The sequence below is a fragment of the Equus caballus genome, chromosome 18, assembly GCF_041296265.1.
Source record: "Equus caballus isolate H_3958 breed thoroughbred chromosome 18, TB-T2T, whole genome shotgun sequence".
NCBI classification, from domain to species: Eukaryota; Metazoa; Chordata; class Mammalia; order Perissodactyla; family Equidae; genus Equus; species Equus caballus.
The window spans coordinates 17,259,039-17,331,127 of record NC_091701.1 but is presented as its reverse complement, the minus strand read 5'-3'; the positions used below and the strand labels follow the sequence as shown (position 1 = coordinate 17,331,127).

General features: G+C 38.3%; 1 protein-coding gene across 7 annotated transcripts; it reads right to left on the bottom strand.

Moving 5' to 3' along the window:
* Positions 1–20,243: 20,243 nt before the first annotated feature.
* Positions 20,244–59,436, bottom strand: SLC35F5 (solute carrier family 35 member F5). Of its 7 annotated transcripts, none has more exons than XM_014732255.3 (16): positions 59,119–59,436; positions 58,190–58,280; positions 57,902–58,043; positions 55,372–55,515; positions 52,054–52,116; positions 49,987–50,068; positions 48,996–49,186; positions 44,571–44,652; positions 43,663–43,750; positions 40,621–40,685; positions 37,887–37,991; positions 34,238–34,397; positions 29,818–29,908; positions 24,290–24,444; positions 23,227–23,320; positions 20,244–21,084 (listed from the first exon to the last, which is right to left on the bottom strand). In XM_014732255.3, exons 1-15 carry the CDS (start codon positions 59,156–59,158, stop codon positions 23,245–23,247), a joined length of 1,575 nt encoding a protein of 524 aa, XP_014587741.2. In that variant the 5' UTR covers positions 59,159–59,436; the 3' UTR covers positions 20,244–21,084; positions 23,227–23,244. The 7 variants fall into 7 exon arrangements, 6 of the variants coding, with proteins under 6 accessions (XP_014587741.2, XP_070097905.1, XP_070097904.1 ...); XM_070241804.1 differs by having other exon boundaries at positions 58,417–59,430; XR_011428472.1 differs by lacking the exon at positions 34,238–34,397 and having other exon boundaries at positions 59,119–59,430.
* Between the last annotated feature and the right edge of the window lie 12,653 nt (positions 59,437–72,089).

The window sequence follows — 72,089 nt, the reverse complement described above, 5'->3', positions numbered from 1 at the left end:
CGGCATTTCCATTTTTAACCCTTTTCAGCTTTTTTGACCCATACCCACCTGTCCTCTGTCAATATGCATTGTTATGTTAAGTAGTGAAGAACTTCCCAACCTTTGGCCCCTAGAGCCACCCCAAAGGGCTAGAACAGTGGTTCTTATCAGGGGGTACATCGGAATCATCTAAACTCACGTGCATCTAGGCACGTGCAAGCTAGGTTGTTATTAACTGTACATTGTTGAGAAGCTATGGATTACCAGCTAGGTTCTGCCTCAGAGCTGAGGCACTCATTCTCCCAGCCGCTGGGAGTGTTGCCTGTTGAGGACTCAAGACAGTCCCTCCCCAGAAACTGTTCTCAGCAGAATGAAGCTACCTGCTCAGGGCATGCGCCTTCCTGGGGCAGCCCACATCCAATGACTGGTCCAATGACAGGGCTACAAAGGCTGGCCCTGCCTCAATGGGGGACAACTCTGAAGGCCCACCCCAGCTCCAGGGTGTCCTATGGTTTGGCTGAAGCCTCTAGTGAAACTTCATCACAGTTCAAATTTTCCCTCTATCCAATCTTGCTTCCCTTATTCCCTCCAGGTGTTGTGTCTGAGAATACTCCCCATAAACCTCTTGTACACAAATCTCCATTTCCAAATTTGTCCCCCAGGGCAACTAACCTAAGACATTCACTTACGGGAAAGAATTCAAAATACATGTCACATCATTGTAAGCCAATGTTGTCCAGGGTAGGTTTCTTAGAGAAAGTGAGATTTTAAGGCCACACAGAATTATGATTTTGGAGAAGCCAACTTAAAGCTTGCCAGATGAGGAAGCACCAGGAAGCCTAAGGTTAGAAGTATCAACGGGCAAAGTGAGTTGAGGAGCCATTGCTAAGGTTGATCTAAGCAGAGCAGAATGGCTTTGTTGGGAAATAGAGACATAAGGTTTCATGGACCAATTAGGGCTGGTTGGAAAAAAAGCTTTGACTTGAAATTGGTTTTAATGAAACAAGGACCCTGTAGTGATTTCTCAACAAGTAACTGACAAAGGCAAAGCTGCTTTGGGATGAATCTAGCAGCGAGGTACAAGACTGGCTGCGGGTGAGATCGACAGCTTGAAGACCAGCATGGCACCCGGGGCCACAATCCTGGGCAAAGACATGAGGTGCCCAGACTGCAAATCGCTCACAGGTGGATATAAGATGAGAGCCAGCTTCTCTATCTGAGGGGCCATCACGAGAAAGAGGAATCAGCCTCGCACAGTGGGGCAACACCAAGCTATTAAGGAAGCAAATATCAGCAAAATGCAAGGAAATGCGTTAAACCAGGGAGCTATTCAACAATGAACTGGACTTGTCCTTGGCAGAGGTGAGGTCATATCCCGAGAGATTTTTAAAAAGAGGCTGGTGGTTTCTTATTAAAGATAAGAGGAAGCCAGCAATGAGGAGAAGGTTAAACTAGAGTTCCTTTAATCTGCCTTTTAAGCTTTCTGCAAAAATGAAAAGGAAAGCTTAACTCTGCCAAGAAAGAACTGGCGATATTTTAGTGACTTTTGGAGATACAGGGTGAAGAAACATTTTCAATTGCCTCCATGTTTTCAAACCCAGAGGATGGAATGCCCTTGGTAAAATTGACCCCATTGTGCAAGTTTAATGATTGGCCCTTTTTTAAAGAATAAAGTAGAAGGCCTGACTTGACTTCCAGTTGAAGCGGAAACGATGCATGTGGTGTCTTCTGCTAACCACAAGACAGGAACAACACAGTAGGGTTGTATGCCTCCCTTCCACACAAACCTCATTCTCAGTTTTCAAAATGGAACTTCCAACTGCCAGCTGGCTCGCAGTGGCTCTCTTCCTTCATAGCTCCCACACTATTAGAGGAGAAAAGAGATTCCTGGCAGCAGCAAGCCAAGACTTCAAAGACTCCTACCAGTCTCTTTGCCCTCACTGCCACATGAGGGTAATGGGGGCAGTCCGGTGCTTCCGCCATGAGAAGGTCAGCATCTTCGGGCTGAGCTAGACAGCCTTTCAGCTTCCAGTTACACCTGGACTCACGCATCCTAGGTCTTTTAAAGAATCCATTAATTTGTTGAGAGCTTTTCTGGTGACTCAGTTTTGTTCTGGAGTTTGTCTTTTTGAAGATGTATCTTTATCCAGAGTTAGAAAAAGACTGCATGGCATTTTATTTATAATATACTTATTTTTATTATATTTCTAAGATCACTTTCCTTCTTTTTGCTGGAGATCTTTTGCTTTCTCAAGGTTGATTTATTTATTTGATTATACTGGTATTTTCTTCTCTCCATCCCACCCCTCTTCCCCAACCACTCCTCTGACGACTGTGATTCTTCATGGCTTTCCCCTTAAAGGAGGATAAAAACAGAAGGAATTTGGCTCACCTCCTTCTTCACGTTGTGTGCCTCCACCTTTGAATGTATGGCGTTTGCTCCCAGAATGCCAATCCTGTTTGCAGCATCCGTCAGAATTGCGTGTGAGCACAGGTCTCTGGTCTAGTACACGTTGAAAGACACATAGGGAACACTGTGTGTTTTTAGATTTCCTGCCTCAAGTTCACGTGTCTGAGAGCAGTTTTGCTCCTGTTGCAGGGCTAACCACAGGAGTAGGAAAGGGGAAATCTATTTTCAATGGAGAATTTCACATTGACGAGGAGAGCACTCTTTCAGCCAAAAAAGGCTATGACCGCAACTGTTTTCCAAAGGGTTGAGAAAAAAATTGCCAAGACCCAACTTTAGAAATGTTTAAAGACAAGAGCAAGCTCTCCAAAATTGCCATTAGAGTGAATCTGGGTGGAACATCAGTGGTGAGGTTTTCCTCTTTGTCTGATTTCTCCAGGCTAAACGATAGATATGAATGTGCTAGGGAGGGTTATTCTTTTCAAGGACACCTACAACCTGCTGCCCAGGGATAGGAATCTAAGTAATTCAGTCTCAAGATTCCTACTAGTAAAACTGTGAAACAGCGTATGCATACAAGTTTGTATTCTTTCAGTGAAAGAGGTTCTAGAACAGCCTTTCCCTTTAGAATCCTTGACGTGTGAACCTTCCCACATGATGCTTGTTCATTACTGTGTGAACGAGGTCAGGACTATTAGTTTAGCATCTTGAGGACCAGTTTGCTGCTCTGTTCCATGGCCACAGACCATAACTCCAACCTCCACCAGCAATGGTGTGACTGTATTTAGTATGTTAGTCATCATGAGAAAACCTGGTAAGAAAATACTTTGTTTCAGCTAGGAAAAAATATGTGCAATGCCCATGACAATGTGGCTTTCCAACCCCACCTCCCTTTTTTTCAGAAGGTGCTTTTAAAATGTTAACATAAGGGGCTGGCCCCGTGGCCAAGTGGTTAAGTTCGCGCGCTCCGCTGCAGGCAGCCCAGTGTTTCTTTGGTTCAAATCCTGGGCGCGGACATGGCACCGCTCATGAAACCACGTTGAGGCAGCGTCCCACATGCCACAACCAGAAGGACCCACAACGAAGAATATACAACTAGGTACTGGGGGGCTTTGGGGAGAAAAAGGAAAAAAATAAAATCTTTAAAAAAATGTTAACATGTATTATCCAATTGTTTGATAGTATGCTTCCATCTTTTAATAAAAGTAATCATAAATCAAGTGTAGCCAGCCCTAGTGGTCTAGCAGTTAATAACGATTCAGCACTCTCACTGCCGAGGCCCAGGTTCGTTTCCCCCTCAGGGAACCACACTACCCATCTGTCGGTTGTCATACTGTGGTGACTGCGTGTTCCTGTGATGCTGAAAGCTATGTCACCGGTATTTGAAATACCAGTAGAGTCACCTATGGAGGGCAGGTTTCAGCAGAGCTTCCAGACTAAGACAGACTAGGAAGAAAGAGCTGGTCACCCTCTTCTGAAAAAATGGCCATGAAAACCCTACGAATAGCAGTGGAGCATTGTCTGATATAGCTCCAGAAGGTGACAGGAGGTGCAAAGAGACTGGACAGGGGTTCTGCTCTGCTGTACACAGGGTCGCTAGGAGTTGGAATCAACTCAATGGCACCAACAACAAATATAAAATGTAGACAGGAATAACTCTCTCCCTCACTTGTTTTATGCATCCCAGTGTCCACCCACCCCGAGGAATCCACTATTCTTTGTGTGTGTGTGTGTGTGTGTGAGGTAGATTGTGCCTGAGCTAACATCCGTCGCCAGTCTTCCTCTACCTTGCATGTGGGATGCCACCACAGCATGACTCGATGAATGGATCTGAACCCGTAAACCCTGGGCTGCCGAAGCGGAGCACACAAACTTAAACACTATGCCACCAGACCAGCCCCAGAATCTACTATTCTTGATTTCTTATGAATCCTTGCAAAGCTTCTTCAGATGTATATAAGAAGTACGCATATAGATACCTATTGTCCCAATTTTTTTGAACACACAAAAAATATTCTGTTTTAAATTTTGTTTTTCTTCATTGAACAATATTTTTTGGAGAGCCTTCCAAATCAGCACATAGAGAACTTCATTCTTTTTCATGGCCTTGTAGTATTCCATTTATTCCACAATTTAACAGTCTCTATTGGTAATCATTTGGGTTATTCACAACGCTTTGCTACATCCTTAGCATGTTTCTGAGGGAAATTCCGAGAAGTGGAATTAGGAGGGATATGCATTTATATTAGATATTGCCAAAGTGCTTTTCATAGAGGTTGCCTTATTTCTTTAACATGTAACATAGAACTTCAAAAAAAGATGCACCCTTGGGGCCAGCCTGGTGGTGCAGCGGTTAAGTTCGCACATTCCGCTTCAGTGGCCTGGGGTTTGCCGGTTTGGATCCCGGGTGCGGACATGGCACTGCTTGGCATGCCATGCTGTGGCAGGCATCCCACATATAAAGTAGAGGAAGATGGGCATGGATGTTAGCTCAGGGCCAGTCTTCCTCAGCAAAAAGAGGAGGATTGGCAGCAGTTAGCTCAGGGCTAATCTTCCTTAAAAAAAAAAAAAAAGATGTACCCTTACCACACACCGTTTAAAAAATTAACTCAAAATGGAACAAAGACCTAAATGTAAAAGTCAAACTATAAAACTCTCAGAAGAACACATAGGGTAAATCTTCATGATCTTAGATTTGGCAGTGGATTCCTAGATATGATACCAAAAACACAAGGAACAAAAGAAAAAATAGATGAATTGAACTTCATCAAAATGTAAAACTTATGTGCATCAGAGCAAAATATCATAAAAGTGAAATGACAGCCCACAGTATAGGATGAAATATTTGCTAACCATACATCTGATAAGGCTCCGTTATCTAGAATATATAAAGAATTGTTACAATTCAATAACAAAAAGACAACTCAATTAAAAAGTGTGAAAAGAACCTGCATAGACATTTCTCTAAAGAAGATATGCTAATGGCCAACAAGCACAGGGAAAGATGCTCAACATCATTAGTCATCAGGGAAAGGCAAATCAAAGCTACAATGAAGCACAACAATGTGAATGTACTTAATGCCCCTGAACTGTACACTTAAATGGTTACAATGGTAAATTTTATGCTATGTAAATTTTACCACAATAAAAAAAAATGTAAAGCATAGACCCTAAGAACAAAAATAAAACCCACAATGAGATACCACTTCAACCTACTAGGATGGCTATAATGAAAATAAAGGAATAAAACAAGTGTTGATGAGGATGTGGAGAAATTGGAACACTCATACATTACTGGTCAAAATGTAAAATGGTGGCCACGGCCCCATGGCCGAGTGGTTAAGTTCACGCACTCCGCTTCGGCGGCCCAGGGTTTCACCAGTTTGGATCCTGGGCGCGGACATGGCACCGCTTATCAGGCCACGCTAAGGTGGCATCCCACATAGCACAGCCAGAGGCACTCACAACTAGAATCTACAACTACATACTGGGGGGCTTTGGGGAGAAGAAGAAAAAAAAAGGTTGGCAACAGTTAGCTCAGGTGCCAATCTTTAAAAAATGGTAAAATGGTGCAGCCATACAGAAAACACTAGAGCAGTTCCTCAAAACATCAAACACAGAGCTACCATTTGGTGCAACCATTCTACTTCCAGGTATATACCCAAAAGAAATGAAAACATGTGTCCACACAAAAACTTGTACACAAATATCCATAGCAGCACTATACATAGCAGCCAAAAAGCAGAAACAACCCAAATGTCCATCAGCTGATTAACAGATAAACAAAATGTGGCACATCTATATGATGGAAATCATTTGGCCATAGAAAGGGAGGGAATACAGATACACTCTATAACATGGACAAACCTTGAAAACATTGTGCTAAGTGAAAGAAGCCAGTCACAAACTACCACATATTATATGATTCCCTTTATATGAAATGTCCCAAACAGGCAAACATAGAGACAGAAAATAGAACAGTGGTTGCTTAGGGCTGGGGAGGATGGGGGGGATTCGGTGGTGGGGTAACAGTAAAGGGGTGGATGACAATTGGGAGTGATGAAAAAGTTCTAAAATTGACTGTGGTGATGATTGACAACTCTATGAGTCAACTAAAAACTGGTGAACTGTACACTTTAAATGGGTGATGTGGTATATGAATTCTATCTCAAGCTGTTACAAAACACATGTCATCTAATGGCAAGGAGTGGACGCTGATAGTGGCGGGGATATCAGCAGTCCGGTTTTCTGATTATGCCCACTTGGAGGCCTATTGAATCCTGACAGTCATCACAGCCCAGCACAGCCAGGACACTCCCTGAAAATGCTCTGTTGGAAGCCCTGGAAATGCAGGAGCATCACGTGCCATCTGGTAATTTGAGACCAGGAAAAACGTACCAACCACCACATTCACCTGATTCGTCACCATTTAACTCTTGGCTTTTGCCATATTGAAATGAACTATAAAATGAAAGAAATGAGGCAAACAGTTCTACACAGCAGACTACCCAAAGGAGATTTAAAACAGCAGTTTGGGAGACATGCCAACAAGTTACATGATTAGTGGGTCAAGAGAGCAGGTGGCAGGGGGGATGCGCCGAAGGTCATTTATCATTCATCTATGGGAAAGTGTAATCTACCTATTCTATTGTTAACTAAATTTTTGATTGACCTCATAAAAAGAGCTCCTACAAATCAATATGAGACTAGTAACCCATTGGGGAAAGGACATGAAAATACAGTTCATAGGGAAAAAAATGAAAAAATAAGATGTAAATGTGGAAAAAGTGCCCATCCTCTCACAAGAGAAAAATACAAGTAAAAAATAGCCCAAATTCCATATTTCCCCTGTCAGAGTAGAAAATGTTAAAAAGCTTACTTATACAGTGGGTTTTCAGAGGTGTTTAGAAATAAGAGGCTCGTGCATTATTAGAGTAAAAGTAAATTGGCACAGTCTCTCTGGAAGGCAATTGGACAGCATCTAACAAAATGTGCAATGCCCATACCCCGTGACCCAGCGATTTCCCTTCTAGGAGTCACGCTACGGATGCACTTTTCTCTTTCCTCTGTCTTTTCCCCTCTCTCTTCTAATCTCCACTCTACGCCTCAAGTGAAGTCAATAAATGGGTAATAATTTCCTTAAACTCTACAGAATTAATTTCTTTTTGACTATAGGAATTGGCAGTTCAAAAAAAAAACAACTAGATGCCTTAATAATTAAAGAGAAACCTTAAAAGTTCCTTCTATGAAGGTTCATAGCTATAAAAGTAATAAATGAAGCTCCCAAAATACTGCACTGGAGGTCGGGTTAATAACCCTATTCAAGAGAGCTGGCCTTACCAGGTCTAGGAAGCGGAGCCCCGTTATGAACATGTGTGCTACCATAGCGCCCCCTGCTGGCCCAACGCGAAAACAAATTTATGTGATAGGATTTAGTCTACTCTTGTTTCAATGGCTGCTCTAAAAGCATCGCATTTCCTGAGACTTCCTGATTATTACCTTTGCTTTCCTCAGGGTGGCAACTCTTTCTTGCAGCAGATATGCTTGCCTCCTACTTCTCAGTGAAGACCAAGATCCCTTGATATTCTTAATCTCACCTCCAAAGGAGATTTGCTCCTTCACCACTCTTCCCTGGCTGTTTGTGCCCTATCCTTGCTCCCTTCTTCAGTAATTCTAGTTCTACCTGTTCTCCTCTTTCAGCGTATCTGCCTCTGTATTGGCCATTTACTATGTGCCCACACTGCACCCTGGCCTCGCACCTGCAGACAACCTGCCACTCCCTCATCATGGCCCCATCTCACCCGTACTTGCTCACTCCCCATTCTTTCCTTAATCCAGGGCTTCTGAAAATGAGGTCTGTGGATCCTCTACATACTACTCACCTGGCATTTGCTAAAAATGCAGATTCAGACCTTCTAGAATCCTGGAACCTACATTTACAACAAATACCCTCAAGAATTTTTATGTACTCACACACACACACACACACACACACACACACACACACACACACAAAACATCCTGATTGTTTTTTACCAGATATGCCCTTATCCAGAAACTGAGGATTAAGTACAAAAGACTCATGCCAGCTTTTAAAAAGCTTTTAGTCAATTGTTCAAAATATCTGCTGTCCCTTCCTGTATGAGGATTCTATGTCCCTACTCATTGATGGTAGGTTTGGACACATCACTTGCTTTGGCAAATGAAATGTGAGCAGAAGTAATATATGCCACTATGAGACCTATTGCACAGTTCTGCCATATTCTCTTTCCCTCAGCCAGAACTGATGATGTCCTGGATAGGGCTGCTTCTTCAGCCTGGGCCCGGAATAAAGACGCTATGGAGCAGAGCTACAGGCAACCCACAATGGAAAAGTAATGTGAGAAATACGCTTGTTCTCTTACTTTGATTTGGAGAGTCTTTGTTACTGCCATCTAACTTTGCCTACGCTGACTGATACAAAGTACTTCACCATTTGCTTTTCTAACTCTATTTCCCATTACTCCCTAACACTTAATGACTTACTTTTTCTCAAACACACAAATTTTTCCAACTCTATGCAGTTGTTTGCTTTCTATCTTCTGCCTACCAACCACACCTCTCAAAATTTGACCTCAGCCTTCCAAGTCCATCTCAAATGCCACTTTCTGTGTAAAGCCTTTCCCACCCTTGATGGGCCAGGAACATCCCTTCCTTCCGACCTTCAATAATGGCAACTACTGTAACCTGTTTATTTTTGTTATTTTTAAAAATACCTTTCTTATCATCTCCCCGCAAAAGATCATAAACTCCTCTAAAGACCACCTTATTCATCAGTGTATTCACTAAAGCTTTGCAAATAGTAGGTATCCACACAAGTACTTGTTCAATTAGCACTCTCAGCTAAACAACTGCTGTTTAATATATTTTTGATGTTTTTAAAGGTAGATTTTAAAGAATGCTTAACATATTCACTGAGGAAGCAAAATTAAGATGCAAATACAGTTATTTCTAATAGCAAAGGTTCCTGCTGAATGAAATATAGCTCAAAATTTAACAAACCTCTGTGTGTACGCATGTGTGTGTGCGCATCTTATAGCCATCTGCAAAAATAACCAAGTCTTGACTTGTATCCCTTTCTCTCTCTTGCTAAACCCAACAGGTCTTAAAGCAAAACCTCACCAAAGAAAAAAACAATGTATCACAAAGTTAATATTTCCATTGTTACATTCCATATGCTAAGGGCGTAATTTTTACAATTATGGCCCAAATTAGCTAATGTATTTTCTTACATTCAGGAAAACATACTTCCCTGCTTATGATTAAAATTCAACAAAATGTAATTCCAACTTCAAGACAAATACACTTACCAAACCCCAGTAACGGAGTGCTGCCCCTACAAATCCTCGTAGCAAATAGAGTCCTTATTCTTGGTGACAAGCAGCTGCCTCCTTTCCCGCCCCTCTCCAGCTTCTATTAACCTAACGCCCTCTGAAACATTTTGGCAGTAATTGCAAAGCTTCTTTAGGTTTTTCTGAATCCAATTTTAACAGGATAGGAGATACTATTTTTGAACTGCTTATCAATCTCATACTGTGTGATGTTTTACCATAAGCTGAAGGTAAAAATATATTTTACTCATTAGGGACACAAAGTTGCTTGCCAGAGCACCTCAAATTGGCCTTCTGTGCTAGAAAACAAGCCGTCCATTCAGCCTCTTCATTATCTCAGGAGGGGAAACATTTCTTCTACCAAAAACTCAAAACGACACAAAAGTACGTAAATATTCCTGACCTTTTGTCAGCCATTTGCCATCTTTGGTATCAGCATTTTCTAAATATCTTCTGGAACAGAAGCATCTCTGCATGTATGGATAGATGTGCAGCAAAACAGCAAGGGCTAATGGGGGGATCAGCAATAAATAAGTTTAAAGAAAACTGCAAATTGGACCTCATTCCCTTTAGGGAATCATTGTTTACATTGGATATTAAAGATTTCACATGATCCTGCAGCAAAACGGGAACATGTTTCTCAATTTATTCGACCATGGAACCAACTTTCGTTTTTGTTTTGTTTTTTATTTTGTTTTGCTTAATTTTGGGAACACACATTAAGTTAATCTTGTGAGACACTAGTATTCAGCAGGACCTGAATTGAGAAATAGTTTCACGCAGTTTTATAGTTTCATGCATGGTTATGGTTTTAAATAATCCATCTAAAATAAATGTCAAAAGAAAAATTATCTGAATTGGAAATTCAGATTCACACAGGTGCATCCAAGACTGAGTGGTTTCTCAACACTATCCGAGAAAGTAGGGGTAATAGTTCTGAATTAAAAGCACCCAAAAGAAACCGTCTCATAGTTATGCCCTTATTTTGATTACTGAATGTTTCATTGCACCTAATTGAACTTCCGGGACTTTTTCATATCAGGTTTAGTGCAGCCCAGACTGATACTATTGGTCAAGGTCAGTCTTTTTCTCTCCATTACATTTATGGAACTTTCATAATTGCTGTTTTTTTAAAGCGCCTGATCACATTCTCCACACTACTCACTGAGTGCATTCCTCGTAAGGCTCTTTGCCTATGCTCATGTAATTTATCATTCCCTATATAGACCTAACTATTAGCATTCTTTTCAGGAATATACCCGAAATATTTTCTGGCCCAGGAAATGAAAACTGATCCCTCATTAAAGTCATTTTAAAATGCACCCACCAAAGTCATATTAATTTTTTTAGGACTCCTCATCTTGATTAGGTCTCAGGTGATCCTGGAATAATGCAAGACACATAGAGATGGTGCAGTGGTTGGTCATTTAACAAAAGCATGGTTACCTGCTATTTTCTGTTTGAAAGTACAGGGACTTACTTGTTAAGGCTTCTTCTTTAATCTTTATGAAAGCAGAACCTGTTGTATATCTCAGATTCCATTAGCAGGTGATTTGGGTCAATGTGGCTAGATGTGATACTAGGTGTTTCTCCTCAATGCCATTTTAAAATTAAACATTTGTGATGTTCAGCAAGATTCAAATAGAGGTGCTCAGATAAGAGAGAGGTGTGCGCAGCCCACAGGAGGAGCTATTTGCCCCATGAGAACCTCACATACAGGGCATCACCAAGACGGGGCGAGGGGAGGCTCCCGACTTCCCCTGCTCCCATGGAGGTGCCAAATATAGAGCTACACACAGATCACTTCCCTCTGAGAGAAATCCTGAAAGTAGCTGAGCGACTCCTACACTCAACACACCCTACACATCAGGCAACTGAGAAAATACCTACATCAAAATGGGTAGGAAGGGCTGAAACACTCTTGCCATAAACCCCACCCTGGCAGAGCACTTCACCGTCAGGAGGGAAACTCAACTTCCCGCTTCTCCCTGAAGAGCAAAGGTTTGGACCTCACATCTAGTGCCCTAACTTTTAGGGCTGCTACACGAGGGACAGGCCCACAAATCACCTACCTCTGATAGCCAATAGGGCTCAGCATTCAGAGTCCCACAGGACCACATAAAACAAAGCACCAGCTTTTAAACAGACATGCAGCACTGCCCGCAGCCACATCTCCAGTCTCAGCAGAGACGGAGCAAGCAAATTGCCCATGTCTCAGTTTCTCCCTGAAAGGGATTGGCCGCATCCTATCCCAGCTGCTGCCCGAGGGTCCGGCATCTGCTCAGTCTGCATCCGAGTGCTAACAAGCCCAAAAGTCAGCAGGCACTTGCCCCTCATTCTCCCTCTGGCTCACTCAAACAATAAAACCAAGTCTCCGGCTTCTCCATGGAAGGAGCTTGTCCACACATCTGGCACCCAAACTATTATGGCTGCCACCCAAGGGACTCGCTCTCAAATCAACTAGCTCTGGGAGCTGATGGGGCTCAGCATTCACCAGCCCCTCGGGACCACACAAAACAAACAAATGGTTCTATATGGGTGCACAAGCACTCCCAGTGACTTTTCCCTCTGGCTCAGCACAGAATGAGTAAGCAAAAACACCCAGCTCCCAGTTTCTCCCTGATAGGGGCTAGACAACATATCTAACATCTTGACTTTCCCAGCTGCTGCTGGAAGGTCAGGTTTCCAATCAGCCTGCATCAGGGAGCTCACGGGGCAGATGATTAGTAGTTCTCTGGAGCCTGAATGGGCACGTGGGCATTTCCCATGCCTTTGGGACAATGCCGGGTCAGGGCATACCCTAATCTACTGGGAGCTACTAAGAAAAAAGATGATGGCTTGGACAATCACAAAGGTTTGGGAGGCAACAAGGAGCTCAGGCTAGGCTGATAGCTGAGATTCATCCCCTACATAAGATGAGTCTGCCAAGACCAGGAGAGGTGGCTGTTTTCTCTAATCCACAGAGATGAACAGAGACAAGGAAAGTAAAGAAATAGGGGAATATGTTCCAAACAAAAGATCTAGATAAATATCCAGAAACTGACCTTAATGAAATAATGATAAGTGATTTACCTCACAGAAATCTCAAAATCATTGTCATAAAGTTGTTTACCAAGGTTGGGAGAGAAATGCAAGAATAAAATGAGAATTTCAACACAAAGAAAATATTAAAAAGTACTAAACAGAAATCATAGAGCTGAAAAATATAACAATTGCACTGAAGAACTAAAGAGGGGTTCAACATCAGACTACATCAACTGGAAGAAAGAATCAGTGAATTTGAAGACAGGGCAGTGGAAGTCATTCAGAAGAGCAAAAAGAAAAAAGAAAGAAAAATAGTGTAGACAGCCTAATAATTATGTCTTTTAAGAAGTTATTGTTCTTACTTCTTCTTTCCCAACACTTCCATGAATACACTATCCTGAATGCTTTAGTGATTTTCCTCTTTATCACTAAAAAGTATTTTTCCTGTTCTCTTATGTTTGGTTTTAGAGAAGCAATACTGCTGCTCACACTTCCCTTTAGCCCAGTTTGACAGGAGGAGGAAAAGAAAAAGGAGGGCAGTGGGAAGTAAGTAGAGGAGGAGGGATGGGAATGAGAACTAGGACTCCAGGACAGGCATGTCCCCCTAATTCCTCTTCCTGGAGTGGACTTGAAATGGACAAAACCAATCTTGGTTTCAGACTATTTCCTGTACTGTGGTATCGTCATGTGCTGTGATTCTGTTGTTTAAAGACACGTCTTTTACATACAATCTGGCCTCCAAATGCAAGCCAGCTACTTAGTGCTTGTGCCAATTCCGAGCCTGCTGGACCTTTCCTCTCTGCCTCGGAGGAATTGACAACCAAGGGCTACATTTCCCAAGTTCCTGTGGCCGCTGGCTTCCAGTCCGGTCCTGCCAGTAGGAGTCAATCGCAGAAAGAAGAAAAGCCACAGTATTTCTTTGCCTTCTTCACCTCCAGCTGTAACAACTGTTAAGGCTCCTCCTCTTCTCTGTGTGGTTTGGTCTCAAGTGCATGACCCCGGCCTTCAGCTTTGCCCCACTTCCTCCCTTTGCACCGCCAGCCCAGGTTTAGCATTGGCCTCCTGCTGTTGCTAATTTCAGAGCTACCTCAGCCTTTTGCTTGTCCTCTCAGCTCTTCTAATACCTGAGCAATAAATTCTGCTTTAAATTTTCTCTGTTTAAAATACTCAAGTAGTTTTTGTTTTCTTGGTGGAACTCTGACTGCTCTAATACTCAGTAAATATATTGTTAGATGTTCCAACTCTGGAGAAAAAACTCACTGGAAAGGCCTCATTATGAGATGGAATGCAGTCTCCTATGTGGAACCTTACCAAAAGTGGATTATTTGAAAATTTCACCTTTTATGTTGGCTTTAGACCTTAACATGCGTAAGCTGCAACTCACTGTGCTTAATGTTCGGTCTCTCAAAGCTGAACCGTGTTGTTCAGCGGAAGATCTACTTCATCAAATGCCTGAGCTACATCTTAGAAATCTAGGCATGAAAGAATCAATGAGTGGAAATGTTTTAATAAAAGGAAACTTTAGAAATCAAATACTTGTTTGCACAAGGATAGATCTGCATTTTTTATGTATTTTTACTGAAATAGAAAATACATAAGTAGAATATACAAATGATTTTACACAAATAATGTATTAATATAAATCAGACATATTTTACATTAGGATACTCATTGTCCATAAAATAATTTTTCCCAAATTATATAGTATAAAAATAAGCAATGTTTCAAATTGCCTCCAAAACTGGCATAGTTTTGGCCCTAAATTATAACAGAATTAGTAACATTAAGTACTAATTAGAATTTTACAATTATTTTTAAATTTTAAATACACAGGTTGTGAAAATACTCATTTTATTAAATAGATGGAGGGATAAAATTATCAAGTTTAATAACAAATTCGAGGTAAAAATCTGCATTAAATTATCCACACCAAGGAAAATGTATCTAAAAGACTGTTTCCTTAATTTATCATAAACATTTCATCTTTCTAAAGTACTCTTTCATTACCTCTGGCCTCCTGGGTCTGGTAATTGAGCTGACTTTCATATAAAATAATTTCTATACTAACTACTACTTCCCTGGGAGTATTTGCACATAGCTACTGATTACTCAATACAGACCTATCAGATAAAATTAAAATGTTGCATCTTGGTCAGAATGACGCAGAATTGCCTTATGTAAAAATACAAATAACAGTGTGCCAACACTTGATGACTTCAGCTTCAATTCACTAGCCAGAGGATTAAGATTATACTATAAAATTTTAGTATAGGAAATATCTTGGATGCAAAACAAACCTTCACAAGGACTTAGCAGGATGACTATAGATGAAAACTCAATATAACTAGCTGGCCCTACACAGGAATTGCTGCCTAACCCCTAAGAGGAATTTGAGTATTAGGATCCACTTTAGATCACACTAGTTGCACTTCACCCGACATTGTATCCCGGCATTTAGTTGATTTTTTTTTTTTGCCATTATCAGATATTTCATGCATTTTCAATGTCTTGCCTTCATTCTTTCTAGTTTCCCTCTGTTCAGGTTTTTAAAAATAGCTATTTCAAATGCAGTTACAGGATCCAGCGTGTGAGGAAAGCCCTCCCGGGCACGCCCCCGGCTCCTCCTGCTGGCACCCAGCAGTCAGCAGTGTAATGAGAGCACCCTGGATGGATGCAGATAGTTTGATCAAGTTCCATACATGTCTCCAAACACAGCCAATTAGTTACATACGCTTTTTACTGACTGTACTCTTCCCCATATTTACCATAGAGCAGATCTAGATGGTGAGGAGAAGACAAAAGGCCCCTACTTACGGTTATTTTCTTTCATAAGATGGAATTAAAGGATGAGAAAATCTGATAGTATTTTAGCCTCATACTTTCAGCCTGGTCAACTTTTAAGATTATAAATTTACAACAGTGAATACCCTAGTGACTACTTTTAAATAAAACACTGAATAATTAGCTGCTATGTTAAATCATGCTCACACTTTTAGCTTGGATTTGTTTTGGAGCTCGTTTAATGCTGTCTGAAAATCAAGGAAGTAATGAAAACGACTTATGTTGAACACGCATTTTAGGAGGCGATGCAGTGGAAACAGTTTTGAGGTCAGTCACAGAAAACAGTAGCCCATTTATCTGATACCCTCAGCCCCCATAAACCAGGCATGGATTCAAACTGTGCTGGAATGTAACTTCTTCAACACTGCTTTATAAACCTGACTGAAGACGTATTAAAGAGTTTAGATGCTAAGCCCTAACCACAGCAAAACCAAAACCAAAACCATGGTCTAGGTAGTATCACTGTTATTACTACTCCCCCTATAAAGCACCCAGCACACACACGGGGCCGGGCATTGTCTCTTGAACTGGAGAACTTTGAGAGTCACAGAATCAGAGAGGAACGCAGAAGACACTGGATTTAGCTCGTCACTTTCCATTTGAGAAGAGTGAGGGGAGGACTGACAGAGGGAATCAGCATTTACCAAGCACTCAGGCACGCGGGGCTGGGCATGTCCAACTTCACTATTTCATTCCTCAGTCCCAGGGAGGTAGCATTAACTCCATTTCACAGCCGAGGAAATGTAGGCCTACCTGCATTAAATAATTCCCCCCACAGAAACCCGCTAATGGGGGGAATCGAACTTCAAAGTTAGTGCTCTTTCCTCAGGGTAAAGATTCACAAAGTGTGGTCTCGGACCAGCAGCAGCGCCACTGCCTGGAAACTTGCTAGAAACGCAAATTGCCAGGCATTCCTGCAGACCCACTCAATCAGAACCACTCAATCAGAGCTGGGCTGGCCCCACAAGCCCTCCAGCAGGTGCTGACGCTCACTCAAGTTTGAGAACCACCACTGCTTAGCATGCTGTCTCTCTGAAACTTTACTTGAAGCATATTGAAATATATATAACTTTACACTCAGCTACTACACAAGCCAAAGGAACTTAGTATATTATACTTTATACCAGAATAATTAAGACAAGGATAGCCTTCAACAAAATTTCACTTTGGATGTTACTGACTGACCGTGGATTTTTTCATAAGAAAAAACATGTGAAAGCTATTCCAAATAAGCGAATACAGGTACTAAGATTCTAAAGAATCTGTTTTCACCACATGTCAAAAATAAGACTCTTGGGACAGAAATCTCCTGCCTGCCTTGCAAGGACCCACTGAAATTCTCTATGACTTGCCACAGTTAAAACTAGGTAGGTAAACAACCAAGTAGAGAAATACTGAATGCTCAGCATACAAGGATCTAAGTTAAAGTTAATAAAAGAAGCTCTTAAGAAAGAAATCACATCTAAAATTAAATTAAAAACATTTTCATGAAGAGCCTTGTTAAAAGTTCTGATTTTGAAGGTTTTTTCCCCAACATTAAAATATCATGAAGGAAATGTCTTCATCTGAGTACTTCTCCATCCCAAATGCCCAACTCAAAAATAAAATCACATTAACATTACCAAAAATTCAAAATGTTCTCATTGCAGATTTTGCCATTTCACATTAGCATTTCAGCACTTCAGCCTAATCAGAGAGTACTAATCACTTTTCCTATGTAATTTTCCTTAAATAGATGTCAGTGACTTTGTTATTTGACATTCTAATAGTTAATGCATACTGCATATAGGAAATTCTATAGAAAAGACTTGTTTTTTAAAATGCAATGACATTAAAATGGTGCTTAGTTGTTAAGATATATAAACCACAATTTTTTTTAGCGAACCAAAAAATCAGAATGAAAATAAGATAATCTAGTAAGAGTTAACGTTAAAATAAAGATCTCAATTATCATGCAATGCTCCTGCCTGATGGCAAAACAAAAAAGCATCACGTTAATATAACAGTAAATTCCCAAAAGTCATTATTTGCTTCTAATTTATAATGTACTCCCCTCTGTCCCCAGCTTATTAAAGGCTCTTACGATTTAAAGGGAAGTTTCCTGCGTACATACAGTGCGCAAACTATGAAACACGGTATTATTAATTTTTGTATGGACGGATGAGGCTGATACTACAACAAAAGGAAATGTGGTGGTCTCAACATTGCAAATCTATGTAATTGTACCTCAACTTATCTACATGGAATTTTTGGTAAATGACAGACATACTAAAATATAACCCTAACTTCAAATCAATATACAATATGTTAGCTAAGTTAAATCTGAAGATGTCACAGATAATATTCATCTTTCTCTTATTTCTTATTTCTGTGAATTCTTCCTAAAATATTTAGTAACAAAGAATACTTCAAAAGGAAAGTAGGGACAAACATAGCAGGATTATAACAATTACAATTGCTTAAAATAAAAATAACATTTCCTTTATTTGCTAATATGATTCTGGAAAAAATACACTCTAATTAATTCGTATTTTATCCTTCTTTAAAGATATTCTGCTTCTTCAACCAGCTCACTGAGGCTTAGAGCTACAGACCTTACCATAGTGCCTTACGAAAAACCTCAGCTTCCAGAGAAGCCCCGCCTTGCACCCCCAAACTGGCTCTGCATGACTGAGTGTAAAATGGGCATTAGCATTCTTCCTGAAACAAGGCCGTATACCTTTGAGAACACTCACATTTAACCTTGCGAGCTCAGTTCAAAACAATAAACTTTGTTCGTCAGCTGCCAGGGGGAAGATCAGTTCAATCTAAGGAATTAATTAAGTCAGGCTGACAGAAGCCAATAAATCAATTTTTTTAAAAATCAGAATTTATTTAAAGGAATAAGCATAGGTGCATTAAATATACCTAATGACTTTTCTAAGCCCCCAAAAGCATTCACCTATGCACTTTTAAGGCTGCCTCATTTTTCAGTATTGTTTTAGTAGAGATTCTGATGTTCATCTAACAGAAAGTCTTTTCAACAAAATAGCAGACTTCTTTCAATCAAGGTCATAATTTGAAACATTATACAATAATGGGATTTAAATTATGTATGGGAAGAAAAGATGACGACTGAAACAAGGTATTAGAAATTCCTATTTGTGACTTTAGATTCAGAAACATATAATCATGAGCCAACACCGTTCTAACAGGGACCAAGGTCATTAGCAGTTACTTGAACATAATCTCTTCCCAACATTTCCAAAGGCCTGCAATGTGCCTGCCCTGATCCCAGGGCCTTGATACTGAGAGTTCTGGGTAATAACAAAAGGAAGCAATCCACCGCAACTTTATTTCTAGAGAAGATGAACTCTTAACTACAAAGGCACAGAAAGGAAGTCTTCAACTGCTCACTCGCCATGGCTACAGTATTCAAACATGAAAACCATTCGGATAAAGACCTGAGAGAAAAGACAAGAGGCGGGGGCGAGCAAAGCTGCAGTGATTCACGCTTCAGGTAACCAATTTAACGGCACTTCCTCTGAAGAGGCTGTTCTTTGAAAAACAAAAATATAGCAGCCTAGTGGAAGAAGACCTCCTCAAGATCTCCCCAGCACGTTAACTAAGGCTTACTGCTTCCAGAACCCTCAGTGATGACACAGGATCCTGTGTGACCTGCGAACACAGAGCACATGAACAACCAAAACATTCTAAGTTCAACCTCTTTCCCTACCATATTTACGGAATAATTCAAAATGTGAATTTCTTCTCCACTGTTTTAACTATTTCATCCTGCAAATTGCTGAGAAGTATTGGTGAACTGTGAAAGGGCAAAAACAAAAAGTAGAGGTGTCTCAATAAGAAACTTCAATCAAAATTAGTCTTTGAGTAACTGAAACGTTACTTGGCTAAGTTCTTTTGAAGAGAATAATCCTTAGAAGTTCACTTTCTTTACACGCCTTTACCCTGTGTCAAGCTAACAAAATCAGTATTATTTTTAGCTTAACAAGAATTACTGGTGGCACCAAATAGGAGAGCAGCTGCCTGTTTTTTCTAATTTAATATCATAAACAAATAATCTTTTAAATTAATATAATATAAAAGGTCTCAGGACAGGCAGAAAGATGGCTAAACTTCATTTTAGACTCATGATAACACCAAAGCAATTTAAAAAAGGTAAATAAGACAAACTGAAGCTAACACTGCAAAGAGAATTTTAAAAAAATCAGATTTGCTAAGAAATTTTGAAGAGAAATGAACTATTCTCAAAAGACTTGAAAAAGAAGTGGGTTCTAGATTAATCAAAAGCCTGGATGAACCCTGCGACCTGTCCATCCACCAATGTCTACAGTGAGTAGAGTCCAGGAGCAACTGCACAATAAGTATATATAACACCTAAGTTTAAGATTTGCAATTAGGGGTATTTTACATTTAATTTAAGCTTGGCAGAGAAAAGAATTCAAACGCAATTTTTAAAGTACAATTTCTTCTTGCCTTCCTTCTTTGGCATTTTAACCATTAAAAATTTACTTGTGAAAACTAGAATTATTTAGAGAAGTGGTACCCAGTTCTAGAGTAATTTGGCACATTTACATGTGGAAAAAAATCAGAAACCAACTGATAGATCTGTAATACACAAATACATATATATAAACATTTTATTTTAATAATACTCTTTATCACTTCAAATTTAAATCATCCCATTATGAAAATGTCTTAACTGAAGAGAGAACATTTCTTCAAAACTCTAAATTAAGCAGAATTTTATCAACTAAATTTACAGCAATACAGGCTTTAGAAATACTTAATTCTTCATTTTACAATAATACTTTCTCTTTAAAAATCTGTCACGGTTTGTCACAGATTTAAAATACAAGGCACCTAATGCTATGAAAGGATAATACAGTATATGTAGTGTAAGTGAACCAGATATTTTCTCAAATATTCTTTTTAAAGTCCCACCAAATTTGTAAGAACATACTTGTTGCATAAATTAAACATTTTTTGTGTTAATTTGCAATGTTTTACAAAACTTAAAATCATAATCCGTACCTATTATAGGTAGCTTATTTTAGCTTTTTAACTATAAGAAATACTGATCTATATACTTAAATGATTTCTGGGAAACATTTTCATAATATAGTTCAGCATTTAACAAATAATATGTGAAAATAAAGTCTCCAGAACACTAAGATTTTATTCCTTGATTAGTTCAAATTATTTTATCAGCTGAATTCCTTGAGATGTGTAAGGCAGGTTGGTCCTTCAGGTGGACTGGAGCTTCCTATAACTGTGGAGATATGCACACAGCTACACAGCAAAGTACTTCATCATGAAAATGAAGAAAACAGTATCAGGAAAATATATTTTAGAGTTCCAAAGAACTGAAACTGTTATTTTTCAGACTAGGCACTGAAACACTTTTTTCTACAAAAACTTGCCAGAGATTGTCTCTTCGCTGTAGAATGTTCCATTATCAAGCTAAAAATAAAACAAACAGAAAAGTCATCATTCGATTACAATTGTGATAGCTTTAATTTTCTACGGTTTGTATTATAAGAAGAAAATTATCTTAACACTGAAACATATATCAAACACAGTAACAAATACTTCCTAACTGGATACTCAAACCTGAGGTGAGTCCTAAGAACTCAGGAAAGTAAGTTCTAGAGCAATGTCAACAGCTGACATCCACTACTACCCACAGATGATGCAAGAACAGTGCTATTCACGGTGTACTCCACCATTACCCCTGCTGAGACGAGGACTCCTACCCAGCCTGGCCCCCTGTACTTTACTGCAGTCCACCTTCTTTAGTCTTCACTAGCTCCCCTTTATCCAGCTCTCACTTCTGAAAATACTGAAACCTTGCCTGCGTGGGGGTAGGGTGTGAGTACGGAAATAATGTACAGCATACCAGAGAGGGAAAATGCATAAACTATAGCATTAAAAACTTTAAAGAATAACTAGGGGTATTTTTTTTTAATTTAAAGATGGAAAATAAACACATATTTAGTTCCACTCTGTCCCCAACTCCTTAGTAAAAAGACAATAAAGGGATTGTTTTTTTACAGGACTAAACCACATGGACAAAGAAAAGAGGGGAGACAAGCAAATGGCAGCTAACTCTTAGCTAGCAATGGGGAAGAACAACTAGATACCTCGGTAAGCAGGGTGAAGAAGAAACTAAAAGCAGCAAGACTGGTACACAGTTCATAGAAAAAGCAGTCAGACACTCAGATGCCTTCCCTTTACTTTTCACAGCTAGCCAAGTGCCTCTTCTTCATCTCAGAAGATCTGAGGTTAATTCTCTACAAGGGGTGGTAACAGAGGGTCTCTAGACTGGGGAAATGCCAGGAACAACCAATCCTACATGGCTCAGGCAAAAGCAATGTTTACAGTCATAACGATTACAGCTCTATCCAAAATTATGCCATAACTACCCTGGGATGCTGAGGAGGTAGGAATGATATAGGGCTGGAAGGCAGACAAGTGGGGGGGGGGAGCAGAGATGGAGGGACTTCAAGGAAATCTGTCCTCGTCTACCATAGTGGGAAATCAACTGAAGATGCCTAAAACTGAGACATCAAGCATGGCACGTAGACAGGAAGGAAACCATCAGAAGAATCGACTGTGAGTTTGAAGTGATTCCCTGAGGACAGGGAGAGAATGACAGCAGCAGGGGGGTGCACGGCAGAGGACAGCTGGCTGCTTTCTACAAGAAGTCAGAGGTGAATTTACCACGAAGATAATGAAACGTAGGCTTCAAGGCCAACGTGAGTGAAAAGAGGTGACAGGGCTCCAGGTGAAGAGGGGAAGCCCAGCCATCACCAGGGAACATTTCAATAGAAACTGCGGAAAGTCATCTCTGAAGAAAGGGACCTCCATCTCCAGAATTCCAGTAATTTATTGTGATCTCTCATTCTAAATAAATACATAATCGTTTCTGTGCCCGCTGAAGGTATATGTTGGGTGTTACTTCAAGCATTCATTCAGTGAAACAAAATATGATATATTCTTTCTGTCATGTAAGAAATATAAAAGATAATATTTCCTAAAATTAAAAAAAAAAAGGGGAAATGTTCTTGAAACACTGTTAGGTGAAAAAGCAGTCTGAGAATGAGTACATACATTGTGCCAGTTATGGAAAACACACACACATAGAGAAAAGACTGGACATACAGCAAAGTATTACATTTTTTTCTCTTACTTTTATACTCAGAGAAAAAATGTTTTTTCTAAAGTATATCATTAAATAAAATAATGACCCTCAGCACAAATAAAAGTAACAGTTAAAACTTGGGATCATTTCATTTGAGTCAGGCACTACTGGACATAAACTTACCAAGTATTTAATAACTCTAACAACCTTACAAGGGAGGTTCTATTGTAACCTCATTTCACAAATAAGAAAACTGAGGCACAGAGAGGTTAAGAACCTTGCATAAGGTCACACAGCTAGTGCATAGAGAAGCTGGAATTGGATCCCATGCAGTTTGACTACCTTAGCCTCTAGGCTGTACTGCCTCTCAAACAACTAATTATGGAAAATCATCAACTCTGTATTTAAGTAACACAAGAATAAGAACCTTATTCAACACTAATGCCAGCTAACATACAAACCTGGACCACAGACAACAGCTAACTAGCTCCATCCTCCTGAGAAACACCGTGCATAGGAATGAGACTCTCACACTGTTCGCTGTCTTCTGGAACCCTTAAAAAAAAAGGCTAAAGTTAAGGAAAGCTTTAGAGTTGAAGGGAATTCTTAAAAATTATGTACTCTACTGGCTGAAGCTGTGAGGTCGGAACTAAGACAAGAACAAGATTTCCCAACAACTTGTCCCAAGTTTTTTTTATAGAAGAATGTAAAAAGCTTTCTCTTTGGGCCAGTCTGGTGACGTAGTGGTTAAGTTCATGCACTCCACTTCGGGAGCCTGGGGTTCACAAGTTCAGATCCTGGATGTGGACCTACACACTGCTTGTGAGCCACGCTGGGGTGGTGTCTCACATACAAAATAGAGGAAGATTGCCAGAGATGTTAGCTCAGAGACAATCTTCCTCACAAAAAAAAAAAAAAAAGCTCTCTCTTAAAAATAAAGTGAAAAAGAAAATTTGAGGCAATGTTGTTATATTTTATTACGAATTTTGTTCAAACCAGTAAAAGTTTTCTACATTTAAATTCATTATAGCATAATAGTAAGCACTTTGGTTTTACCTGTGAATCAAAACATTTTTTAAAAAAAAGTAGTTGTGAAGAAGCTACCTGATCATCCAAAGGATCTAAACAAATTATTTTAATTTTATTGGGCATGGTACACAGATAAATTATAATGTTTCAATAATTCTTCACAAAATCCCTAAAAGATAGGCCAGCATAACATGATTCCCAGTTTATTTAGTAAACACTATTTTTTTTTTTTAAAGATTTTATTTTTTTTCCTTTTTCTCCCCAAAGCCCCCCAGTACATAGTTGTACATTCTTCGTTGTGGGTCCTTCTAGTTGTGGCATGTGGGACGCTGCCTCAGTGTGGTTTGATGAGCAGTGCCATGTCCACGCCCAGGATTCGAACCAACGAAACACTGGGCCGCCTGCAGCGGAGCGCGCCAACTTAACCACTGGGCCATGGGGCCAGCCCCATAGTAAACACTATTTTTTAAAAATGTATATTGGAACTAGACCTACCTCTGAATTCGATGTTTTCTGCATATAAAGGCAAAAACTCTTCTGATTCCCACCATCACAGGATCCCAATTATTATAATGGCATAGGAGAGTTGCAATAAAAAATGAAAAAAATACAGGGATAGCGCCTGCAAAAAATAACCAAGAAAACTGCACCTAAAAATAAAAGATAAAAAAAAACTCCACAATTATAATTAAGATAATTTTCCCCTTTAACATGTTTTCCACATATGAAAACTTGCAAGAATAAGTTAAAACATCAAGAAGACAATACTAAGTATTGACAACATATTATTAAGTACACTATTATTAAATATAAGGATTTAGGACTCCAATGTATGATTCCACTTGCTTAATTTACCAACAAAAATACTTCTTGCTTGGAAAACAGCCTAAAAGAAAGGCAAGAGGATGCTTTTCATTTATTAGGCAGGCAAAGTACACCTGAGAGCAGAATTAGGAAGCTTCAAGCTTCTGTCTGACACACCACGTTGCCCGTTCTTCTTTATTGGATACTGCCTACTCTCAAGGTGATCCTCCCCTCAGCTTCTGACGTCATCTTCAAAAACTCACATTTTTAAAAACTATATTATGCTATAGTTGTGATATGTTATGTTACGGTTCTTTTAAGACAGCGCTAAAAACAGATAAAAACTCTTAAGTGCAACTTTTGCAAACCTTTTATTAACAATTTGCAACAAATTCTAATCCTGATACTTAAAACTCACCTGATTATCTAATAACAAATGAGAAAAATTCAAAAGAAAATTGTAAGTAAAATGAAGACTAGAAATAGGAATACTTTTACTAGGAAAGTGAGCCAGAGAAGGCAAGCAGCAAGGCAGGCCTCAGCGGGAGACCCTCCCCTCCCATCACCAGGGCTGCCCTTCCAATCCAGCATCTATCAGGGTTGTCAAGAAAAGAAAAAATGAGATGCCATAAAGTTACCAAAAAAAGGAAAATCATTCTTCCTTTCACTAGTTTACCTTTACAATCCAGATTCGACTAAGGATGGAAAACAACTGTCAGAGAAGAGGCCTGCATGGATGAATACTGAGACTCGCTGCGACACACTAGTTGTTTGCTCTCAAAACAATGACGGAAACAGTAACTCCTATCTTTTAAAACAGGGAAGGAAAACTGTGCTCGCCCTCTTGAAGTATTAAAAAAACAAAGTTTAGAATCATAGGCAAGACTCCCTCTGGTGGGAAACATATGCTATTCCATTTCCGAGCACCATTAGTCAGAGCAAAGGGGTTTTGTGAAAACAAGGTTTTTTACGAGGGACTTACAATACGTAACACAAGGATAATCACTGGCAACTTTTAACACGCACGTCCTGCTTGAATGGTACACACACACTCAGGCTGAGTCAGCCTAAGAACACCCAAGAAAGAGCAGTCAGTAAGAGAAACTAAAAAGCCTTCATACCGTTATCAAATTATTGGTATAACATATTCTTGGAATATTTGTCAGAATACTTAATATTCTAGAAACATGATGATGCACTTAAATGACCCAAGACAGAAAAAGTATGAAAAAGTTATGACAAATGAGAGTTAAAAATATAGATACAGGGGCCTGCCCCGTGGTGTAGTGGTTAAGTTTGGCTCGCTCCGGTTCAGCAGCCTGGGTTCAGTTCCCGGGCACAGACCTCCATCACTTGTCGCAGCCATGCTGTGGTGGTGACCCACATACAAAATAAAGGAAGCCTGGCAACAGATGTGAGCTCAGGGTGAAAATCTAGATACTGTTGATAGAATGATTTCACAAATATTCAACTAAAACTCTATTTTATAACTGAAAAAAAGCAAACTTTACAAAGGTAGGTAAAACGCTAGATGACTTTTAGAGGCAAAGAGGACTTTTATTGATGTGTTGCCACATAATAAAAAAATTCTAATTTGATTTCCAACAAGCTATGAAGACAATTTTTTAAAATGAAGACAGGAACTTGAGATGTATGAGAAAGATTTTTTCCTTGTGTATAAAAAAAACTTAGGTTTATTAACAAAGAAAATTGCCTACGTAAACATAAAAAAGTTTAATTCCTGAACATAACTCTGAATATGATTAGGGGTGCTTCCTATTACATAAAATATCAATTATAAATAGCTTAAAATAACCAATTTGTTTTAAGCACAATAAATAACGTTAATGAAGGCTAAAATTTCAGAAACTATATATAAATATAGTTGGCTATCAGAATCAAAAAACCCCAGGAAAGTTGATTTCTCCTGTCATGTTTCTACTACAGTTCTGTGGCACACTCTGCCACTTTTTCCAGAAGGTTCCCTCCTACCCTCAATTTCCACCGAAGGCCCACTCTACTCATTTAACTGTTGCCTAATTCTAGACATGACGACAATCAAGAAAACACTATTTGGCTATGTTTTTCTAATCAATTACATATACCTACATTTTCCCTTTTCTTGTGTTTGCCTTCATCTTAAAATATCTGATTAAACAAATTACACAATCTTTTAATAAAATTGGGTCCCCTGTGACAGTTCTTTTAAAAAAATCCCTCTAATTAACTTTCAATTTTTTATTTTTCAAATCTGCAAAAGCTGATATTTTCAAAATATCAGTAAAGTTCATTTACACAGCAGTCTACCAAAATCCTCTAATAAGTAGCACTTGCCCAGTTTCACTAGAATGATTTGGGTTAATATTCAAGATTATGACCCTGATAAGTGGAAGGACTTGGATATTATTTAAATCTATCAAAAAATTTAAATGTGTAACTTTAGCGTTATGTGTGTTTCATAACATCCACATTCTTTGAAAACGCATGGTGTATAAGATAATTCTCAACTAAGGAGAAGATCTCCAGTTTTAACCATGACAAATAAATAAGAATTTACTGAACCATAAAACAAAGTTAAATATCACCACAGCATTGTTTTTTAAATAAAGACGACACATATCATTGAGAGTATTTTGCCTCCATCCTAAAAACTGTAGTAAGACGTAAAGAAAAATAGCTTTAAAAATCTGATTATAGCCAAAGCAATCTTGAGAAAAAAGAACAAAGCTGGATGCATCAAAATCTCTAATTTCAAAATATACTACAAAGCCATAGTAATCAAAACAGCATGATACTGATACAAAAACAGGCATACAGATCAATGGAACAGAAATGAAATCCCAGAAATAAAACCATACATCTATGGACTGCTAATTTTTAACAAACGAGCCAAGAACATACAATAGAGAAAGGAAGCTTTCTTCAATAAATGGTGTTGGGAGAACTGGAAAGCCATGTGCAAAAGAATGAAAGTAGAACATTATCTTACACCATGCACAAAAATAAACTCAAAATGGATTAAAGACTTCAATGAAAGACCTGAAACCATAAAACTCCTAGGAGAACATATAGGCAATACATTCTTTGACAGTGGTCTTAACAGTTTCTTTTTGAATACCATGTCCACTCAGGCAAGGGAAACAAAAGAAAAAATACACAAATAGGACTACATCAAAGTAAAAAGCTTTTTCATAGCAAAGGAAACCATCAACAAAATGAAAAGACAATCCACCAACTGGGAGAAAATATTTGCAAATCACATATCCAACAAAGGGTTAATTTAAAAAATCTATAAAGAACTCTTACAACGCAACAACAAAAAAGCAAACCTGATCAAAAAATGGGCAGAGGATACGAACAGACATTTTTTCAAAGAAGGCATACAGATGACCAACAGGCACATGAAAAGATGTTCAACATCACGAATCATCAGGGAAATGCAAATCAAAACTACAATGAGGGGCCGGCCCGGTGTCTGAGTGGTTAAGTTTGCGCGCTCCGCTTTGGCGGCCCAGGGTTTCACCGGTTTGGATCCTGGGCACGGACATGGCACCACTCATCAGACCATGCTGAGGGGACATCCCACATGCCACAACTAGAGGGACCCACAACTAAAAATATACAACTATGTACCAGGGGGCTTTAGGGAGAAAAAGGAAAAATAAAATCTTTAAAAAAAAAAAACTACAATGAGCTATCACATTTACTCCAGTCAGAATGTCTATAATTAACAAGACAAGAAATAACAAATGTTGGAGAGGATATGAAGGAAAGGGAACCCTCATACACTGCTGGTGGGAATGCAAACTGGTGCAGTCACCATGGAAAACAGTATGGAGATTTCTCAACAAATTAAAAACAGAAATACCGTATGATCCAGATATCTCACTACTGATATTTATCCAAAGAAGATGAAATCAACAATGGAAAGAGATTTATGCACCCCTATGTTCATCACAGCATTACTCGCAATAGCCAAGATGCAGAAGCAACCCAAGTGCCCATCAACAGATGAACGGATAAACAAGATATGGCATACATATACAATGAAATATTACTCAGCCATAAAGATAAAATCATGCCATTTGCGACAACACAGATGGACGCTGAGGGTATTGTGCTAAGCGAAATAAGCCAGACAGAGAAAGACAAGCACCATATGATTTCACTCATATGTGTAAGGTGAAAACACACATGGACAAGGAGAAGGGATTAGTGGTTACCAGAGGGGAAGTGGGTTGGTGGAGGGAGAAAGGGGTAAGGGGCACATATATATAGTGACAGATAAAAACTAGACTATTGGTGGTGAACATAACACAGTCTATCAGAAACTGATACACAATAACGTACATCTGAAATTTACACAATGTTATAAGCCAATATGACCTCAATAAAGTAAATTTAAAAAATCTAATTATAATTTCTACACCTTATAAGCCCTTGGGCTTTCCAGTATTGAGTCGTCCAATTATACTAAAAATATACACACATACCATTTTGTTACTTAATACCTGGAGTTAAAAGCTTACAAATACCGCACTGAGTGATAAATGGCTACACTACATCTTCTGGCGCTAGCCAATGGCACACTTCTTTTCTTCCTGTTACCCCTAGGAACGCTGAAGAAACTCCTCCCTTCAGGCTGCAGTGAGGGACACTCCCGATTCCCTTTTGTGCAATGTTATCATTGCCAATATTTATCACAAGAATCCTCGAATCCAGACCAGGACTTCAAAGAAGGAAGGAAGAAGCACCTGCCCTGCTGAGTCCAGATAGAAATGTGCATTCGCTGAGAAACAACAGTATTCATGTGCTGCTCGTATCTGTAGTAGTATTAGCATAGCGTTGAAGAACCTTTGGAGTTTACCTCAGAAATCAAAATAGTACTTCATATACGATGAGCTACATCCCCTACTCCACACCACCGACTTATCAAAGAACATTTGGAACATAATCAGCTCCAAAACCAGAGAACTACATATAAAGATACTGCCCTTAACTTAGAAATTGAGAAAAAAAAATTGAAAGGCTAAAAATGCAAGAGATTATCTATTTCTTTGGTACTTTTTATATCTCTATGTGGTAAAGCACCTTGGGAGAGAAGGCATCAAGTATTATTCATGGTCATATCCCTTATAATTTACTCACATCCCTTAACTTTCATTAGCCCTGTTTTAATAATGTACCTAAATTAATATCCAATAAATAGTTAGTCTTACCTTTTTCATACACATGTCAGCTATTATAGACAGAGGTATTGTCAGGCTTAGTGCAAGTGTGCCTATCAATGATGAGGTAAGAAAGCAGCCCCTAAAAAGGAAAAAAATAAAATATACATTTCTATATTAAAAAAAGTACAAGAACCAAAGAAAAACACTGATCAAAGACTATCTATCCTACAATATAGATGTGAGAGATCAGGAGCAAAAATAAAAGTTTATGATGGACTGAGGCATAACAAATAATGAAGTTACTAAGATGATTCTTGAAGTTTATTTTCAAATATTAAAAGTCCAAATATCTAAGTATAAAACTTTCAAAGTATTTTATGCTATTTTCAAGATCTGCTTAGAGACGTTATTCAACTTTGGATGTACAACTTCTACTTCTTTAACATTTTTTATAAAACTGCTGAAAGAGTTCTTACCATGTTGTGATAATGATACTTGGCTAACAAAGGAAACAGCTTCATTAAAACTGCAGGACAACACCTCACAACACAGACTTTAAGAATGTGATACACCAACACGTGAGTCTGTCAAAGCAAAAATATCTCACCCTTACCAAAGCTAAAATAGTCTTTAGAGAACTGTCGCTCTTTTGGTTTGGCGTAGCATCGAAAAGAAAATACTGAATATTTTTAAAGGATATTTCCTTTTCATTTTCCATTTTTCTAGCAATTTTCCTAACCCAAACCTAAGCTCTTCATTTTATGTTCACTTTGAATTATCAATATTGGTAACAAATTTGGAAATATCAATCTGTATATAATTTTGCTTAGTTGAAGGAAAAAAATGAAGGAAAGTATTATACCAAATAGATAAGCCATTTAGAAAGTCTAATAATTTAGGTATATAAGAAGAAAATGAATTATGGGTATGATAAAACCATAATATATATAATTAGGACTACAGACTCATAAAAATTATAGGCAAGTAAATTCTAGCTCAGTCTATGTTAGAATTAATAATGCTATCCCACAATAAATAAGAGGCTATCTCTTGATAAAGTGTCACTCAAAGCATTCAACAGATGCTGGACAATTCTTACTGGTGAGGTAAAGAGAACTCAAGTACTAGCGCTTCCCACTACTCATGAGCAGCTCTGTGGAAACAAGGTTCGGGGTCAAATACGTTTTTTTCTTTTTAACGCAGCACATGTTCTTAGAGATTTATAACGCAAAGTACTACGATAAAGAGTTTGAGACAAAGCATTAAAAAAAATCTGTTTGATTTATACCAGCTTTTTCCAGTTTAGAGAATGGTTGAATCCTTTTGTCATCTGTTATCATTTCAGGGACACACTTTGGGAAAAGCTGAGACAGAGGACTAGGTCCTATCATCTAATATCTATACTAGATGGTACAGTATATGGTACAGGATATGGACTTAAAGGAGCGCTTGAATTTTTAAAAAATAAACAATGAGTGACAAGTACACATCTTGAATTTACAAAAAATTCACAACTGCACTTTTGCATCTGGAGTTTACTACTCAGCACTTTATATATGCTGAAGTTTACTATTCTATTTATAAATATACAAGAACCGTGCCTCCCTCAAAAGAAGGGAATCACCATACATGCAAAGATTATATCTTCTGATCTAAGTTTTTATTTTTTATGATTTAAAAAGATACGAAATATATACAGACATGCTTCTTACAGTCGTTTTGAGTTACCAACACCTAAAATTTAAGAGATATAATGTTTGTTTCATTATGATTAACTTACTGCTACTGAGTTGTTACCGTAAGTACTCAAATGCTTGAGTGTAGAAATATAGCTGAAAAATAAACCTTATTGAGATCCTGAAAAATCCATCCTAGGTAAGGACAAACATCGCTTTAATCATAATATATGCCTCTGAGTGTCCAGTTTAACTATTTAACAATAAACACTCATATACATAGTTGGGAATATAAATTGTGTTCCCTCTGTGGGGAATGATTTTGCAATTCTCTACCAAAATCTAAAGTCCACATGTTTGACTCTGTCTTTTCTACTTACCGGCCTTTATCCTATAGAACGCTTACATACATATGAGGATGTTCAATACCATATTTTTCACAAAGCAAAACACTGGAAACTCAAAATGTCTCTCAATAAGGAACTGGTAGAACACACTGTGCTCTATCCATTATGTTACATAATGGGCTAGAACATAATAGATTAGAATACTACATAGGCTTTGAAAAGATGAAGGGAATCTAAGTGCTGATATGTAAAGATTTACAAGAAAACAATTGGTGAAAAAAAAACAAAACCAAAGTACAAAACAATATCCACAGTATTCTCCCATTTGTGTGTTGAATATAAAACAAAATTGGGGGGAAATTCAGAGACTGATACACACTTCCGTATGTATAGAAAACTTCGTAGAAGGCTCAGAAGTTAATAGTGGTTGTATCTGGGGAAAAGGAATGGCAATTTGGGGTAGAAGGGAGATTTCCTTTTAATTGTCAAGTCTTTTGTATGTATTATTCTTTTAACTTTAAAAAAGTTAAATAAAAAGAGAATAAAATATTCCAAAACAGATTATTTAAATGTAAAATTTTCCAAGGGAGCAAACTCAAAAAGAGATTATATGTCTAGGGGCTGGCCCCGTGGCCGAGTGGTTAAGTCTGTGCGCTCCGCTGCAGGCGGCCCAGTGTTTCGTTGGTTCGAATCCTGGGCACGGACATGGCACTGCTCATCAAACCACGCTGAGGCAGCGTCCCACATGCTACAACTAGAAGGACCCACAACAAAGAATATAAAACTATGTACCGGGGGGCTTTGGGGAAAAAAAGGAAAAAATAAAATCTTTAAAAAAAAAAAAAAAAAAGAGATTATATGTCTAGTCATATTTGATTCCCAAAGCCTACATTAAATTCTGAACATGAAACTCTATTACATATTTTTATTAAAAATAAAGTTCTCAATAAAGAATGTGCACTTTAATATTTGTGGGTGGCACAATCCATGTTTACAATGAGTCTCAATGTAATAAGGACCATACTAAACCCTTCTCTATTCTACATTCCAAAGAAGAATTTAATTATTTCTTTCAAATATGTAAAAACTCCTTGAAGTTTTCTAATTTAAACTAAACTTAGAAAACTAGAGAATATGAACTTGTATTAACATACAGTGAATACATAATTATTTAAAGCACATGCTTCATTGGGTTGAATCATATGAAAGTGCAGTCAAAAATGGCTGAAGATCAACAATTCCTTATGGTTCAACAAAGTTCAATCAAAACACTACCAGTAAGTAGTTCTATCTCCCCAGAACAAGAGTGGAGAGAAGCAAGAGAAACGACAGAACAAAAGATGTGACAGGACAAGAGAAGAGGAGGACATACGATATATATACAGAACAAAATATGCTACTCTTTTTGGTTTTAAAAAATTGAGCACCAAAAAGGCATGTAATGAAAGATAGAAAAATGAATGAGTAAATGGATTCTGATAGCAAAGAGTATTACATCAACAATGGAATTTAAGATAAGCACATAAATTACTATAATATAAAGTATCTTTAAGTGCTACATGAAAGGAAGTGAGTGTAGAGAACATCAAAAAAAAAAAAAAATAGAGGCATTTCCTTAATTGGGGAGGGGTCAGAAGTGTAGGCAGAGCATCAAGGAAGACTTTATGGAAAAGGCCATTTTTGCTGCAGTCTTCTGCAAGGGAAAACTAGTCAGTAGTCTTAATTGGCATATAATAAAATTCATTTAGGATTTAAGGACAAATTGCTCTCTCTTTTTAAGTTCCTACTAGAAGGAAAGAGGACTAAGTATCAAGCTCTATATTTGAAAAGTTTCTTAAACTCTATACATAATATTGTCTGCAAACTATTTCAGAATTATTATCACATAATATATTTGATACTATAACATAACAAAGTATCTAAAATCTCAAATTAATCAGAGTTTAGGGTTTACATATCTGGCTCACCCATATGAAAAATCCTGAGAATAAACAAAACAAAAAAGCCTTAGAATGAGCAGACATTCCAAAGTCCCTTAAATGAGGAAAGGCCCCTAGTTTCTTACTTAGAACTCATCTTATTCATACTTGGGATACACATCTTGTAAGTTCAGATGTCCACGAGATAATGATGCCTTTCACCTGCATAACATTCTACTTTCTAAAACACTTATAAATTTAGGTCATTCATATTCATTCAACAAATATTTACTGAGCTCCTTCTGTGTGCAAGGCACTATGCTATATAATGGGTATATAAAAGTTAAAAAGTAAAAATAAAGTTCCTGCTCTAATGGAGTTCTTGTATTAAATTGTAAATGTGGTGTGGGGGTGGGAAGGTGCAGAGGAGGGGCCATCAGAAGACAGAAGAAATATAAATGCTTAAATTACCCAAAAGACAATAAATTGATAACTAATAAATCATAGAGTAATAAATAGTACATACCACAACCACAGGAACTCTGAGAGAACTGTTCCAATAAGGCCATTAATGATAATGCACATTAATACTACTTTATTGGGAAACTCAAAGTCCTCAAATCCAGTATAATGAAGTAAAAAGAAACCTGGCCATAAGAGCAGCAGATTAAACAGACCTACAAAACCTAAACATGTATAAAAAAGACAAAAGTTAGTAATTGTGGTTTACTTAAATTTTCCAGACTTATAACTCTGTAATTAAAAACATTAGATTCTGCACAAAGGGCTCCAACAGGTTTCCTCAACTGGAACTTCTGTTTCTTTGTTAAGTCAGTCCTGTGCACAGCACACCAGAAAAACTCTATCAAGCAACTGCTGACCACTGAGTCTTCAAAGTTCAACTATCCACACTGCGTGGAGCAACTTCTGCCAAATAAACCACTTAAAACAATTCCAAAAGAAGGGTTGTTAACCTTAGCTACTCATAATATAGCGTGCTAGAACTTAAAGAAATAACCGGGGGGGGGGGGGGGGGAGGAGGATGTATGTATATTCAGCCTAAATTAATTATGAGGAATTGGACAGTACGTTCTCTCATTCAACTAGCATATTTAAAGCACCTGGGCTATGCTAGCAATAATGGAGAAAGGTTCCAAGAAAGATAAAATTCTTGGTTCCTGCCTTCCCAGTGCTCATAAGCTAGTTGGTGAGATAACATACATACACAAGTAGCTGTTCAGTGTATGAACTAAGTACAGACTACTTGTAAAGGAAGGCTGTAACGTTTAGTGGTTAAAAACGCGTGCTCTGCAGTCTGACTGTCGTGGGTTCCAATCCCAGCTTTACCATTCACTAGTAGTATAAAGTGCAGATACAGAAGCAAAAACCTCTTTTAGGCCTCAGTTTTCCAATCTACAAGTGTGAAACAATATTTAATTAGGCTACTGGGCAGATTAGACGAAATAGATAAAATATAGCAGACTACGTGGCACACAGTGACCAGTTAAAGGCTAGCTATTATCATAGGAATGTAAGTTTATACATGGCTACATACATATGAATGTAAAGATTATAAAGAAAAAAATATTACAAGTTTGTGGTAATTTTACTGCACTTTCTATATAGTTAAACATCCCAGAGCCACTATCACATCCACAAGATAACTATAGAACTCTCTTAAAAGAAAACTGAATTACAGTAGATATATATTTCATATTTGCTGCTAAATAATAAACTAGTATTTAGGATGCCTAGTTCAATCTTCTTACCAGGGCTGGAGCACCTACTCTCTATCTGCTGCAAAAGACTCACAGCCATTGCCTTCTTTGGGAGAGCAAATAAGTCCGCCTTTCCCAGGAAGTTCCCACCCCTCCCCGCCCCACACCCTCTGCACCCAACAACTGACTGATGGGCCATTCACAAGGTTGGCCTTCATGGTTCAAGGCCAGGACAACTCTGAGGATGGCCTAGACATATCAACCACTCTCGCTCCCCATCTGCCACCTGTCCCCACCCCTGCCAGGAACTGGGCCAAACCTCTACTGAGACCACGTGGTCCTTTCCCCTTCTGCATCCTGCTTCTCTCACTTGCTTGCCAGTCCTTCCTGCAGAGCAGTCCCTCAATAAGTCACCCACATCAAATCCCTGTCTCATATCCTGCTTCTAGGAAATCCAACTTAAGACATCTAGTGATAAAAATAAAAACAAACAAAACGACACACATTCAGAGGGAACTCACGACCTAAAAAGCTTGCATCACATTAAAAAGGTATTCTAGTTAAAACACCAAAATTTGACATTATCAAAACCCAAATCTATTTTCTGGTCCCTGAACTATCAAGTCTATGAAATTCCACATAAATTTACGACCTTTGGACCTAGAGACAAAGGTCCAAATCACTTCACCTATTCTCCAGACTTTCCAGAATGTGGTCCGCATACCTTCCTGTTCTTCCCTAAAGTGAACACTCCAGCACGATGACATCGATCTACTTGCTGCTCCCTGCTATGCTTTGCTCACATCCCCACGCTCAGAGAACTCTCCACATCCCAGTCCTATCTTCTTCTTCTCCAATCCTGTCCATCCTGAAGCCCAGGTCAAATCAACAATGCCTTACCTAGCACATCACATATGAAGAAGACCAATCAAGTAACATGTCTATGTGCACTCTCACCAATAAGAGTAAATTAAATAACTTTTCTTGAAAGTTGCCAATCTTAAAAAAGAAGACTCAAAAAATATTAACATTTCATTGCACTCCAGATAGAATTTTCTATGACTCTAAAATAAGACATCACTAAAATTATCTTCATACTTAAGGTGTATTTATTGAATTCTATACTTAAAAGGGACTTGATTGATCACCCAGTCTGGTGGCTTTTCAAAAATTTATTTTTGTTAATCTTTAGGCACAAATATTCAAACTATTTTTAGCAGAAAACTCTTTTCTACAAATTAAATTATAATGCAAAAAGCATAATAAAGCAAAGTTGTTTCAGCCAAAGCAGCAAAGGAGTTCAAGAACCAGACCCATGCATGCAACTCCATCTCCTCCCTCCCTTCCCAGGACGCTCTGTAAATCAGTTTGGAAGCTACTCATCTAGTCCAATCTCCTCATTGTTTCAGATGAATATGAGATAAAGGAAGTTATAGCAGCTAGAATCCAGGCCTCCTGATTCCCTGTAAGCTGTACTTTGAACTCTTATCACCAGGCTTCTTTATCTATTGATATTCAGGTATCTTTTGGAAGATATCTTGTCAATGTGCTCTTCTTTTGCAATCCTACAGACAGCACAGGTTCTTTATTGAGCTGCTTTTAGGCAAAGGAGAGTTTATAAATCACATTAGGTATTTTTTTTTTCGGGGAGGAACATTAGCCCTGAGCTAACACCTGTTGTCAATATTTCTCTTTTCACTTGTGGAAGATTGTCCCTGAGCTAACATCTGTGCCAATCTTCCTCTGTTTTGTATGTGAGATGCCGCCTCAGCATGGCTTGATGAGCAGCGTGTAGGTCTGTGCCCGGGATCCAACCCGCAAAACTCCGGTCTGCCAAAGCAGAGCATGTGAACTGAACCACTATGCCATCAGGCCAGCTCCCATATTAGGTATTTTATTTAGCAAAACTAAGAATTGATGCCAGAAACTATAATTTGGTAATTTGAAAATCTATGTAATAAAAGAATCTGAGTCTTAAAGACAAACTTCAAATGAAAAGCTAAATGGCCCACAATTTTTAATGAAAATACATACATAAACTGGAACAGTATTATATATATCATTTTGGGGCAGGTTCCCCAGTTCTATGCTTCCAACAATTCAAGAATGGCAAAATGTAAAATACAACAGGTATACTCTCAAATGCTTTATAATAGCAAAATCTGTCATTTCAATGAAGAAAGTATCTGATCTACAGACGTTACTGCAAAAAAGGTGTTAGGAGGAATTTCTTTACCTCACAATGAGGGGATGGGTGTTCTCTCACAGGTACACAACTATGAGGAACAGGGTAAGAGAAAAACATTGAGATTGGACTTCATAATCTCTAAAATTTAATGGTTTTAAAGAATCATATGGAGGAGGTGGGGGAAAAAGGCTTCTGCATTCACTCCAAAAAACAAAACCCTAAGGTAATCATTCCAAGTAAAGAGTCTCACAAGTTAAACATACTCTTACCAAAGAACATTGGAATATCCAACTTATCTTCTCTGTCTACTTTTCTCTTAATCATAACAATATAGACAGCATAGAGCATGGCTCCAACAAGAGACCAAATGGAACCTGTAAAAATCAAGATAATGATTTAAAGCATTTGTTCATTAATGCATTCAACGCACACTTATTTAAAATCTAACAATGTATCAGATCCTATTTCAAGAAATGAGCATACAAATATGAAAATACAGGGGCTGGCCCAGTGGCAAAGTGGTTAAGTTTGCATGCTTCACTTTGGTGACCTGGGGTTCACCAGGTCAGATCCTGGGCATGGACCTACACACCACTCATCAAGCCATGCTGTGGCCGTGTCCCATGTACAAGATAGAGGAAGATTGGCACAGATGTTAGCTCAGGGACAATCTTCCTCAGCAAATAAATGAATGAATGAATGAATGAATGAATGAATTCTTAACAAAAAATGAAAAGATAAAGTATATCCTACCCTATCCATGTCCTCCAGGAACATAGGAAGGAATTTAAAGTGTAACCCAAAACTGCAAAAGCATTCACCTCAATGATCTAACCAAACACTTCTACATGTTATAATACAGAAACTCATATAAGTAACACTTTGTTTTTTAATTTTGAAATGCATACTTCCTGTTTCCCCTACATAAACAATTTTGACACCTGACACAATCCAACTTAACAATCCTTCTTTCTCTCCCTAAGCTATTGCTTATACTGGTCTCTGTTCTCTCCACCACCATGTATCATTTTTAATATATATTCCATTACCATCTTTAAGGCCCTATTAGAGTCTTACCTCTACTACAGAGCATCCTCTTTCTACTCCCCTGAACTTCCATCCTACTTGTCTTCTATTTTAGACAATTTTATACTTACCATAGCTAAATATGGTATTATTTCATTCTTTATGGCTTCATTTTGTAAATCTCATATACTGATTAAAATCAAGAACTCCTTGAAAACTACACACACATAATTTATACTTTGTTGTTGTTGTTGAGGAAGATATACCCTGAGCTAACATCTGTTGCCAGATTCTCTCTTTTTGCATGAGGAAGATTCGCCCTAAGCCAATATTTGTGCCAATTCTTCCTCTATTTGTATGTGGGTCGCTACCACAGCATGACCGACAAGAGGTGTAGGTCCACACCTGGGATCTGAACCTGTGAATCCAGGCCACTAAAGCAGAACACCTGAACTTAACCACTATGCCACAGGGCCAGCCCCAATTTGCACTTTTTAACACTCCAAAATATCTAACATAATGCAGGGATCATTGTACATGCATAATAAATACTGATTCTCTTTAATATATTAACTCATTCTCAAAAACATTTAAGTAAGCCTTTTAAAAGAGTTAATAATGTGCTGTCTGCTAAGTCACCATATTCAATACTTTAATCAATTATTTAAAAGTCTAATGATTTTTTAAATCTACTTTTTAAATTATTTTTAAACTTTTTTTAAAGCAAAGCCTGTCAACACACACAACAAACACATGTTTTGTTTCACACATACAAAGCTGCTCTGGGTGAGAAAAAGGTGAAGTAGTTCAAGGCACAGCTCACTGGGCAGTAACCAGGAATAGTTTAGAAAGCATTGTTCTATTCAATCAACTTCAAATATCTAGGGAAAATACCAAGAGGGAAGCCAGTAAGCTGAGTTCTGATTACCTTTGTTTTTGTTAAATCTAAAGACTAGATCAAAAACTAAGTATTCACCACAGTAGTAACTGTTTCAGGCAAAAATCACAAGTGAATGACAAGATTAGTGGGTGCGAGTACAGTCACGCACCACTTAACAATCAGGATACATTCTGAGAAATGGGTCGATTTCGTCATCGTGTGAACACCACAGTGTACTTTCACAAAGCTAGACGGTATAGCCTACTACACACCTAGGCTACATGGTCCTAATCTTATGGGACCACTGTCATATGTGTAGTCTGCATGTGGCACATGACTGGATGACAGAAACAAGTCATTTGTATAGTCTCAAACTATTTCCCTATAAGATGCTTATTACTTTCAAAGGGAAAAATCAGTAACTGTACACTGGAGGCAACCGGCAGACATCACTTTAAAATCAATACCACTAGCAATGGGACAAAGCAACATCATGTGCCTTCTGATACGATGTACTGATCAGGACATAATATCACTTCCATGGTATTCTTACCAAAAATGCACAACACAAATTTAACCATAAGGAAGTACCAGACTAACCCAAATTGAGGGACATTCTACAAAATAACTGCACAATATCCTGTTATAAAGTGTTAAGGTTATAAAAGACAAAAAAAGACAGAGGGACAGCTCCAGATTAAAGGAAACTAAGAATACATGACAACTAAACTCAACAGGTGATCCTGGGCCAGAAAAAGAACATTAGTGGAAAAAATCGTGAAACTGAAAAGGATATACAGACTAGATAATATTATTGTAATCAATGTTAATTCCTGATTTTTATAACTGTACTGTAGTTACGTATGTAGTTAACAGTTAAGAGAATCTGGGTGAGGGCATATGAGAAGTCTGTGAACTCTTTTTGAATTTTTTTACATTATTTCCAAAGGAAATATTTTTTAAAAGGCCCCGTTAGTGCCCACCTTCTGTGTGAGTACACATGCCCGCACACACAGCACACACACAGACACACATGATGATATACACAAAACTGTCTTGTATACTCTAACAGAAAGAATACAGAGTCGGGTACTTACCTATTGTATCTCTTCCAGAAGATTTTTCAGACCCTGACAGGTTTACCAGCACAACACCTCCAATGCTATGAGAATAAGTCATTACAGATAAGCAAAGTAATAAATGCTCTAAAAGGGTTAACAATAAAAATAAAAATTATTTACAAATGATCAAGACTAATCTCAAACTTGGGTAAAACTGTCAAAAAATTTTGTGATTTAATTAATATCTAACAATATTATCAGAATAGTGTGAGCGCTATACTTGCATTAATTCCTTGAATCCTCATAAAATGCACAATATTATAAGGAAAGTATTACTATTATTACCATTCCCATTTTACATATGAGAAAACTAACGCACAAAGAGATGAAGTAACTTGACCAAAATCACACAGCTGGGATTGAAACGCAGGCAGTCTGCTTCCGGAGTCCAAAGCTCTTACCAGCTATGCTATCTACTGCCTTTCAATTAGGGAAGAATTAACCAACTTGTCATCTCCCTTCCAATCTTTCTTTTGGAGATATACATATATTAAACCTATACAAACCTAGCAACGGCACTAATTCTTGCTTACCGGTAAACCTTCAATTAACAGTAAAACTATCCTTAAATATTTAAATAACTAAATATCATTATTTTAATAGATAAAAATAAGACTGAATTAACGATGGAGAGAAATCAGAGGCCATTCATTCATTCAATTGTTATTTCTTAAGCTTAGCACTAGGTTACAGCAGTGAACAAGACAGATGTGGTTCCTGTCCTCATGGAGCTTCTATTGTCTTTCTACTTCTATGTATCTTGTAAATTGTACACATTTTTCAAGCAGATAAAATATTGCTAACTTTTAAAAAAATTAGTCTTTCACCTACTGATTAGAAAGCCCAGGTAGCAATGGGAGAGGAATATAAAAAAGAAATTTTTTTCCCTTATGGAATTATTCCATTGCAAGTCAAATATTCATATCTTTCAATTAAATCACCACTGTTAAATAACCATTGTTCAAATTCAGATTCAGCTATTATTTATTGAGCACCCACGACATTCTAGAAACCAAAAGTTTTAATTCCACTTAGATAATAATAATAACAACAATGGCTAAATATCTTGAGCACCTATTGTGCACCAGACATTATTCCAAATACTTTACAAGTTTTAACTTATTTAATCCTCAAAACAATCCTTTCAGACAAATCCTATTACTATTATTCCCAATTTACAGATGAGGAAACTGTGACGCAGAGAGGCAAGAAACTTGCCCAAAAATCTCAAAACTAGTAATGATGGAGGTAGGACTGGATTCTAGGCAGTTTAGCTTGAGGCCACCCTCTTTTCTGTCTCTCAACTGATGGAATGAGACATTTTAGCTTATCAGATTTCCTTCAGGATTGTTGCTATGTCAAATTCTTTTTATAACCTCAGAAACTGAATCTCATTGTATAAGGCCATTTCAAAACAAAATATTAAATAATGTTCAATATAGTATTCTTAAGAACATATAATAAATATATAAAAAATCCTAAGTAATAATTTTTCTAAACCACAGATTGAGCAAACTTTTTCCTAAAGGGACAAACAGTAAATATTTCAGGCTTGCGGGCCATATGGTCTCTGTTGAAATTGAACTCCGCCACTGTAGGGCTAACAGAGCCATAGACAATATGCAAACAAAGGAGAGTGACTCTGATCCAATAAAACTGTATTTACAAAAAACAAGAAACCAGCTCATCTTAGTCTGCTGACCCCTGTTCTAGATCTACTTTAATGAGAAGGAGTAATGGACTCTATCAAAATACTTGCAAGTTCAATGTTTTAAATCCATTTCCTTCTTTTTCAAATCTATCTTTATTAAGACAGCATAAAGAAAAGTTAGAAATTAGCATGGATTTTGAATAAAGTTGAATAAAATCTCATTTACTTCCCAATATAAATATATTGTATTCCCCTAATGTGAAAATATGTTTGGCTAAAACATTAACCAATCATGCAAAAGAATAAACTCCTGGTGGCAAAAGTTTAAATGGTAAATTAGTTGGGTCAACCACTACCTATGGAAACTACCATGGTTAATTAACCCTTATATCTAAAAGAGAAAAACACAAAATAATAAGAGCTACCAGTTATATTATTGCCAAGTACCAGTCTCTATGATAACCACTTTCTGTACACATTCCCTCTAAACTTTAAAACAAGGCTGCAGAGTAGATGATACTATCATCATTTCCTCACCTAGGAAAGCCCCTCAGAGTTAAAGGGACCTGCCAGGCACAAAGAGCAGAGCTCTGATTCAAACCCAGCTCCGACAGCTAAAAAACATTAATCATTCTATTAAACTATTCTGTTACCCTCTCTGATTTCTGATTTTCTCTCACAAAAACAACATCTTTATCAAACCCAAAACAACTTTTTGAGTACTGTCTGTGAGCAAAGCCCTACGCTGGGCCTTTGGTGACACAAAGAAGTATAAAACAAGGCTTTGGCCTTCAAGGGTTTACAATCTCATAGGGAAGACAAGACAAATATACACAAAGTTAAATTAAAATACAAGATTCAAAAATAGTTATCCACAACACTGATGTTATACAGTAATACAAAATTGCCAAATGAATTATATCGAAAATAACTGAAAGACTGAGGCTGAGACAATCAGCGAAGACTGCATGTTAAATTTCTAGAAGTAGGAGAAATAAAAATCCAAACCAAAACAAAAAGGGGAACTTGTTTTACCAAGAGGAAACAGAAACTTGGAGACGATGAGGATGAAGTTGCCACTCGGTTAAACGTAAATGTCAGTACAATACTTCGTAAGTCTGCAGTCACATGAAAGGAAACCAAAGCTGCCTTAGGGTCCTTCCCACCAATTACCCTCCCCAGGAAGGTATGGAAAACTAGTCCAGGATGTGACTGAGGGATGAGTAGCATAACGTCCATTTAAAATCTTTGTTATCCTCATCTTTCTTTGTCTATACAGTTTACCATAATATAAACTATCCTCTACTACCAGAATTTTTTTAAACACTGTATTTTTAAGCAAATTAGCTATTACACTATATTCTTACCTTAAAATTACAGCTAATAGTTTAGAAAGAGTAAATCTATCTCCACTGTTACTTGGAAACACTGCAGCAAGGATTAAGGTGAAAAGTCCTTTGGAGAGAAAAGAATAAAAAAAGATACATTAGCTTAAATATTGTCAAAATTATATACTACCAACTTGATTGTTTAAATAAGTAAATTATACACCTAACTTTTCAACTCATTTTTGTCATTTGTAAATAACTAAGAACAAGACTGCAGATACCTAGGATGAAATGTTCAAAGATCATCCAAAAAAGAGCCTCTAAACCACGTTTACTTCAACAATAAACTTGTTTACTGTTGGAACTTGTTTTACCTCTTTATACTTTATACTTTACCTCAAGTATAGTCCTATTATTTTAAATGACTAAGAGAGTTAAACTGAACATTCAGAGTAACGTTCTGACTTCATCATAATCAAGCCTGTGTGCTAAAGTTATTTTTACAACTTCAAAAATACTTTTTTTATCTTCCAGATTTGGAAGGTGATTCAATTTTAAAAATAAAACACCTTTCATAGGGCAAATTATAGTTCTGAAATAAGCAATTACATTTAGCCAAAGAGTCTAGAAAATGATCTTTAGAAAGAATATGTGAAAGGAACAACAACTACAATACAAAGAGCCAGCCTATAAAACTTTAATATATTGTTGTATTAAAAAATACTGTAAAGTATTTGAAGGAAAATAAGAGCACAAGGCAAGGGCAGGAAACTATAAAGATTAAGTAGTCACAATATACTAATGTACATTAGAACAAATGTAGTAATTTATAGCAAGATAAAAACGTGTGCATGTGTCATATATCTAAGAAATATATATATATCTATATATATCTATCAGAAATGAGTCTCGATTTACAATGCAGATTTTGAAGACAAATTTCTTACCAGAAGTCGAGGACAAAATATTAACTATAGCAACCTGCGTGTCTGAAAGTGCTTCTTGATATGAGAAATTTGCCAAAAACCACTAGAGAAAAGAAAACAAAGTGAAACCTACTGAATGTTATGTTTATATTTGTTATTACAATTTACAGTCCTCTCCTTTTTTCTCCCCCTAAACATGTCATCATAAGAGGTTTTAAAAGCTGTTTTGTATTGAAAAATCACAGGCCCCAAAAGAGGATGTTTATAATCAGACCTAAGATCTTTGTTATCCAATTTCCCTCAAGACATTAACAATAGCTAGTTAAAAATTAGCATTCAGGTTTTTAAAAAATGGGGCTAAATTTGAGTAACAAATCAACTTTAAAACTTGCTTTATCTAACACTCATATTATCTAAATCAAATTTAAATTTCGAGAAATTCTCAAGTATTAAAATATGTACAGATGAATATAGCATGATGAGAAATCTGTACGCCTATGGGGAGGAATAAAAGTAGCTAGTAGGGAGACTGAGAGATAAAAGGCTATATTCACTTTGGGAATTTAAAAATGTCCAATGAAAACTGTGAATTTACTATCTAACTGTGATTGTTTCTTTGATTTTCAGTTTGGAGACATACTACAAAGAGTTCTCATAACTCTGGGTATAATTAAGGGAAGTTTTCCAGCTATGAGGATTTTTTTTCTAATTCTCTCTTCTCTTTTGCTCATCTAGGCCAGGATATTCTTACATTCTCAACCCTGTGCCTACTTTGATTTAAGGAATAAGAAACCAGAGTTCTTTCTGATGAAGCCTAGTATGTGTGTGCCCAAAGTTCACTTATTTTCACTGCTATCAGATATTCTAATGCCTGTTAACACAATTCATCCATTTATCTGTTGATGGACACTTTTTTGACTACTTTAAACAATGCTACTATAAACATTCTAGTACATGCCTCCTGGTGCATCTGTGCTTGAGTGTCATTAACATATACACTGAGAAGTAGACTGCTGGGTCAATCAAAGTAAATTAACTGCTTGTCTAACTGTTGTCGGCACCTCTTACTTAAACAGATTGACCGGATAATCATATTCTACTGAAGAATGACTTGTCTCCAATAAGAGACGGACATTCCTCAATCTCTCTCACGACTTGTAGTTAAGTGAGTAGTATAATTATTACTACTGACATTTCAAAGCGGCAGCATAGACACGTGATCTTAGAGCACAGCTTGAAGGGAGCAGATAGCTGAGAGTTTAGGAGTCTCCATTCAGTGTACACTGTATTGAAGGCTACAGCCAGAGTGAAACTATGGCAAAGTGATTCTGATTCCATCTGTAGTCCTCTAACTTCCTAAATAATTTCACTTGACTTTCTAAACAAGAAAATGAGGTAGCAGTTGGTAAGATGGTCAACATCAAACATTTACGACAACAGAAGCCACAATCTGCTTGTATTTGAAGTGCTAGAGAAGAGGCAGAAGATTCTGCCCTTAGTTATGTTCTGGAAATTTTCTGCAAGAAGAGATAATGCTTACAGGGTGATAACTAGCTTTCTTGACCCATTTTCTTTACCACTTTAATACTTAAATACTGTGCACATTTTCCAAACAATCTCACTGGTCTCTGCTAATGCAAGACAGAGAAATAAAAACAGATCACCTAGATGGCAGCCATTCAAAGATCATGAGAATTCATCATTAGCTATGAACTCTCTCCAGAAAGACCTCCCTATTCTCCATCTCTCCCCATTCTCTGGCTCTCAAACCTAAACACCTTCATCATAAAAGAAGATCTATCTCAATTACTTTCTAACAAAAATTATCCTTAAAATGTTTCATTACTCTAGAGTTGAGGACAACCACTTACTAACAATCTATGGCAAATAATTTACATAAAATTTCATGGGTGGTAATTCATTTTAAAATTATCATAAAAGGCATTTTTGGTAAAGCCTATATAACCTAAATATATTTTATAGAAAAAAATTAAAACACCATAAGCCCTAATAAGACAAAAGATATTCAAGAAGGACTGGCAAATATGGTAATCATTAACTCCCTTTGACTGGCACTGTCCAATAAACTAACCACTAGCCACATGTGGCTACTGAGCAACTGAAAAGCGGCTGGTCTGAACTGAAATGGTTTAGCAACTGAAATTGAAATGAAACAGAAACAGAAACAAAATAGAAATTGAAACTAAAATGTTTAGAAGATTTTAGTACAAAAAAATGAAAACTATCTCATCAATAATTTTATTGATAACATTGAAATATTTTACATATAGTGTATTGAATAAAAATATAGTATTAAAAGTAACTTCACTTGTTTTTTTTAACATGGCTACTAGAAAATTTAAAAGTACCTAAGTGACCTGAATTTGAGGTTCCTAATATATTTCTAGCAAATAGCACTGCTCTAGACCTTACCAAAGCTCATCACTCTATTAAATCAGGTTTCCAGAAAGCTATATGCGTGGACTGTATTACTCTCACTTTCTATAGAAATGCCCTTACTGAAGACTAACACAGCTCTCTGCACTTGTAACTTAAGTTGATTTTTTTTTTTAAAAAAGACTATTAAATGTAGAGGCAACCCAAGTGTACATCAATGGATGAACGGATAAACAAAAGGTGGCATATATCTATACAACGGAATAGTATTCAATCTTAAAAAAAGCAAATTCTAACACATGCTACAAAGATGAACTTTGAAGACATAATGCTAAGTGAAACAAGCCCACCACAAAAAGAAAAACACTGTCTGATTTCACCATCTGAGGTGCTTAGAGTCGTCAAATTCAGAAACAGAAAGCAGAGCGGCAGCTGTCAGGGGCGTGGGGAGGTGGGAAAGAGGAGTTATCATTTAATGGGTAGAGTTTCAGTTTCGCAAGATGAAAAAAGTTCTGTTGATAGATGGTGGTGATGGTTACACAACAATGTGAATGTATTTAATGCCACTGAACTATACACTTAAAAATGGTAAATTTTATGGTATGTGTAATCTATTGCCATTTTTTACAAGGCTATTATCTGCACGTATCTATCTGTAAATGTGCTATACAGAGTGGTGCCTTATTACATAAGAACCTATGTGCACATTCTCTCGTAGAGTTTTGAGTTAGGAAAAAGTTTGCTTTATCCAATGAAGAGAGATACTTCCTTTTAAAGACAATAAACTGTGTAACTCAGGTTTTCCTTTTTGCTTTCCTGCCAATTTGCCTAGAGATGAATTGTGTGTCACCTGAAGTAGTTTTCTTCCTTTACATAGAAGTTCCTAATATAATCATCTGATTCCACAGCCAGGTTCCCTCCCACACACAGACATTACCTATTTAATCTGGCTCTTATCTTTTCCCCTTTTTTAAAAACTTTTACTATATAGATGCTTTTATTACACTTGACTTCAAGTGTCCTTTGAAAATTAGGTAATATATAATTAATAAATCTTAGTCTTATCTTCCAGTCATTTAAAACAAGCAAACAGAAATCACAACTAATAGCATAATCCAAATATATGAGCCTTTTAAATTAACTTTATTACATATGTAATTATATTACAATTCCCAAAGATTTTTTGACTTGCACTGCTGAAAATATTAATGGCAGTTTCACTAAAACAGAGGTTTTCCAGACAGAGAATGGAGAAAAATGGGCTACACAGTAAAATATGAGAGGCAAAACCGTGAAGTAAAAAACCTTACAGTCAGGCTAATAATACTGATATCAGCATTGGATCATCTAGTGTTTAAAAATGCTCAGTATAAACTGAAATCTTAAAGGCTCATACTAACCAACCTTAGATTAGGCTATATCCAATGAGGTATAGATATATATAAAAGAACACTGAAATTCATTTTTTAAACTTGAAACTTCAGAGTTTTCACTAACTCAGATAAGTATCTAATCCAAGCTTAGCCCAAAATAATATTTTATTTGCTATACGATTATTTTCTGTGAAATCTTAAGCACATTTTTCAGTTTCTATATTAAAATAATAGAGATGCTATCGATAATATTACTAGAAATTCCGTAGAAATGTTTACTATGAGTACCTGCTAAAATACCTGACCACATTTACATGAATTTAATATAAAACTGCAAAAACACTTATTTGAAGAAATCAATGCATACAGTAAATTCTTATCTGGATATTTACCAGCGCTATAGACATCATAGGGTAAAATAACTATTTATTATTCTGACCATAAGGCAATGCCAAATTCTGAATATATGAGTAGTTGTAGTACTATAGTATTTATTGAATTCTTTGAGGCATGGCAAGTATGGGGAATGATACTCTTCATTCCCCAATGATACCAGATTGCAGAGTTTAAAGTCATGATTAAGCAACCTAATAGTCTTACACTTCAAGAGTATATTGCTGGTATGTATACTGCCTTAAAATTCAAGTTCCAAACATATAATAAAGAGAAGACCTACCACAAAGCAAAAAAAAAAGCTAATTTTTGCTACTTGAGTTGCAGTAAGTTTCCCCACAGTTTTGAGTAAGGGCTCTTGTTCTTTCACAGCAGGATGTGACATGCGAGACAACTTAGCATCCAACGCATGGCTCGAAGGCAGCTGTCGAATCTCCATGATGTTACTGAACCTTACACGAGACTTTTTGGGAGCTTAAAAGGAAAAGTATAGTACAAAATCGTTAAATACTTCCCCTCGAATCCAACAAAAGTCACAAGTTTTAATTTACTGATAAGTGCATATTATTTAATCCATCTAGGATCAGACTTGGACAAAGAAAACCAGAGTTATATTATTACCTAGGGCAGATCTGCTCATTCAAAGAGTTAGAAAAATGTTCTCATCTATAAAAGTGTTTTAAAGGTTTTAAAATAAGACCAATATTCAAAGAAGGTTTCTTCAACTGTGTCCCTACACAACTGCCTGGTTTGGGATTACAGTATGATTATTATTTTAGCATTTATAGTATAACTTTATTTTGATTTTTCCACAAAGATACTCAATTTATAAGAATTATTTTCCTGGTCAAGCATGCAGAACATTCCTCTATAGGTGCACTCCTTGCAAGAGAATATTATGAATAACTACTGTGCCGTAAGTTGAAGCTGGCATTCTTTACTCAATTCACAGAACCAGCAAAACTCCCATAATTTGCTATCAAGGTCTTTGATGGTATGGTTGAAGAAGATATTGTTCATTTTAATGTATATATATGTATATATGTATAATGAAACCATAGAGATATATGGTATTTGGAAATTATTTCCGGTTGAATTCATTAAAACTCCCATTCAAGTTTCTGGAAGACCGAAGGCCAAGCCAACACCAAGTGGAAAAGAAGAACTGCCAGGTGATCCCAGTCAACCTGCAGAATCACTAAGTTTTGGAGTGATTTGCATGAAGCTAAAATTTCCACCCATTTCTAAGTTATGAAATTCTCAGTTTTGCTTACTTTTTTGAGCATCCACATTTGTGTTCTCTGGTTTTTCACTTGGAAGATCATGAAATTTTACAGGAACATACAAAGGTTCACTCTGGAATACAAAAGCAACAGAAACAAATATAAACAGTAAGTATAATAGCTGGTCTACTGGCTAAAATTTCAGTGGATGGTAGGTGAACACAGACACCACCTGAAACATGCCTGTTCACCACCATGTTCACTCAGCCTAATTTTCCCAAAATACATTTTCAAGGCTTATAAAGGAAACTCAAATGATCCACACAGGTACAGCGACAGAAAACAAGCAGTTTAAAGTTTAGAAACGTAACAGAACAGCATTGGTACATTATGATATCTGACATTTAAATGTCATAGAAACAGACTTCTCCAGGCTAACAGGTTACCTCCCATTCCTTTTCATTCATTCTTTTAACAAATATGCACTAAGCTCCTACTATGTCAGGAGCTGTTCTAGGGCCTGGGGATATAAGATGAAAAAAGACAAAGTCTCTGTCCTCAATGATCATGCAGTCTCAAAGGTGAAGGCAGACAATGAACAGATAATCACGTATACGACATGTATGTACAGCTGCCAAATTATTTCCCCTTATTACTTAAGATTCAACTAACACCAAAAATTCCTGAAAACCCTTACAGAATCAATAGATAAGAAGAAAACAGCTACCACTTTTCAGTTCTTCCCAGGTACCAGGTACTAAGTCCAGAGCAGTTAAACATACATTTCTCATTAGTCCTCACAACCACTTTATAATACGGTCTTTTCAAGGAACTATTTTAGAAGCTGAGATATAAAATAATCATGTGGGAGAAAACAGAATTAAAGTCAGGTTTGTCTAACCATGCACTAAAGATCTACATTTCTAAGTGGTTCTAAATTCCTCCACTGTTTTTACCAATGTTCTTCAGATGATCTGTGTTTAAGACACAATTCTCCAAATAGGCTTTTTCTTAAATTAAAAGAAAATGTTTTTTATTTCTTTAATTTCTCCTTTAACTCCTGGTATAGAACTCTGCCAAAGAAAAACATTCAGTAAATGAAGACACAATAGGATCTGGAAATAGACAGAGTCTCTTTGTTACAGTGAACATTTCGTTACAGCTATTGGCCTAGAACAATTTGACATACCCATTTTACAGATAATAGCAAATGTTAGTTGAAGCGTAGTCAGAAGAGTAGGCTGCTGTCTCAACTCTGCCTTCTACACTGATGGAGGCAACTGACATTAATCTTGTTGATGCTTAAGATCCCAGAGAAAAGAAACTACATTTTCTCTAAGCTTCATAAACTCTTCACAGCCCCTGGTAACCCACCCTGAATGCAACTGTAGTTCTAAAAGCCAGACAAACAAAACACTGTACAGTCAATAAGGTCATCAAGCCAATGCTTCATAAACTAGTATTAAATTTTAGTGTAAATTTAACATTTTTCTCAGATAGAACGTCACATTTGAAACAGTACAATTTAAAGAGATGCCTTAATGATGGTCTATAAAAAGAACAGATTTTTACATACTATCTCTCCAATTAGATCATAAATGCTTAAAATAAGTGACTATGTTATCTACTTAATTTGCTTGCTGTTACCTTTCTTCCCCTCCCCAATACACACTCTCACACACTAGAACATAAGCTGTATTTCCAGGGCCTAGAGTAAGTACTTAACACATATTAAGCTCTCTTAAAAATTTGTGGAATAAATGAACAAGCTGCTTATATAGTCTCACTATCAATATGTTTCTAAGTAACAATATAATAATGAACATGAACTGACAAAGTTGGTAAGAAATTAAGGACAAAGGACCGTCCTTTACTATCTTCAGTCCTTAACTAACTTCCTCTTCCGTTCTCTCCCCTGAGGTGGCTGAACTGCTTACTTCTAGGCCCCAAGTATCCCTCAGGAAAGAGAGGAGCGTGTTACAATTCTCATGGAGAGCACCCAATACTGAGATATATCTATAACTTAATATAGCTGTGGTGCTCTCAGAGCTATTTCAGTCCTTCCCACCATGGCTGAACTCCACCCACTCCATTCCTGACGAGAAAAGAAGCACTTACCAAAGAACTATTCATAGTTGTATCTGTTGTGCAAGCAGCAAAGTAACCTTCAGCATCTGCAAACTACGATAACAGGACATAAAACTCAAGTAATTATAAAGTAGAACTAGTGTCAGTCACAGCTCAAAGGAACAGAACCAAAAATCTAGAGTAGACCTACAAGAGTATAACTATTATTAATAATAACAGAAGTTAATGCCTAGTATTCAACTATGCAACACAGATACTAACATCCTCATTTTACTGATGGAGAAATTGAGGCTGAGAGATTTCATCTAAGTAACAGAGTCAGGATTAAAACTCAAGTTATTAGTCTAACTCCAAAACTTATGCCCTTTTCACAATACTATCATAACATTTCAGATTAGTAGGGAAAATAGTAGGGAAAGGTTGGGTGGGTTAGTGAAAAAGACAAATAATATCTTACTATCGTCAAGACAAAAGTATTAACCTCAAGAACCTCTAAACAGATTTCAGGGACTGGACCACGCTTTGAGAACAATTGTGCCAGTGCTGTATAAAGCATGCTTGTATTCACACTCACAGATACCCTATCATCATCCCTGCTTAAAGTCTGAAGAGGTTAAATAACTTGCCAAGATCACACAATCAGCAAGTGACAGAACAAGATGCAAACACCAGAGCCCATGCTCTTAGAGAACACTTATAAATCAATAAGTAAAAGTTAATGTACGAAGAATGAACAAGATACAATTGACAAAAGAATTCTATTGTGCAACAAATATATGAAAAAAAATGACCAAAACTATGCAGACTAAACAAGATACCACTGTTCACCTATCAAATTGGCAAATGTTGGGGTTTTGGTAAGGATTCAATCTTACATATTGCTCACAGAGATATAAATTTGGTATAACTATTGTAGATAATTTAGCAATAGCAAGCACAAGCTTTAAAAATGACATTATTATCATACCCAGCAATGATGCTTTTACGAATTTATCCTAAGTAAATAACTATAGACGTGTATAAAGATATTCCAATTTACTTATATCCAAAGAAAAAAATGAAAACAATCTAACTATCAAGGGTTAGTTAAATGAAAGAGGAAAAGATGGTAACAAATGCTTATTAGCCTAGAAAGGTATTCATGATATATTGTTAAATGAAAAATAAAATTGGGTTAGAAAATGATACATATAGACTAAACTTATTTCTGCTATAAATAATTTTTTAATATATACACACGAACATATATCTATAGATAGTATCAAATATTTATAGTGGTCTTAGAATGGTAAGATTATGGATAAACTATCCTTATTCTTCTTGTTATCATAATTTGTCTTCAACAATGAACATTTATCACTACTACAATTAAAAAATACTTAACATTAAAAAAAGTCCTATCCGGCCAGCCCCGTGGCTAAGTGGTTAAGTTTGCGTGCTCTGCTCCGGCAGCCCAGGGATTCGCAGGTTCAAATCCTGGGCGTGGACCTGGCACCGCTCATCAAGCCACAGTGAGGCAGCATCCCACGTGCCACAACTAGAAGGCCCCACAACTAAAAATATATACAACTATGTACCGGGGGGCTCTGGGGAGAAGATGGAAAAATAAAATCTTTAAGAAAAAAAAAAGTCCTAGTAACATAGAAAGTTGTTACAACTAAATACAGAACAAGCTATAAAACAGGACATAACAGTACACTTTCATTTTTGTAAAAAACAAAAAAATACATGAAAAAGAACAGCAGGATATATTCAAACAACTGTCAGTTATTATTCCTTGAATAGTAGAGTTTATTATTTTCCTCTTTTTATTCCTCTGTATTTCCTAACTTTTCAACAATATACATGTATTTATATACATACAATATGTTCCTATAGGTAATACTAAAATGTCTATGCATTTCTATAATGTATATGAATTACTTTTGCAAAGTAAAAAATATATATATTCATATTTTTAGTAAGTCAAATATTTGTGCACATGTGAGTGAACATTTCCACGCGTTACTACAAAATCAGCTGCTGAAAGGACTCTGACAAAAATCCAATGGGTACATTTCTCAAGAATGTACTCATAAAACTAGAAATAATGCTGTTTTGGCCCACAAAAAATAGTACACATAGAAGAAAAGGACTAATAGCAACAGAAAATAAAACAGTGGCTACTAGGGTCTCAGGGGAGGGGAGAATGGGAGCTAGTGTTTAATGGGTACAGAGTTTCTGTTCCGGAAGATGAAAAAGTTCTGGAGATGGAGGGTGGTGATGGCTGCACAGCAAAGTGAATGTACTTAATGCCCCTGAACTATACATTTAATAATGGTTAATAAGGTAAACTTTGTTACATATATTTTACTACAATAAAAAAAAGAGGGGAGAAGAAAAAATGGGTAAAATGGTCAATCTGATGTTATGTATATTTTACCACAAATAAGAAAGGAAGAGGGAATGAAAGAAAAAGGATTACATCCTTCATTCTCAAAAACTCATTTTTATACTCTCCATTCTCAAAAACTCAGTTTCTACTTCTACAAGGAAGATACATCACTATATAAACTGCCATTTTTTTCAACACTATGAATCAGCGTGTTATGTTACATCAACAAAAGAATGTAATTTGATTAGCCAAACATCTGATACATGCTACTTTCATTTTAATATATAAAACCTTGAATTATTTTGCTTCTATAATCAACTTTACAACTAATCAGATGATTCTCATGCAGTCTGCAAATGACCAAAGGCTCCAGATAGTCTTCTTATTCCTTACTTTCATCATCTACTCCACCTTAACTGATTTAGGCTAGTTCAATAATTCTTTTTTTTTTTAAAGATTGGCACCTGAGCTAACAACTGTTGCCAATCTTTTTTTTTTTTTTCTGCTTTTTCTTCCCAAATTCCCCGCAGAACATAGTTGTATATTTTAGTTGTGGGTTCTTCTAGTTGTGACATGTGGCACGCCACCTCAGCATGGCCTGATGAATGGTGTCATTTCTGTGCCCAGGATCCAAACCAGCGAAACCCTGGGCTGCCGCAGCGGAGCGCATGAACTTAACCACTCGGCCATGGGGCCAGCCCTAGTTCAATAATTTTTAACAACTCAGAGGAGGTCATGAGGTAAGGGATAGAAAGTGATTATGTACTTTTAATTTTTCAAAAGATATTCTGATACCAAGTTGATTAGAAGAATAAATTTAAAATTTTGGACAAAAGTAGGCTTTTCTTGTATCATGCTACTTTCACTTCAACTGAACAACTTAAAATCTTGCTGTCCTTCAAGAAACTAATACATCTGCAAACTCTGAAAAAATATACCCCCTCTCCAACAAACACTTAAAATTTAAAACTTACAAAAGTAGCATGCTTTCCTCGAAATCCTCTTGTACACTGTTGTCTCCATGGCTTCCAAACAATAAAGCCCAAAAGGTACAGAACAAACATAGATGTTTTTGCAAAGGTGCTGAAGAATGGTTTGTTGTACTGAGTAAAAACATACTGCAGAGGAAAAAGTTACAGATACTATGAGATGACTTTAAACCTTATTACTCATCTCCAATAAAATGAGGTCATTATACAATTTTTAACTCTAAAATTCATTTGGACAGGAAAGATCAAAAGGATTATAAAAATATTTTAGATTCACTTCCGAATACTGAATTTACCTTGCATACAAAGGATAATATTCCCAAACAAAGCAACAAGCTAAAAAAGTTTTGTTCCGCATTCACTGAAATCCTACTATGTAATGCTACTTGTGCCAGAGGCTAAGGAAAAAAAAAAAGACAAGCTTTCCTGAAAGGAGATACATATATTACATATATGTATATATGAAGAGCACACAGCATAACGTGCTGAGTACCATGAGAGGGGTCTACAGGGTACCACAAGAATACCAAAGGGAAACAGATCATTTGGAAGGTTATGGAAGTTTCCATGAGAAACTATCATGAGCTGTTTCTGAAAGGCTAAATAACAGCCCAAACAGAGGAAATAGAATGAAAGGCAATGAAACAGAATGATGTATGAATAAAATGCATGAAGTTTTAATGTTATTAGGAAGTTATAAAAACCATAATCTTCATTGATATTGGAAATATCAGTATGAATTCATGATTTTTTCTTTCCTAAAAAAAATTTCCTAGTTATGTGCACTGAAAGGTGTAGAAAAAAATGACAACCCAGGAGGGATGAGTACCTCTAGAATCCAGATGGTGACCTGTACCATTCTGCACTAAAAGAAACCATGGGTTCTTGAAAAAAATGGCCAAATCTAAGTATGGGCAGGAAATGGACCAGATGAGCCTGGGCATCTCGCACCAGAAAGCAAATAGGATGATAAAGATTAATGGGATCGTATTAAAAGGACACTAGAGCCAATTTGAAGGGGCTCTCACTGATCAAAGACAGGACAGTTTAAGCATCAAAAAGAATACCTACAATTGTTTGAAACACACCAAATATACAAAAATCCACGAACGTATAATGATACTCAAAAAATTCTCAATGATTACTACTGGAAGTTGCTAGGCAACATTACTCTAAAGCAAATAAATGAAAAAAATCAAGATTTATTCAATCTTTCCTATATGAACCACGTTTCAGGATAAACAAACAGTGGTTGTGGAAAAGTTTTCCTGAAAGAATTCCAGCTAATAAATGTAGAAAGAATGACCTTTAGAAAAATCACTATTTACACAACCCCTAATGAAATACTCTAGCTGGGCAATATCAGATGCATATTCAACTACTACGTAAAGGTTGATAAGGACCTTGATAGTGCTCAAATCGGCATCACCCAAAATAAGACTTGCAGCCATTATACGCCTCATGTTGTGATGTCAAAGGAAGTACCCAGTACCACCAAGGTATTTTTTCCTAAAAACTGAACGGGAATCAAATCAAGACTTTAGACCTAATTACCATTTTCCAGGAAATAAAAGAATGAGGAGCAAGTTAAATGATACCCTCAGGAAACAATCAGCCAAATCCAGAATACGTATGTTATACACTGAACGTTTGTGTTGCCCCAAAATTCATATGTTAAAATCCTAACCCCCAATGTGATGGTATTGGAGGTGGGCCTGTGGGAGGTGATTACGTCATGACGGTGCAACCTCATGAATGGGATTAGTGCCAAATAAGAGACCCCAGAGAACTTTCCCGCCCCTCCTGCCTTGTGAGGACACAGGGAGAAGACTGCCATCTAAGAACCAGGAAGCAGATCCACACCAGACACCAAATCTGCCAGTGCATTGATCTTGGACTTTCCAGCCTCCAGAATAAAGTAACTACACAAGTAGAAAGAAAAACTAGCTTGTGAACTCAAAACACATTACTACCAATAGGTCATCAATAAAGATAAACTAAAATTGAACTAATGGCAATTACTATACACATGCACATCACAGTAATGTTTGAATCAGCAAACACATAAATGTGCACGCACCCACGTATGTGCACAGTAGTAACCTGTACATGAAAACTGATTACTTTCACTCATTTGTCCAAAAGCATTCTTACTTTCTACTAAATGATGACAAAGAGTTTTTGTATCCCAAATGGTTGTTCTACTAAAAAATAGTATTTATACAGAAATGGAATTCAGGAAAAAAAACACCTTCCAATATAAAGAAAATGTGCACACATCTCACTTTCTAGGTAACCCTCCCTGAAAGATACAAGAAAACCGTATGAAACAACTAAAAGAGGATCCTTTTAGTGTTAACTCGAATTGACACTAATTCAACATCAAAGAAAACAAATAATTCAATGCTATTTGAAATACTGCTTCACGTAAGCATGAGAGAGAGTAACTAGAGATACTACAGAGGAACAGCAGTATTACCTCAGACGACATCATTCCTGGACAAGAATTACATACCGAAGTGAGCTCTGAGGATGCCACCCATATCACATCAACAAGAAGGAGCATAACAATCCCGAGAGCCATTCTCCGGCGCTGAGCGAAACCACTGCTCTGGGAATTCATTCGGTTCATGATAAAGACACACACCATTTGCAGCCTGTTTTTTCAGAAAATACAGATTCCATTAGAGAGGATTTTTGAAAAATAACCATACAAAAATGAGAAAATGTCAGAAACACCTGACATTTGTTAGCTAATGTTCAATTTTAAAGTCACACAGTAAATAAAAGGTGTGGGATTTACCTTATTTTAAAGGCCTTTCTGAGATCTTCAAGAGCAATGCCTGAAAACTTCGCAAATCTGAGTCTAAAAGGAGGTGACGAACTCAGCACACCTATAAACAACCACAAAAGGAGGCTAATGAAAATATCAACCACTCAAAATAGGATTCATCACATCTTTTTTACTCTTCATCTTCAAAATGATCGCAAATGAAGGAAAAATACCAAAGTGTCTTAAATATAACTCACACTTTTCTCTAGGCTTTCATGTCATCCATGGCAGACTTTATACTCAGAAACGTACACGGCACAAAGAAAAAAAAGCAATATTCAACAGATGGCATATTTAAGAATAGTTAACTACTGGAAAAAAGCTGCTCCGAGTTACTCCCTTTGCCTCTCTCGCCGGAGGAATCCACCCCGGGGGACAGCGTCTAGACACGCGCCTCTAAGTCTCTTTTCTGTCCCGGATCTCCTCGAGGGGAGTTTGGTTATTTGAGAAGTGGTGATTTGTTGTGAGTCTCGGGGACACGTTTCCAATCACCTCACGTGGTAAAGGAACAGGCTCTTCCGCGCTCCCCCCACCCCCGGTCTCTACATCTAGTTCTCTCAGATCGAAATAGTAATTCACGAGGGTGGTGAGCAAACAGCTGTTAAAGGGAATCCTCCTCCTCCTCCTTTGGAGGAAAAAAAAGTTAAGCCAGTGACGCCTCCCGGGGAGGCGAGATAAAGCCCGAGGGCGGCGGCGCCCGAGAAGCTTCCCCAGTCGCCAGAGTCCGGACCGGGCTCGCACGCCCCTGTCAGCCTCCCCCTCACTCCGCCCGTGGAGACCGTTACCATTTCGGTCAAGACACCTCGGCTGCCACCAAGGGCGGGAGGTGGGGCCGTTCGTGGGCGCTCGGTCCCCGCTGTGGCTCCAGGTGACTTCGGGGCCCTCCCCTGCCTGCCTACCTGGCCTTCCTGCCCCGCGATGGCGTCGTGGCGGCACCATGAGCGGACCGGCCCAGAACCGCCGCCGCCCAGCGCCACGGCCGCGGCCCCGGACTCACAGAGCTGTCGCGGCGCCTGACATTGCGCCGCGCTGGAGGCTCAGTCCCTGAAGCCGCGGTGCCCCTCGAGGCTACGCTGCCGACGCCGCCCTACTCCGCTCGGCCCGGGAGGGCGGGGAGCGGGCGAGGGGAAGCGACAGCGCAGGCAGCGATGGCCGCGGAGGCCGAGAGCTGGCCCCTGGCCCCTCCCCCGACCCCGCCCCGGCCCGGCCCCGGCCCCGGCCCCGGCCAGCCTGCCGGCCCCGCCCCCGCCCCCGCCCCCGCCCCCGCCCCCGCCCCCGCCCCCGCCCCCGCCCCCGCCCCCGCCTGCCTGCAGCCCTGCCTGCCAGCCCCGCGGCCCCGCCCCCCGAGCCGACGGCGGCGGCGCGCGAGTTACGTCACGGCGGCGCGACGGCGGACCGGGGGAGGGTGCCTCTCCGGAGTGACGCAGGGGGGCTGAGTCCAGTCCTGGCGGTCGCAGGGCGTGGAGCGAGGAGAGTCGCAGGTGTCGCCGGGGAAGAGCGGAGATGGGGAGAAGTAAAGCAGGGCGCGGTGGAAGGAGAGGGAAGCGGGCCTGGGTGGCTGGGGCGGAGCAGAGGACCAAAGAGGTGGCGCAATCTCCCGATGGCCCCGCACTAGAACAAGAGCTAGGAATTCCATGTCTGAAGTTCGGCCACGAAACTCTCGATATCCCTTTCTCGAGAGGACCGTAAAGCAAAGGGACTTGAGAAGTTTTTCTTTCTGGAACCCTTTGTATGTAAAGTAGATCCCAGCTCTTGGAGTTAGAAGCTGTGTCCCTAGGGCAAGCTACTTCACCTCCCTGCCCCTCAGTTTCCTCATCTAAAGAATGGGCGTAATGATAGATAGTACCTGCCCCATCTGTTTTTTTATATATGCTAAAGTTACATGAGTTTACAAATGCGAAGGGCTTAGATCAGTCATGGCACATAGTAAGAACTCCAGAAATGTTATTTAACTGTAGATTTTTTTCTGAACCATCTTTTGAATATTCCATAAGAAAAAAGGCTTGGCCAGCACTCTGGTTTATTTTAGTGGAGTTGTCTACCACCAGTGTATTTGTAACATCTTTATCAGATGGTGCGAAGAGATTAGTCACAATGTAGTGTATTACTTACCTTTAAATCTTCTTTCACTGTTGTTGAATACGAATTCAAATAACTAATAAAACAGTACCAATGGAGGTTTTTTGTGTTGATCCAGTCAGTTTATAGTAAACTATCAGCATCAAGCACCTCTAATAAATCATTCAGAAACCTATCATGCAGAATAGAAAAATCTTTACCATTTACTTGAAACTACTACCTTAGGGGAAATTGGTTTCAGACATTAATCAAATTATTCCAGCACCCGCTTTATTCTTTTCTTTCTTTTATTAACTTCTTTTAAGGAGTCAGGTTCATCGTATGCTTAAGAATTTTAGGGACTGGCCCGGTGGCACAACGGTTAAGTGCCACGTTACACTTGGGTGGCCCCAGGTTAGCTGGTTCAGGTCCGGGTGGGGACATGGCACTGCTTGGCACGCCATGCTGTGGGAGGTGTCCCACATGTAAAGTGGAGGAAGATGAGCACAGATGTTAGCTCAGGGCCAGTCTTTCTCAGCAAAAAGAGGAGGATTGGCAGCAGATGTTAGCTCAGGGCCAATCTTCCTCAAAAAAATAAAAAATAAAAATGAAATGCTTAAGAATTTTTATGCTACATTTTTCATATATAGACAAAAAATAAGAGCATTATGAATACCTTAAGAGTCAGGAAAACTTTTAATTCTTAATCTGCCCACAATTTGTTATGTAATCTTAAGGATTATTGTACTCTCTATTGTGCCTCAATTCTCCATCTGTAAATATGCTGATACTGTTATCTGTTTCTTAAATAATGCAAATGATAGTACGTTGTAAATGTATGTCAATATAAATTATCATTATTACCACCTGTTTCCAGAGCATCTACTAAAGGACAATGCAGTGATATTCTTGTAATGCATCAAGTAATTCTAGACTGTCTTTAAGTAGTCTCTAATCCTGGATTAATCCATTAACATTTTTCCCAGCACTTTCTGAGAGGAATTCCACTGGACTGCTCTGTGACAACAGACCTTGGTGTGGTTTCTGTGCTGTGGCACCATCCTGACCTCAGGCATTCCTTTCTTTTGTCCCTATATATCTTGTCCAAGGCTAAGTCCTCAGTAATTTCACAGTCTTGGAAAACTGGCTTCTGATCTAGTAACTTCAACTCTTCTCTCTGTGTGAGTAAGTCTTATAAACATGTATCTTTCCTTTCCCTCCCTACCAAACCCCAAGTGTCTACATTTTCAAATATAAGTTCCGCAAGAGCAAGGATTTTTGGCTATACTGTTCACCATGTCCTCAGCACCTAGAATAGTGCTTAGTACAAAGTTGACAGTCAATATTTGTTGAATGAACTTGAATATCCTGCTGTCTCTTGACGTTTTAAACCTAATTCCTCTCCCACATCTTCATTTCTGTCAGTCAGTACCCCCATTGTCCTAGGCTTACAGGATTAAAAAGTTGATCTTTCATTTTTATTAACTTCCTTTTTACTCTTCAAAGTTGATCACTCCAGGTTTTTTTTGAAATGTCTTGATAGTAGACCCTTAAGATTCACCAGATAGCAAGTGTGACACCTTCAAAAAAAAAATCCCCCAAAATATAGAGAGTATAATTTCCCCTGTAAAGTAAATATACCACAATATGAACATAAAAGCAAGGTTGTGTATGTGTACAGGGCAGTCATTAGCTAACTAACCCTCCTGTACACTTGTGTCAAAGACTGCGTTTCAAATTCAAGCCCTAGTAAAATCACAAATGACTACGTCATGAGTCTTTGGGGCCTCTAGGTAATAGTTGAAACCACCTATAATAATTCTGTAAATTCCAAGTGTAGAAATAAATGAAGAACACTGAAATGAGAACAAGCAAAAGATACTTATTCAGAGCTCTCTATAGCAAGGCAGTCAGGCATGATCACTTGCATCTAGCAGAGACTCAAAGGCAGGCAGCGGAGAGTAAAAGCTTTATAGTAGAAAAAAGGAAAGGCTTCAGGTGTGTCCTCACTGGAGGTTGTTGGCAGAGGCTAGAGGAAACTAACTAGACACATGTAAGACATCCTCTCTGGTTGTAGGGGTGCCTATTTGCCTTTCCCTGGTTAGTCCTAAATTGGAAATAGGGCAAAAACTAAGGAAGCTGGCAGTTACTGATCACGTCCTGGCCATTTGGGGTCAATTGCCACACATTGTGGTTCCTTTTCTGGAATAATTGCTGCAGAGATTGTGGATCACAGTGGGTCAGAGTTCTATTTTTATATATGGCTCTGGCCATTGTCCCTTTGTATATATAGTCTCTCACAAGAGTCTGCTGTCTACCATCATATTTTCTGCCATACCTACCAGAATGCTGGGTACATAGCTCAATAAATATTTGATTTGATGTGCTTCTAACACATGAATTAATGGATTGGAGTTCAAAAAAATTTTTTAATTATTGTGTGTAAAAGACTGCTTTTGAATTTCACCATTACTTCATTTTATGGGGCAAATCATATGCAATAATGGAAGTCATCAACTTGGGAGGTTCTGGGATATCTAAGGTATTACGTACGGGTTTCTTATGTATGATCAAGTCCTAGATTTTAAATGGTTTACAGGCAGGTTGGAGGAGCAGAGTGTCAACAGAGAATTGAAGAAAAGTTCCAAACGTCCATAGAATAGGCATCCGAAGACAGTGCCTGAGTGATAGCCACTCATTGCCGGGGTTCTGAGGGCGTGAACTCTTCAGGTAAATGTAGTTGGAGAAAGCTTTGGAAAACAGATGGATCTGAGCCTTATTTTAATGATGGACAGGATTTTGATGGGGATGGGGGAGAAAAATGTTTTTTTTTTTCTAAGAGAGTAAAACAGTATGAGTGTAGGGGAGGAAAAATTCTTTTTTCTTTTATGTTCCTAGGTTCTCCAGCTGGGGTTCTGTAAAGTAGACCTACAAAAGACAGATTAACAAGAAAAAAACAAACAGTTTATTAACATGTACAGTGCACATCATTCAGGAGACGCCTCAATGAAAAGTAACTCAAATGAGTGGTTAGAACTTGGGCTAATATAGCATCTTAACAAAATGATAATATGTAGAGATGTGACAAAGGAGAAGAGTTTTAGACTTTCAAGAGCAGCAAACTGTGGGAAGGTAAATATATGAGGAAACCAATAGAATAAAGTTTGTGCAGATCTGTGTTGGCTTTCCATCTACTTCATGGCCATCAAACTTCCAAGGAGGGGATTTATGGTAGCCCTCACTTTTCAGAAATTTCTGCTTTCAGTCAGATAAAGAAAGCCCTAGGAAGGCTTCATTCTGCATCTATTGATTCTCATTTGCCTCCAGCTCAAAATAACCCTCATACCAAAGTGGCATATTTTGGAGTGGCAAATTCTGGTCCCCTAGCAAATGAATAAGATGTGTCTAGAGGTAACTTGTAAAACTGGCTGGCAAAGTACAGCATGTACGTAGAGAAGCCATGGGAAGTAAGACAGATCAGGTGAGTTCTAGCGAGGTTGCAGCATGCTCTGGAAACTAGGCCAGGGAGTTTGTGTGTGAGGAGAACCTAAGACCTTTAAAATAAGAGCGAAACACTTCTAGTAAATCAGAAATTGTTGAGTGTCCTCTTGATGTCTACTTGTGTATGGTATTGTGGGGCATAAGACATGGGACCTGCTCTCAAGGAAGTCATGTTATAGACAAATCCGATCATCTAGTTAAGGCAGATGTTTGCTAAACTAGATGATACTGCATCTAAACATACTTCTCTAGTATCCTCTTAGCGCTCTGTACCATGCTAGACACCAAATTGATGCTCATTTTGAAAATGGTCTCAGTTGAGTATTACTTCCTTTTATATCTTAATGTTGAAGGCATAACTGGCAAAGAACTAGATAAGAAAATAAAAAGCCCATCTAATTGATCCTGTGGACTTTCAAATGGTACTGTCATGTCCACCCTGTGTCTTCAACAAGCTGACCAGCCCCCTGCCAGCTGAATGGCCTGTGCCAGCAGGCTAGTGCATGTTAATGAGGAGTTCCTTGACAGCCACACCCACGTCCTAATATGATCTTGACTTCATCAGCATCTAACTTGCTCCTCATCTCCCGTCTTTGGCCTGTGCTTTGCTCCTGTTACTTGATACCTGATACTACTCATCTAGCATAGCCTTGGATCTTCCCTCTCCTATCATTTGCACCCACACCTGAGCCCCCATCTGCTGCTAGGCACTGAGTCAGCAACGCAGCCTGAGCTTCATAGTCCCTGGAAGCCTTCCTCTGCCCATGTGACCCATGTACAGCCTGGTTGCCTCAACTCCCAAGTGAGAAAATTTGAAAAAAACAGACTGAGGCTATGATACGTGTAACAGGTTGTTAGATGTGACTCTTCCTCTTGTCTCCTGCTTTGAGCAGAGGCCCCAAAACACATAACCAACAATAGGTAGCAAAGACAGGCATGTTCTGAGGTGAGGTGTTAGACTATCTGTGTGGGACATACACAGGGAATGTCCTAATCCAGTTTGACCATCAGCGTCATCAGTGGTAACTATCCAGGCTGTAAATGTAGACTAAGAATCCATGAGAGGAGTTGAAAGATGGGAAAGTATGAACTTGTTTGAAGAAAGTTGCCACATGATCTGAATATACCCATTAGCATCCCCCTAGAGATTTGGGAGGTGATTTTCTCCCTGCCTCAAGCCAAACAAGGGGCGAGGTGGGCACTTCAAGAGAGCATTCAAAGGTCTTGGCACATGTTCTTTTGAGTTTAAGGAATGCAAGGACCGGTGCCCAAGTCTGGGGGCAAGAAGATGCAGCTGGAGCCTACAGGAGGCTTGGTTCTCCGACTGCAGGTTAAGGAAAGGGACTCTGATGGGAATAGGCTGTCTTTCCAGGCGGGGCAAATGAAGATGAATTTCTCATGGGCCAGAAGTGGACCCCATAGGAAGGAGCCATATTGGGTTTCTTAAGAGAAATTCTATCCACTAGGGCTGCCTTGAGGGGTAAAGTATCCCTAACAGAGAACTGCTCAAGGGAAAATTGTAAGTGGGCAAGTAGCTGAGATGGCACCTATGCCGAGGGAACTACAGAAACATATTTCCCAGCAGAAGCATTCCAGGAGAACAAAGATCTGCATTTGGAATATTACCATATTAGTGGTGTTCTGGTAAAGGTTTAACAATTGGATTTCCAGGAAAAGAGCCCAGATCTGTAGCATTTCTGACTTCTGTGGAATGATTCCATGGCTCCTGACTCCCACCACAGCAACTTCAAGCTACCAATATGACATCACTGAACATGGAGTTGGAAAAACATGCACAAGAGGACACCGTTATAAAGTACTTTCACCATGCAGATACAGTAGACATAGTAAACTCAAGAATATACATTAGTAGGGGCCGGCCCCATGGCCAAGTGGTTAAGTTCACATGCCGCTTCGGTGGCCCAGGGTCTCACCGGTTCAGATGCTGGGCGTGGACATGGCACCCCTCATCAAGCCATGCTGAGGCGGCATCCCACATGCCACAACTAGAAGGACCCACAACTAAAAATATACAACTATGTAGCTGGGGGCTTTGGAGAGAAAAAGGAAAAATAAAATCTTTAAAGAATATAAATTAGTAAAATATAGTTAAATAATGAGGAGGTAATAAATATTTATTACCTTTGTTATTAATACATTTATTTAATTGTAAGTTTGTTTATAATTTAATTTTTAATGATGGTTTGATTTAACAACCACCCAAAATTCCTGAGAATTGAGCAATGTACTCTTGCAAGTTTGTACAGGCAAACTCCAGCATGCCACTGTACCATTCCCAGAAGGCACAAATGTCAGATGACAGTCAAACTAGTCAAGTAAGATCTTTTCTGTCCCATACTGGGCTTCCTTCCTCTACCCTATCCCCTACCCATGGAGTCATGAGACTCAGCCTAGTGAGTGGGACAGAGGAAGTAGAGAAAGATGGGGAATAAAGAAACCAGCCAAGCTTCCCATCCCACCACAGGTTTTCAGGTCTGAAACAGCCCTGAGCTGGGAAAAGGTGAAGTTTAAATTGAATGATAGTTAGAAATTATGTGATTAGTAGACCAAGATGGACTTTTTAATAGCTAAAAGTACCCAGAAAAGCTAAGCAAGATGCCTACTATTCCATCCCAGGGCAGCAAAGAAAAACGAAAGACAGCAAGTTTATAGGGGAAAAGGTGAAAAAGAATAATGTGATTTTCTCTTTGTGTCTTACAGTGTCTAGTTCATTCAATAAACAAATGTAGTAATTATATATTGCTATGTAAAAAATTACTCTAAAACTTAACATCTTGAAAAATTATTACTTCACAGTTTCTGTGGGTCAGGAATTTGGGAGTGATTTAGTTTGGTGGTTCTGACTCAAAGTTTCTTCATAAGGTTTCAGTCAAGATGTCAGCTGGGCTGCCGTCTTCTGAAGCCCTGACTAGGGCTGGAGCATCTGCTTCTAAGATTGCCCTCTCGCAAGGCTGTTGGCGGGAGCCCTCCGTTCCTTGCTGGTTGTTGGTAGTAGGCCTCAGTTCCTCCTGAGGTGGGCCTCTCCACAGGCTACTTGAGTATCTTCATGATGTGGCAGCTTTCTGGCTTCCCCCAGAGCAGGTAGTATCAGAGGGAGAGTAAGGAAGAAGCCACAACGTCTCCTGTGATCTAGCCTCAGAAATCACACCATCACTCTCACAGTATTCTACTCATTAGAAGCAAGTCCCTAAGCGTAGCCCATATACAATTGGGGGTGTGTGTGGAGGGGGGGATTAGGCCCTCCTGTTTTGTAGAGGAAAGTGTCTAACTTGTGGACATATTTTAAAACCACCACAACGAATAAACATATCTGAATAAATAAATACAAATGTATTTGCTATAGTTGAGTTATCTCATTTCAAGATGTACTCATTGTTGAAGGCTTATCCATGAATCTTTTTATCTCCATGTAACAGGAGTTCCAGCTTGAGGGTAAGAGGCATTCAGAATTATATGGGAATCATTGGCAAACGGACACCTGGTAGCAAGGGATCTCACTGGAGCCTCTTTTATAAGGCATTACTCCCACTCATGACAGTTCTGCCCTCATGACTTAAGCACCTGCTGAAGGTCCCACCTACTAATACGATCATATTAGACATTAGGATTTCAACATATGGATTTTGGGATACAAACAGTCAGACTATAGTACAATGCAAGTGTCCATAAATGAATGAATGGATAAACCAGTTGTGGCACATATGTAAATGGAATATTATTCAGCCATACAAAGGAATTAAGAACTGATTTATGCTAAAAGTTGGATGTACCTCGAAAACCTTATGCAAAGTGACAGAAACCAGACACAAAAGGTCACATATTGTATGACTCCGTTTACATAAAATATCCAGAACAGGTAAATCCCTAGAGACAGAACATAAATTGTTGGTTGCCAGGGCCTGAGGGGAAGGAGAACGGGGAGCAACTGCTTATTGGGTATAGGACTTCCCACTGGGATGATGAAATATTTTGAAACTAGATGGGAATGGTGGTTGCACAAGATTGTGGATGTACTAAATGCCACTGAGTTGTTCACTTTAAAATGGTTAATTTTGTGTTATGTGAATTTCACCTCAATAAAACCATATTTTTAATTAAAAATAATTTTTAAGGGGCTGGCCTGGTGGCGCAGTTGTTAAGTTCACACATTCCGCTTCTCTGAGGCCTGGGATTCGCCAGTTCAGATCCCGGGTGTGGACATGGCACCACTTGGCATGCCATGCTGTGGTAGGCATCCCACATATAAAGTAGAGGAAGATGGGCACGGACGTTAGCTCAGGGCCAGTCTTCCTCAGCAAAAAGAGGAGGATTGGCAGTAGTTAGCTCAGGGCTAATCTTCCTCAAAAAGAAAAAATAATAATAATTTTTTAAAAAGAGAGAAGACTTGTATGTGAGCACATGTACAGAGCGTCAGAGACTCCAGAAATCATTGGAGCGGGGATAGGAGATCTTTCAAGGCACGAGATCCGGCATTAGCTGTGTCTGCAGGGGGAGTACAAGCGGTGAAACTAGAGGGAGAGCTGCTACTGTGAACTTGTACCCACTTGAAAACCTGAACAAATTCAGGTGCCTAGAATCGTGGCCCGACTACGAGTGGTCCATGCTTAATAGTTCATGTCACGGAAGCTCAATTAGCCCATGCCCATTGGACTTTTGAGAGCCATCGGTGAGGTAGAGGCAGGTTTATGTTTTGGAGCCATGAAAGAGCTCCTCTCCGCTTTGGTTAAATAAACTAATTCATGAAAAGACTCAACCTACTATTATGAGGAAACCTAAGAAAAAGGAGATTTTTATAGTTGGGGACCTAAACATAGGTCATTCGCTAATAACTAGCAGATCTCTGTCAGCCTTCTCACCACTTTAATCTGCCTGGTTTATTCCCAAGTGTTTGGTGGGTGCAGGAAACCATTGTCTCACTTCTCGACCTTATTCCTAAGCAAGTGAGCCAGTGCTTCCTAGGAAGTGATTCTACTGAAGACGGCTTGCTTCTGCGGCCAGAGTTACCTCCCCTGAGAAATCCTAAGATGACTCTGGGACCCGTGCTTCAGGCAAGACTTCAAGAGCCTAGTTTCACTCCTGGAGTTCACAAAAAGACCTGTTAATAAGTAAGGTTTATTCATGATATAATATTTTTAAATATTTAAAAGTGCCTTTTTATGCACAGGACATCCTTTAGAAAGTATGTCAATACAGGTTTGTACAAATGTGTGCACATATATCATTTACTATACTAAATATTTCACACCATAAGTATGTAACACTGTAATTCTTAGTAATCCTGAAGAACAAAATATTATAGAGCTATAACTCAAAACACATTATGAGTCTGAAAAGGTATTGTTTCCTATCATAGGCCCCCATATGGCAATTGATCAAACAGTATTTATTGGTGCTATCCTAAATAACCATTGCCTGATAATGTGGGGAGTATATTCATTGACTCCATGAATACTTATTGAGTGCTTTCTATGTTCCATCCTCTATTCAAGACAATGCACTATCTTACCTGACTTCAAAGGAACTGGAGATATAGCAATAAGTAAAATAAATAAGGCCCTTATATTGTGGAGCTTACTTTCTAGAGTGGGAAGGTAGACAAGAGATAGGAAACAAAAATATAAATAAGTAAATACAGATTGTGAAAAATGCTCTGAAGGAAATAAATGTGGACATGTGATAGTAACTAGGAGAGGCCAGTTTTCAATGGATCTGTTAGGGAAGGCCTGTCTAAGGAGGTGACTTTTGTTCTGAAGACTGAGATTGAGTCAGTAACATAAGCCTCTGTGGGGAAAGCAACCTAAGGGAGGAAACAACAGGTGGGTTTAAGAAGAGGACCAGGTGTAGCTAAAGCCTTGATGGGCAAGACCTGGTATAAGATAGGAGTAAGGAGGTGGGCAGCAGCCAACATGCAGAGTCCTGAGGCTCTTAAAAAAAGTTTGTGTTTCCTTTTCAGTGCAATGGAAAGCCATTGATCAGGTTTAAGCAAGGGAGTGACATAATTCTGGGTAATTTTTTTCTTTAATTACTCCGACTGCCGTATGGAAAATGAATAGGAGGGTGGATAAAGAAGAAAGGGAGAAATCAGAAGGTGATCGTGGAAGTCCTGAGACAGATGTTGTCTTGGACTTGTAAGGAGTCATGAAAATGTAGAGAAATGGACAGATTTGAGATAGGTTTTGAAAATACGACTTGCTGATGAATTGGATGCATGGTATTGACATGACGAGTATTAAATATTGTCCTTAGAGTGGAGACTGTGTACCTTTAGTGCCTAAAAGAGTTCCCTGAACCTGCACATATTTGTTGAATGAGTAAAACTGGTCCATCATGTAGAAATGTAGGAATGGAAGGAGAAATATATAATAATGTTATCAAATCCTGCTCTGTGTGTTATCTATAAGAACCATTAGAGACTATCAAAGACAAAACTAGTGGTCAACTATCCCAGGTTGGGGGCAGGTGAGACAGAATGGGACTAATAAGTGACCAAGTGGAGCAGAGTGCTGCTCCAGCTGGGAAATGGGGTGAGTTAAGAACCAACTAATGATAGGTTGTAACAACCAAAAATTGCCTTGCGGGAAGTAAGGGAGTATAAACCCTATTGAAAATGTCCTTAACTTGCCTCCTAAGAGATACATGTAAATCTCTAGGTTCCATTTTTTTAAGCAGTGAGCTGTTGCCTGTATGGCTATTGGTAGGCTAGATTTTAAAAGCTAAACCTTGCAAAATCTACAATACCTAGAGCACTGCTTCCCCTTCCAAAGTCCTCTTTATGGAGCTTTCGAGGATTCTGAACTGCAGTTCAATTAAGACGTAAAACAGGTACTTACAAAATCAGGAATTTGTGGGTGGTGAGCAGACCAGGAATGCAGAGCTCACAGAAAACTGTCCTCTTAGAATGACCTTAGCTTCAGCTTCTCCCCTGGCCAGGAGTTTGCCTCATTAATATCTCCTTGGAGCAGCCCTGATCACTGAAACAGTGTGGTTTTTGAGGTCATTAAGTATGAAAAGGACAAATGAAACAGGAAAATTCGAGAAATGTGGTTTAGAGTCCATTAAACTTAGCATTAACATCTTAGCAAATGTTAAGATAATATTTTTTTCAATAGGCTTTATTTTTTTAGAGTAATTTTAGGTTCACAGCAAAGTTCAGTGGAAAGTAGAGTTCCCATTGTATCCCCTGCCCGCCCTGCCCCCAGCCTCCCCCGGACCAATATCCCTAATGAGATTAGGATAGTATTTTAAATGTGGTGATTTTACATACACATAATATTTCCATGCCTCTCTCATCTGACAAAAATAGGTTTTTCAGTGTGCATTTGTTTCAGCTGAGAAAAGTCTCTGATAGTTGAGCATGACCAACCCTTCAGTTTTCCTCACAGACCAAGTGGATCACTCTCCAGGGGCACTTAAACCAGCCCCTTTGCATATTCCACACAGGCTTTTCATGTTGTCCTCACTCTGCCACCTTTCCTACCAGACTTAAACGGTCAATGATCTTTTCCCTTAAATAAATGAGAAGAATTAATCTTCTGAAACTAATTGCGTACCACACTGGATTTATCTGTCTGTGTTTTATAATTGGTCAGCTAGGGCTTGAACTTTGATTGAAATGTAGTTTTATTGTAAGGATTACATGGAGCCAAGCCAACCCTTCCTTGTGCAATCTCTAGGAAAATCTGCAGTGGAGATAATCCAGTAGGGATACTGAGTGAATTAGCAGAAATCTAGGGCTTTGATTCATCAGCTTGCTCTTTATCACATCCTTTCTCTGTACCAGATATGATGCTTGCCACACAATAATAAATAAATCAGAAATGGCTCTTATACTTGAGGAGCTCAGACTAATGTGGTGGTTCTCACTGGGCTGATTTTATCCCCCCAAAAGACATTTGGCAACACATGGAGACATTTCTTTTTCTTTTTTTTTTTTCTTGAAGAAGATTAGCCCTGAGCTAACATCCGTGCCCATCTTTCTCTACTTTATATGTGGGACGCCTACCACAGCATGGCTTGCCAAGCAGTGCCATGTCCGCACTTGGGATCTGAACTTATGAACCCCGGGCCGCTGAAGCGGAACATGCACACTTAACTGCTGTGCCCCAGGCTGGCCCTGGAGACATTTCTTGGGTGTCACAATGGTGGGGAGGTGCTACTAGTATCTAGCAGGTAGAGGCAAGGGATGCTGCTAAGCACCTTTAATACACAGGAAGTGCCATAACAAAGAATGTCAATGTGTAGTGCAAAAATAGCCCCAGCTCAAAATGTCAATAGTGCTGAGGTTGAGATA

Bases quoted from the DNA above. Each gene is read 5' to 3' on its own strand.
- SLC35F5 (XM_014732255.3), bottom strand. From the start codon at position 59,158: ATGGTGCCGCCACGACGCCATCGCGGGGCAGGAAGGCCAG. The intron at 43,751-44,570 runs GTAAGAAATTTG...TTCTCTCCAAAG, and splicing joins TATTTTGTCCTCGACTTCTG to GACTTTTCACCTTAATCCTT. The intron at 29,909-34,237 runs GTATGTACTATT...TTTCCTTTTTAG, and splicing joins TCAGAGTTCCTGTGGTTGTG to GGGCTGCTTTCTTACCTCAT.